Raw genomic sequence first — 72,089 nt, 5'->3', positions numbered from 1 at the left:
CTAATAATAGTCTAACCCAAAGGGAAACAAAAATCAAAAGGGAGAAATGGAAAGAACAAGTAAAAAGAATTTCTTGTACATGTACAATGATTGGCTCATTAGATTGTATTGGTAGAATGATACTTCTTATTTTATTTTATTTCAGTGTGTTATGTGCTTCTTAATCCAAGATTTTTATTTGAAAATGTTATGCACTTCCTAATTTATTACCCACTATCTAATTAAAAATACTTTTTTGGCTTTATCTTTGATTTGTGGGAAAGGTGATTCCAATAATACTTCTCTCATCATTTAAATTGTAGTAATAGTTACCTTCTTTCTATTTATTTCTTAAAGGGATTCTTATTTTTGAAATATTCTCTTTAAAAAATTGAAAGACCGTCAAACAAAATATCAAACCTAAATTTCCTAGAATATAATAGATTGGTATGCATATACTTTAAATCATTATTTTTAAGTAATTAAATTCCCTCTTCAACTACAACTACTTCTTAGTTCAAGTAGCGATTCATTAAATTAGTTCTAATCCATATTTTATCATGTCACTCTTTCTATGGGGTCTAGTAGTGGCGTTCTAGATCTTATTCATGTGTTTAGGGAAGTCAGTGGTCTTCACTTGTTGATAAGTAGGGGATTATAATCTATTCTCTACTTGTGAAAAGTTCATCCCTCACCTACTTAATTTTCATAATGATACCATCCAAAAGGATTCAACAATCTAAAGAAATATTAATTTTCTAACATACTTGATGGTACCTAATTTCCTCTTCCCACTAGTATTTTATTCTTATTTATTAATCATGTAATATTATTACCAAGTCATATAAATCTCCATTAACACAAACCATGTAGTGACTCAATTCACATAATGTAAATCATGATCCATGTTATCCTCTAAGAGAAATAATGAAAGACTTGGTGCTTAAAGTATTAAGCCACATGTATGAAAATAAACAAATTCATAAAATTCAATGAAAAACCATATGTACAAGAAACTTTTAGATGCACAAGCAATTTATTTATATATCATTAAGTTTTATATATAAAAAAGAGTTCTATAAATCAAGACCATTCATGCTCTCACAATTTTAATCACTCATAACTTGGATTTATCTAGCTACACTTCTTCTAACCACAAAAATGAAAATAGTTCACAATATAAATGAAATGATCGTAGAGATCTTGGAATCAAGTTCAACTAAAAATATTGAGGAAATTTATATTTCCTCTCCATGCCATTCCATTTGAATTAAGACATTTTTTTAGGAGCAATAATTCTTATACTCATTTATTTTGGATATTACCAATTTTAAAAACTAGTATACTTATATTAAAAAAATATATAAAATATGTCGAGAGATATCTTATAATAGAAAATAATCATCTGTAAAATAAATGTTCTTCTAAAATACTAAACACTAAGAATACAAATCCATTAAAATCCTTCATGCAAAAAGTTGTGAATCTAGTTGGAGACAAGTGGCGAGGGTCTATTTTATTTGGAGCAATAAAATAACACTTCCACAAAAACTAAAACATGGCATATTTCATGCATTTACCTGTCAAATTGTTTCAAAAAAGAATTTTTGTTTACAGACATTTTGATGTCATTGTAGATGCCTCTCAGCATAATTATTTAGATTGTTGAATCATCCAAGAATGGTAGGAAATCTCTTCTTTGAAAATCATGCAAACATTTTCAATCCTAGTCTTACCAAGGATTAATAATTTTATTGGGTCCAACAATTGGTTGATCTACTTAAGTAGGCGAGGCATTCTCCATCACTCGATTAGGACTTTACATTTAAATGCACTAATAGCTTGATTACCTTAACATGGGATTTTTGTTTGGCTTGTGTCCTTTGACATTAATATATTAATCTTTGTTTTCAAGAGAATCAAATTGAGTTCACATTTATATCCTCTAAGTTAGTGCACATAGTAATCATTATTAAATTATAAAAAGGCAATATTGCTAAAATACTTAGATTTCAAATTAATTATTTTAGTCAACGAAAATAGATTAATCAATATGCATATAACCCTGAGTGAAAAATATTTTAACAATAAATTGTAATGTGACCTGTATATGGTGAAAATGGATAACAATAATAACAATATTGAAAGGCTAAATGAATCCAACCACAAAACCCTAGCCTAACAATCATCAAAGATCCACCATAACATATGAAGATTACCTAAGACAATGCAAATCAAACGAAATCACAAAGATTATACCATCACATGTCCAATAGGGTTTTGATCTCCATTCTTCCTATCTCCATTGATCTTGCTTGATATATTTGCTCTCAGATTTTTATGTGCACAAGAGCTCAACAAAGAACGGAATGTGGTTGCAAGTAGGATCGTAGTGTAGTCAATTGCATAAATTGATTCATTAGCTCATTAGGGTTTGATAATGAAGGAAGCATCTCCTTATATAGAAGACACAATATGAAATGGAGGGATGAGATTGAGAGGTGTAAAAGGAGGTTGGCTATGATTAGAGGGTAGGTAAAAGAAATAATAAAATAATGAAAGGGGTAGGTAGTGTATGAATTAAGAGATGAATGACATGTGTCATAGGTAGAAAAGGCTAATGAATTAATTAAATAAATAAAGATTTATTTAATTAATAGAAGAAGTAGGATAATTAAATAAATAAGAATATTTATTTAATTTAGGAAAAGGATAATTTAAATAAATAAATGTATTTATCTAAATGAGAAATAAGGCTAGAAGAGGATAAATGAATTAATTAAATAAATAAGGATTTATTTAATTAATAGAAGAATTAGGCTTAGATAATTAAATAAATAATATTTATTTAATTAGACATGACAATTTTAGGTGTCTACATTTTGCCCCTCTTTGAGACAATGCAGCTTGTCGCGTTGTTTCAAAGAAGATAAGATGAACTGATACAGAGTTGCCCCAAGATGGGAATGATATGCCCACTCGAGAGATTGGATGAAAATGTCTGAAAAGATTGCAGACAATCTCTCGATAAGAAAGACGAGATAGAATGGACTGATCGAATAAAGTGACAGAGTCACGGGATAAAGAAGACTGACTCGGGAAATGAAGGCGAGGGCTAGGGTAGGCTATAAGATAGACCACGGGGGAAAATACATCCTCATTGTCATCTATACATCCACAAGAGCATATTGCAGAGCGAAAATTTAGCAGGAGCAGTCAGCAGCGATGGCTTTCACTCACAGATTCGACCGCGTTCACCGATTCCAGAGGCCAGCAGAGGCAGGAGAGCCGGTAAGTACCACCAAACCTCCTCGTACTTTGACGCATTTAATTTTGTCAATAATGCATGTCGAATAGGGTAATAAATGCGCTTAGACTAGGGTCCAAAAAGTGTCAAAAATGTCTAGGCGCATCTGCGTTGGTGCCAGGCGCGTCTGTGTCTGCTAGGCGCGTCTGTGTTTGTGCCAGGCACGTCCATGTCTGGACCCACGTCTGTGTAAAATGCGGCCGCGTCTGTGCTTTTCAGGCGCGTTTGTGCCAAGAAGGCACGTCTGTGTCAACTAGCCGCGTCTATGCAGAGCATAGGCATGTCTGTGTCCGGCAGGCGCGTCTGTGTCAGACAGGCACGTCTGTGCAGTCTTTGAGAGCGTTTATGTCATGTAAGCGCGTTTGCGTTAAAAATGTATGAATTTGCATCTTCTAGGTCAAATCGGCAGTTTTGTGATGAACATACGCTGTTGATTGGATAAGCTGCTGAGAGGATACACTCAAGCAGGTCCTCTAGGAAGACTAGGATAGATCAAGGCACTTTGTGATGAATAGTGAGTACCAAGATAGAGTACTTTGTGATGAACAGGGAGTACTGAAATACGAGCAGCACTTTGTGATAAACAGGGAGTGCAAATGTGAGTAACACTTTGTGATGAATAGGGAGTGTCACACACGTAGTACTTTGTGATGAATAGGGAGTACCACTAGGATAATCAGCAACACTTTGTGATGAACAGTGAGTGTCACTAGGATAGATAGCAACACTTTGTGATAAACAGTGAGTGTCACTAGGATAGAATGCCATATGCACTTAGATAAAAAGTAGCATTTTGTGATGAACAGTGAATGTCACGATGACTGACATGATTTGATTTGCTTGACTACAGGAGTATTTGCCGATGCTGGAGTCACGGGAGAGATTCCCGTCGACACAAAGGTTGCGACCTGAGTTGTCGTTTCAGGACAGAGCTGCCATCGAGGAGATGGGTTTGAGACGTGTATTGTATGTGCCTGAGTTTCGAGCAAACATGGGTTTGCTGACTGCGCTAGCTGAGAGATGGCACTCTGAGACGTGCACATTTCATCTGCCGATGGGTGAGATGACAGTCACCCTGGAGGATGTATACAGGATTCTGCGGGTGTCGATCGATGGGGAGCTAATCCCATACGATCGAGATGGCGACAGAGAGGCATTGAGACGGGTATTTCAGGACCCTGGATTGGAGATGAGGGCAGGACATGTGGCATGGGACACCATGACAGCCACAGGGTTAGCATTGCTGGCAGTGATTGGAAGAGCTATCAGTGGGTTCTTGTGTCCAGATAGGGCGACATGGGGTTTGGTTGTGGGCTGGGGGGGAGCACTGGAGATGCTGATGACACAACATACCAGATATGCCTGGGGACCGTGTGTGCTGGCACACTTGTATTACGAGCTGCATCAGTTTGTTTATCATGGATCAGTGGGATTGGGCTGCGGAGTTACATTGCTGCAGGTATGGGCTTACGAGCATCTGCCGGTTACCCGACCGATACACTTCAGGGGCAGAGGTCATGGGCACAGCTTCGTGCATTTATATGATATGATCACCTCGTAGCCACGGATTGACAGGCTAGAGTACTGGCGGTGAGTGATTGATGACATTGATGAGGTCATATGGCGACCTTATCTGGGCTGCGAGTAGTGGGAGGATGATGCAGTTGAGTTACCGTACACCTCTCGGAGCAGGTACCTGATTGGGCGGATGCCCTATGTGCTAGAGAGGCAGCTGGTAGATAGGATTGACCGACAGTTTGGCCTGATTCAGAGGATGCCCCGGGGATCAGGCATGTATGCCCGCACAGTCAGGGATCAGGCATAGTTTGGGCCATTACTGTCATATGATCAGGCAGTGACTCAGCTGGTGGAGATGATACCTCTTCCTTGGGACATGTGGCCTGAGATCAAGGACGTCGGGATGGATGCAAAGTATACAGTGTATTGGATAGAGCATCCATTCCCCCGATTGACAGATCCAGGAGAGGCACTGGAGGGAGATGGTGGTGGTGACGAGGATGATGGTGGAGGCGATGGGGGCAGAGGCCGACGGAGGAGGAGAGGAGTAGTTGGAGAGAGGCGAGTTGCACCTCGGAGGGAGGGTGGAGAGGAGAGGCAGGCTCGGGTGGTGAGGGGTCGCGGCGGATTGCCTTTACAGGTGGCAGCAGCACAGGGTCCCAGGCAGGTGCAGATACAGGGACAGGGACAGAGACAGGTACCAGTATAGGTACCTGTACAGGCACAGGGGCAGGCACCCGCAGAGGATGAGCCACAGGCAGGGGCAGAGGCAGAGGAGGTTAACCCAGTGGAGGTTGAGCTACTAGATCTGAGGGAGATCTGCCAGGGCCAAGCAGATGAGATTCAGGATCTGGAGAGGGAGAGGGATCGGCTCAGGACCAGGCTCAGGGATATTGAACAAGAGCGGGATCAGGCTATCCAGCGCTACACAGAGGCTGAGACAGCACTGAGGGCTGGGAGGCAAGCAACAGAGGACACAGGGGCCGGATATGCCCATGTCCTCCGGGTAGGAGAGGAGATAGCCTACTGGAGGGACCTCTACTATGGTGCAGTGTCAGCGGATCAGCGGGCGAGGAGCTTCCATAGACCGTCACGTACATCGACAGCTACGGGGGGGAGCCGGAGGAGAGAGGCATAGAGTGGTGGGGTCATGGGTCCTCCACCACCACCAGATAGAGGGGACAGGCAGGATGATCTTGGGGCGGGTCCTTTAGGGGCTCAGATTCCGTCGAGGCCAGGCGGCTCCGAGGGAGGGAGTTCATCATAACCTTAGAGGGCTCCCTTTGTATCAGTTCTGTACCATTTTTGTATTGTAGACACCTGTGGGTGCTTTTGTAGCCATATGATTTTGACATCATTGTATCATGACACTTTTGATTATATATATGAGATGATTCATCTTTGTGGCAGCTATATGCATGTGTACCTATGTGATGAGATGTTCTTATGTGATGCTTATGATATGGATGCAAATATGTATATGATGCAATGCAATATTTTATTTTATTTTTTATTCATTTATGTTTTATATGTGTATACATGATGCAAATGTGAATGTATGAAATGCAAATGAATATGATAATGCAAATAATTATTTACGTGATGAAAATGTAAAATGTGCTAACAGGTGTTGTGTGCAGGATGTGATGTAATTGTGATATCTATATGTATGTATGAAATGCTTATATGTGGTAATGCAGGCGCAACTACATGAAATGCAAATGTTTTTGGTGTGTCATTATACTCAGTCATGTGATAGCAGGCTACGCGGACTCGAGAAGGACGATGGAAGTCAATCAAGAAAGGGGGATGGAAGACAGAAGATATGAAAGTGAAAGAGCTTCTTGTGCGTTATCATCATTGAGCTTTATTATGGAAAGTAGGTTATGACAATCGAGGTATATGTTCGACCCAGAAAGTCATTGTACCTGTTTGCATGGAGATAAGACAGTCACAAACAAGGAATGCCCCAATTCATACTAGATTCACAGTGTCCTCATATCCTTGGACAAGTCATAGCATTACTAAGAGACAATCCATAGACAGCAAATACAAATAGGTGACGATACCCCATCGTCGCCTTTCTGGTCAAAGACATCCTGGAGATAGAATCTCTAGTCAAAGACATCCCGGAAAAGATAAAAGACATGTCACTAAAAGATAAAATCAAAAGAAAACCAAACTTGACACCAACATCCACTGTAGTCCTCAAGTTTAGTGTCTCTTGTCACTTGTATAAGTCTTATTTGATTGTGGTCACAATGTTTACTTTTACAAAAAAGATAGATAGCACTGAACCATAATGTTGTCTGAGTCTGCTGAAAGATTTGATTTGTTGAAGCCCATTGTCGCTGTTGTGTCTCATTTGAAACTAACTGAATCCAAGAAACTAATACTTTATTGCGAAGAAGACGAAACTTTATTGCGGATCTGCGATGCAAATGTTGCTTTATTACGGATTGTGCACAGATAGACTGAAGGAAGCTGGAAGAAACTATACTCCTCGAAACATGTGATGTTCTCAGTTCCACACCCATCACTAGACACAGGATTTGCCTTAGCCACAAATAGGATCTGATTTATTATGGATGGAAAGGGAGGTGAAAAGGGAGATTTATTATGAATGGCTAACCAATCTTGGGTAGATCAATAACAAGCCATGATGGGAATGGGTAAGTTTATTATGGATGAATAGGTTGTGAGTGTGTGCAAAGTGAAATGATGAAAAAGAATCCTGAAGGAGGGAGGAACAATGTCTCTACGCATGGCGCTGGTGACCCAGTTTTCACCATGGTACTTGCCCAGGGCGCCACTGAAGTGGTTTTCACCGTTGGATGAAATTATTTCTCTTTACTTTTTTTGATTTTTCAATGTTTTTTGTGTCACAAGGCACCTGTTTGCCAGGTTTTCACCAAGTAACGATTTTTTTGGTTTTTTATAATTTTTTTGTATTTTTGAATTTTTTGATTTTTTTTTTGTATTTTTGAAATTTTTGATTTTTGATTTTATTTTTGAAATTAGGATACTCTGAAGAGCTATGTGTAGAACCTGCAAAGGTGCATGTTGTTGATAGGATCCTCCAAAGGTTCACCCTCTGTAGTTGAGAGATGATATGCACCAGATCCATATGCTGCTGTAATAATGTAGGGACCAAGCCAGTTTGGTTTGAACTTGCCCTTCTTTTCTCTGTCTTGTTGATTTTTAGGATTTCCCCTGAGAACCAAGTCACCTACCTCAAATGTGAAAGGCTTGACCTTGTGATTGTAGCTGCGACTCATTCGTTGTTGGTAAGCTTTGAGATGACTAAAAGCAATTTGTCTTCGTTCATCCAGTAGTTCCAACTCGTGTAAGCGAGAGACCCTATAGTACATCACTGATGATGTTTTGCAAAGAAACCCGTAAAGAGGGTAGCTCGACCTCAATAGGCAAGATGGCTTCAGAACCATAAACTAGTGAATAGGGTGTAGCTCCTGTGGGTGTACGGACACTTGTGCGGTAGGCCCAAAGTGCAGGATTAAGTTGGATATGCCAATTACGACCAGCATCGTCGACTGTCTTCTTTAGGATTTTAAGGATTGTTTTGTTAGACGCCTCAGCTTGGCCATTACCTTGGGGGTAGTATGGTGTGGAGAAACGGTGGGCGATATGGAAGTGGTCACAGAGTTCACGAACATCCTGATTTTTGAAGGGATGCCCGTTATCAGTGATAATGGAAACAGGAATACCGTATCGGCAAATGATATAGTTGAGGATGAATGTAGCAATCTGTTTTCCAGTAACTTGTGTGAGAGGCACAACTTCAATCCCTTTTGTAAAATACTCTGTGGCAGTGATAATGAATTTATGACCATTGGAAGAAAGAGGGTGAATCTTGCCTATGAGATCGAGTCCCCATTGACAAAAGGGCCAAGGAGACGCAAGCGGTTGAAGTTCTTGTGCTGGTGCATGTATGAGATCTCCATGAATTTGACATTGCTTACATTTCTTGACAAACTGATATGAGTCTTTCTCCATATTGGGCCAGTAATATCCAGTCTTGATGAGTTTCTTGGCCAAGGTAGGACCACTAGCATGTGGACCACATATCCCTTCATGTACTTCCCGTAACGCAATCTGAGCTTCATCGCTTTCTAAACATCTAAGAAGAGTGCCATCTAGACCTCGTCGGTACAGGATATCAGCTAAAATGACATATCAAGAGGATTGGCGAATGAAAGTGCGACGTTGGTTATTTGATAGATCAGGAGGTAAAGTATTGTCTCGTAGGTATGTGAAAATGGAACCATATAACTGGGATTCGGGACCGACAACGCATAACATCTCAGTAGGCATGATCTCATATGAAGGGACCAAGAGGTTATCCACCAAGAACTCATAGCAGGTCTCGTTTGGAGGTAGATCGATCAGTGAAGCAATTGTAGCCATGGCATCTACGGCGCGATTCTGCTCTCTTGGTATCTGCTCAAAGTCTATCTTTGTGAAATTTTGTTTCAGACCATCCACCATTTGTTTATAAGGCATTAGCTTCTCATCTTTTGTTTGGTAATCACCAGTTGCTTGCCGGATAACAAGTTGGGAGTCCCCAAAAACATGAAGTTCCTGGATCTTCCATTGAACTGCAATTCGTAATCCTGTTGTTAATGCCTCATATTCCGCTATATTGTTAGTGCAAGGAAATGATAAGCAGTATGATTTTGGTATAGAATCTCCTTGAGGAGTTATAAAGAGGATGCCAGCTCCTACCCCATGCTGTGTATATGAGCCATCAAAGTATAGTTGCCATGGCTTTGCATGTGACATTGTCAAAATGGATTCATCTGGAAATTCTGAACTTAGAGGAACATCATCTATCATGGGAGCATCTGCTAATTGATCTGCGATGGCTTGTCCTATTATTGCTTTTCTATCCACATACTCGATGTCGAATTCACTCAGTATCATTACCCATTTGGCCAGTCGCCTGGTAAGTGTTGCCTTATTGAGAAGGTATTTCAATGGGTCTATCCTTGCAACTAACTTTGTCTTATGAGTAAGCATGTAATGTCGTAATTTCTGTGAAGCAAAGACCACAGCAAGGCATGCGCGCTCAATTGGTGTGTAGTTTAGCTCATATCCCACCAATGTGCAACTGATATAATATACTACTTTTTCCTTGCCTTCTGCAATTTGTTGCGCTAAGAGTGCCTCCAATGCTGTTGGAGTAGCTGAAATGTATAATAACAGTGGTTGATCTAGAACTGGTGGCATCAGAACTGGCAGATTTAGAAGATAATCTTTGAGCGTCTGGAAAGCCTGTTGACAGTTGTCATCCCATTTAAATTTGATGATTTTATGTAGCAGGTGTTGAAAAGGATTACACTTATCTGCCAGTTGTGCTATGAATCTTCGAATGGACTGGAGTCTGCCTTGTAAGGATCGAAGTTGACTGATATTTCTTGGTGGTTGCATTTCCAAGATAGCTTTGACTTTTGCTGGATCCGCTTCAATTCCTCTTTTAGATACAATGAATCCTAGGAGCTTCCCAGAGGTTACTCCAAAGACACATTTCTTAGGGTTTAATCTTACTTTGTATTTTTCCAACCGATCAAAGGCAACTGAAAGTATGTCCAAATGTGTGTTTCTGTCTATTGATTTGACCAAGAGGTCGTCAACATAATCTTCCACTGTTACATGCATGAGATCATGAAAGATAGTAGTCATGGCTCTTTGATATGTAGCATCTGCATTCTTTAGCCTGAAAGGCATGACATTCCAGTAGAAAGTTCCCCATGGACAAGTAAATGATGTTTTGTGTTGATCCTCAAGTGCGATTCTTATCTGATTATAACCAGAGAATCCATCCATTAATGATAGCATTTCATGACCTGCTGCGAGATCAACAATCAAGTCAATATTTGGTAATGGGAAGTCATCCTTTGGACAAGCTTTGTTGATGTCTCTAAAATCTGTGCAAATTCTGATGCTACAATCTGGTTTACTGACAGGTACCAAGTTGGAGATCCATTCAGGGTAATCAATTGGGCATATGAATCCGATATCCAATAACTTCTCAAGTTCTGCTTTGACTAGTAATGCCACTTGTGGATGCATTTTTCTTAATTTCTGTTTCACTGGTTTTGCCCCCGGTTTGACTGTCAAATGATGCATTACCAAATCTGGATCCAATCCAGGCATATCAGTGTATGACCAGGCAAAGTTGATTTGTCATTCTTTGAAGAAACTTATGAATTTTGACCTTTCGGACTCTGTCAGTGATTGAGCTAGGAATATGTTGTGTGGAACTTCTTCTGTACCAATGTTTGTTTTGATAGTCTCCTCTACCAACATGGATGACTTTTCTTCATATGATGCTGGGCGAATGTCGAGCCTTCCATCTTCGGGCACCTCAGAGAGGTTTTCACCCTCAGATACATCCTTTCTTTTTACTTTTTTGGAGTCAGATAGCGCCACAATGTGGTTTTCACCATAAGACCCTTGATTTGTTCTTATTTTCACATTTTTTGCGACTGGAAGGTCCGACACCCTCACCAAAATATGCCACGCTATTGAGTTCTATGGTGTATCCTTCTTTATGGTCTCCAGGGGGAAGATCATCTCGTATGCCTAAATAGTCAATAAAAGCTTCATCATTTTGGAATGTATCCAACTGTGCAGGTCCTTCATGATCCCAGTCAATGAGTTGATGGTGAACAAGGGGAAGGCCGTTAATGCCCTCGAAGTTAGTGGGGCTAAGAGTGAAGATGTGGTTATATTCGGGTATGTCAAGGTAATTATCGAGGTCATCGATGGCACTCTCCTCATAAGTCTCGATCACGAGTGAATCCAAATTATCGTCACTAGTAGCGCGTTCCAAAACAGGTGTTCTCATCCTATGTGATTTCAACCTAGAACCTTGAGACAAGGACTGTGTAGACTCCTCATAGGTTGTTTCTTGACCAACTCTGAATTTGTTATAAAACTCCTCCCCTTCTGTGGGTTCACCTGGCTCTCTGAATGTCTCGGTGAGTTCGTAATCACTGGAAGACTTGTCGGAACCCCATTCCCATTCGTTGGAATCTGTGGAATAGCGATTCTCTTGTTGAATTTTGGCAACTTTGATTTGTAAGGCTTCTTCTGTCCTTTGGGTGTGGACCTTGAAAGTTAAGAAACCAAGTCCTTTCGAGTGTTCCTTCTTGAAAGTCAATTCAGGTTGTAAAGGTTCAATGATGCCTTCCTTTCGTAACCCCAGAGGGCTTTTTCCATCATACCCAAATTTTTGTAGAATTTTGAAGCCTTTGCCATATTTCTCACATGGAAGATTGATGTGATCTTGTGTTTCCTCTTCATTGTCCCTGAAAAGCATTTGGTATAAATCTTCCTCTTCTAGTTCACCCCATCTTTGAAAGGTAGTGGGATCCCATTTGAGTTTCATGATGGAGATTTCCTTGTTAGGATGTGGTCTTCCATATTCTTTTGGGGAACTCATGACTTGTCTTAAGCACGTGGTCTGATTGAAAGTATATTCCCCCATGCCTTTGTCCTGAAACTTGCCTTTAAGCTCACCTTGTTTGGATGTTGAAGGTTTTAATGACTCAGGGTCAATGTATGCCGACGAAGGAACAACCTCCCGATTACTAGGAATGATGGTCTCAGTCTTTGATTTCAGGTTATTGCAATATATGAATGGATTAGGATCGCCGTTAACTGTTACTTCCACTCCATTATGAGGAAACTTAATGCATTGGTGATATGTGGATGGGACTGCCCTCATTTCATGGATCCAAAGACGTCCTAATAATATGTTATAAGTGAGATTTAAATCCAGAACTTGACAGACCACATCCTTTGTAACTGGCCCAACTCTGAGAGGTAAGATGACTGTACCCTTGGATGAACGCTCTTCATCATCATATGCCTTAATGGTGATCTTGTTTGTAGAATTTACAGCTTTATTAGAATATCCCAATTGTGTGATAGTGCTTAATGTGCAAATATTTAGACCTGCTCCTCCATCTATCAGGACTCGTTTGATTCTATGTTTGTGTATGAAGGCTTCAATGTGTAATGGTGCATTATGTGGCTGACTTACGGAGGCGTCATCGGCTTCTGTGAAAGTAAGGGAGTGTGGAATGGAAAGATATCCCACCATGGCTTGAAACTGGTCCACGTTCAAATCAGTAGGAACAGCAGTATCTCTCAAGATTTTGTCAAGAATAGCTTTATGCGCAGGAGATATGCGTAATAGTTCAAGGATTGAAATGAGCGCGGGTGTCTTCCCTAATTGTTCTACAAGGTCATACTCAGGTTTGGTTGATGAAGAAGCGATGTTTTTAGTTGGAGCACCTTGCAAAGTTATTTTACCTCGACAGGTTGTAACATGACATTCAGAGGTAGGTTCAAAAGAAGATCCAACACCTTTTAGGACAATCTTGGGTCTCTGGGTAGAATTCTCGGACGCTTTGTCCTTGATGATAATGGCAGAGACATAATTGTCCATCGAGATGTGATTGATAGTTGAATCATAGTTGTAGGATGCTTTGGTATAGTTGGTTTGATCCTCTATGGCTTTAGCTTTTCCCTTGTCATGTTTTGGGAATGGTTCCTTAAACATCTCATGTTCTTGATTGGAGGAATGTCCCTCAATCTCAATGTCACCTCTATCAATGAGATCTTGTATGATGTTCTTCAGTCGATGACAATTTCCTGTCTTATGACCCTTGCTCTTATGAAATTCACAATACTCATCATCATTCCACCAATTTGGTTTGACCTTTGGTTCATATGGTGGGAAATCTGGAATTGTGATCACCTTGTTTGCCACAAGTTTCTTGAAAATTGACTCAAGTGGTTCTCCCAATGGAGTGTACTTCCTTCATGATCTAGAAGTTGTTTGAGTATTTACTTAATTGTTTGTAGAACTTGATCCCGAAAAGATGACTTTGGGTTGCACTGTGTTGGCATCAACAACACCATCATTGACTGTGTTCTTGTTTTTATTCCAAAATCTTGGCTTGTCTTTTCCTTTAAAGTCATCTTTGTTTTCCTTGAATATTTTGACGACTCCTTGTTCAATTAAGACCTTTTCTGTCGCTAAGCCTTTTTCAATGACATCCTTGAAGGTGGACAAGCAAGCTTTCCTTAGATCATAGCCAATGTCTTTGTTAACATTTTGTGTGAACATCTCTACCATTTGTTTTTGTGGAATTTCACAAGAGCATCTGCTGGCTAGATTTCTCCATCTTTGTAAAAATGATGCAAAAGACTCTCCCTCTTTTTGCTTGGTGTTGCACAAAGTAGTGACTGATATGTCTATCTCTATGTTGTAGGAGAAGTGTTGGATAAATGCCTCTGCTAAATCACCCCATGACTTAATTCCAGGTGGAAGTTGGGAGAACCATTCCATAGCTTGATCGCCTAAGCTTTGTGGGAATAATCTCATCAAGTATGTCTCTTCTGCTACTACCTCAATGCAATAAGGACATATGTCTCTCATTGTGTATGTTGGCTTTGGTGTATTTATGTCCTCCATTTTCTTTTGTAAGTCCCTGATTTGTTGCTCCAAATTGCTCTTAGGTGGAGATCGATTTCTTGGACCATACCCCATGCTTGAGGCACCAATTGGAGGAGGAGCATGTTGCATATATGGATGATATTGATCATACACATGTTCATATGGAGGAGGTCTGTAATGACGCTACGTATATGGACCACTTGGTATAGATTCATGTTGAGGAATCCCATATCTATTTTGCGCATGTATACCATATTCTACAGCCATGTCATGTTCCATTGTGTTGCCCCCAAATTTGACATGAGGTTTCCTTGTGTCCAAATTTTGAGCATGCCTTTGAACATCCAATTGTTTTGGTGGTTGGTCCTTAGCATTAGTATGTGATTGAGCATATTTGTCTGCATAAGACTTCCATAATGGTCTACGAAGGTAAGTATCATATGTTTGACCATATGTATGTGGGACCTCTGGTTTTTGAAGCAAAGCTGATGGTGATTCAGGTACCATGTGTGGTCCTCTATTTCCTCCACTATTAGGTCTCCTTTGATCCATATTGGAGTGAGGTTGTTGCAAAGGTCTATGTTCCATTATTTGAGACATGTCAAAATCATGAGGTATCTTGGCTCCAATTTGTGCCATCATTTGTAGGAAGTATTGTCTATCCCTCCTCATTATTTCCTCAACCAATCGATTGAAATGGGGATTCATAATGGATTCTTCCACATCTGCTGAATGTACTAAAAAGTTGTCCACATTGTCATTTTGTGTAGCATTGTTGTTTATAGTGTCCATGTTCTCAACATTTGGAATGTTTCTATAGACATCCATGTCAGGTAATGTAGTATGATCAGAATTGAAAAAGATATCATTGTCATACTCATAAGAACTCATGTTTGCGGACTCTTGAGCCTCTTTAGTTTCTCTCCTAGATTTTTGAAGACGAGTTTCAACCATGAACTAGGTATTGACCAAGATGTGTGAGACTAGATGAAAAAATGGAAAGAGTATGGAAGACTAAGAGTTGAATGGAATACAAATGAATCTGAAGTTTACTTGCAATGTCCAAAGTGTAAGACCAAGTATGTATGTAGTAGAGTAGGTGTGACTTCCAAAGAGATGATAGTTTCTCTTGATGAGCTAAGTTGACCTTGACTCTAAGTAAGACCAAATGAGACCCAAAGGTAAGAAACCTTGATGAGGGACCACTTAGCAAAGTGTTGTTGTATGTAGTGTGTTGACAAAGTATGATGAGGACAAGCAAGTGACCTTTTGACTCAAGTTTAGACAAATGTGAATGTAATGTGAGATGTAAAGCAATGATGGACTTTGTGAGACCCAAGGACAGGTTGAACGCTAAATGAAACCCTAGAGAAATGACCTAGGAAGCTCAAGATTTCCGAAACTGACTGTGTTTGCTTGCTGGACTGTAACAGTTTTTCAATTCTAGACACAGACGCGCCTGTATACTTCACAGACGCTGCTTCCCAACACAGACGCTACTATGTTTAACATAGACGCGCCTCTATGATTTTCTATCAAATGTAATGTTTGCTGTTGGAGCACAGACGCGATTATGTCCTTCACAGACGCGGCTAGACAACACAGACGCTATTATGCCCGACACAGATGTGTTTCTGCAAATTTTGTGCAATTTTTCCAATCTGTGAAGTTGTTTTGTTGTGACCAAATCTGACTGTTTGACTGTTTTTCGTGACAAGAGGACACAGTGTTGATGAGGACTCAATGTTTGCAAGTGTCTAGACTCCAAAATGACTCCAAGAAAGTGTGTTGTTTGATGTAAAAATGTTTTACATACACTTGAAGACACAAAAGACACAATGTTTTGCTGTTTGGTTTTGAATGTTTTGAATGTTTAAAATAAGTCAAGCACAATTCTTATGGCTGGCCAAGACAATAGTTGTTGATCCCACATGAGGTTTTACCCCCGAGGCTACGCTATTCAGAGCGGATACTTAGATGCTTGACCTCACTGGCTCCACCCTCGGCACTCACTTCTCGAGTCAGCCAAGCATTAGTCCCCATGAAAACTCCCCATGGCAAACTTTGTATCTCTACTAAGAACCGTATGTGTGTGGGCCGCTACCAGAGGTCCGACCTCCTGCCCCAACAACTAGAAGGATTTGGGCCTCTAAAACAAAAAGGTGCTAGTAAGGGCATCCACTCGTGTGGCCATACATGCGGCACTTTCAGCTCTATAAATACAAAAGGCTCCCAGTCGGTAGGGGTTATGCCCTACAACTGATCAAATAAATTTGATCAAACGGGTTTATGGGGAGACATAGTGTCGGTATGAACTAATCAGCACACGTTATCCATAGTTTTCACCATGAATACAGTTGTTTATAGTGGTTCAGAAGAGGTGGGTTTTCCTCGCTACCACTTGGGTCATTCTCTTCTCACTAGTAGTCCTAATGACCACACGGGAAGACAGGCCCTCTAAAGATTAAACAAAAAGAGCCTATTGCTCAAGACACAAAAGACAATGATTCAATTTTAGTGCACCAATGGAAGTGTTTGCTAGTCTATGAAAACAAGACACACAATAAAAATCCAAAACCCTCGCCAAGGATCTGCAACAAAGTGTTGTTAGTAGTTTGGATTTGTTTGAAATAATCACCCCTTCCTGCAAGCACACAAGTTAGGTAAATTTTAAACCCAAAAGACTTTGTGAAAATAGGGGCCTTCAACCAAACAATTTTGCTTCCAAGACAAGCTGCACCAATTTTGTTAGCTAGATCTAAAAATGTTAGTCCAAAAATAAACCAGATCTGAAACCCTAAATGCAAAATCTGAAAACTAAATCAATGAAAAATGCAAAATTTCCAAAACTGGTGAACACAGACGCGTTTACCCTTTGCACAGACGCGGTTCTGTGAAACACAGACGCGGAAAAAAAACCACAGACGCGCTTTCCAGACACAGATGCGGATAAAAATGACGCAGACGCGTTTTCGTAACACAGACGCGCCTTTCGGAAACCTGCAAAATAAAATTTTGTCGAAAACACGGACGCGATTCAAGATGTCGCAGACGCTCCAGAAGATCAAAAACGCGATCCGAAAGTATGCAGACGCGAAAATGTTGAAAATGTTGTCGGAAATGCTAGATCTGCAACTTCAAACACAAAATCTGCAACAAAAGGTTAAATGCAAAAAGGGACAAGAGTCCCACCGGGTGTGCCAAAATGTATATGGTGAAAATGGATAACAATAATAACAATATTGAAAGGCTAAATGAATCCAACCACAAAACCCTAGCCTAACAATCATCAAAGATCCACCATAACATATGAAGATTACCTAAGACAATGCAAATCAAACGAAATCACAAAGATTATACCATCACATGTCCAATAGGGTTTTGATCTCCATTCTTCCTATCTCCATTGATCTTGCTTGATATATTTGCTCTCAGATTTTTATGTGCACAAGAGCTCAACAAAGAACGAAATGTGGTTGCAAGTAGGATTGTAGTGTAGTCAATTGCATAAATTGATTCATTAGCTCATTAGGATGCATCATTAACTCATTAGGGTTTGATAATGAAGGAAGCATCTCCTTATATAGAAGACACAATATGAAATGGAAGGATGAGATTGAGAGGTGTAAAAGGAGGTCGGCTATGATTAGAGGGTAGGTAAAAGAAATAATAAAATAATGAAAGGGGTAGGTAGTGTATGAATTAAGAGATGAATGACATGTGTCATAGGTAGAAAAGGCTAATGAATTAATTAAATAAATAAAGATTTATTTAATTAATAGAAGAAGTAGGATAATTAAATAAATAAGAATATTTATTTAATTTAGGAAAAGGATAATTTAAATAAATAAATGTATTTATCTAAATGAGAAATAAGGCTAGAAGAGGATAAATGAATTAATTAAATATGTAAGGATTTATTTAATTAATAGAAAAATTAGGCTTAGATAATTAAATAAATAATATTTATTTAATTAGACATAGTAATCATTATTAAATTATAAAAAGGCAATATTGCTAAAATACTTAGATTTCAAATTAATTATTTTAGTCAACGAAAATAGATTAATCAATATGCATATAAACCTGAGTGAAAAATATTCTAACAATAAATTGTAATGTGACCTATTGTTTAAAACACACACACACACACACACACGTGCGCCTATTGGTTAAATACTTGCCCAAAAGGTTGGGTAGTAAACCTAGCAAGAAAGAGAAGTTGGACCTTATCAACCTTAAAGATGTAACTATCAATTAACATGATAATACTTAAATATGCTTTAAGAAATCTATTAAATTTGAAACCATTACTTGACTTAAATGTGAACTACATCCAATGTCTTATGTAACCTTCCCTAAGAAATTGACAAAATGTTGTGTTAGCATGTCATGGTGGATAAGTTGTTACACCCCATTTTGATATTACTATTTACTTTTACTTATTTTGGTTAAATATTGTAAGCACATGAATATGCTTTGAATATATTTGGAAATTGGACAAATGAATGTGCAATCATTCTTATATTTTGAATATTTAAAGATGAAATATATGATGTTTTAATAACAACTGACTATTGTTGTAATGTGTTGAGTAGGATGCAGGAAATGAGCGATCCTCCAGAGAGGAGAAATAGTATCACTTGGGAGAAGAATTTGGTTCAGTAATCTTAATATATGTGCCTTTTGAGCTATCACACACTCACCACCTAGTTGGTCAATTGAGTTAGATTGGTTGGGTAGCTATAAAATGTTTTTTGTCAATTTGATTATGATTAGGGAAGTGTCAATATGTCTTGGTTTGTATATCCTTGTTTGGAATGTTGGATTGAATCTCTTGAAAGGTTTTAATGCTTTCATATTTATTTATCGATATATATTAATCGATGAATGTATATATATATATATATATGAATGAACTGAATAGTAGTGATATTGTCAAATTATAGTTTATATATATAGTTGTTTAATTATTTGAAATTCCATTAACAAATATATATATATATATATATATATATATAATACATAAGTATTTATTTATATTGTTATCTGAGTGTTATTTTATCAACTCGTGTGCATTAGTCAAAGGAGGTCGACAAGAATAAGGGGTGATCACCATAAATGTGCTGCACCCCATTTAATATGGTGAATGCATGTTGGTAACCGCCACCTTACCCACATGGGTGGTGGAATGGCCTTCCATGCAGCACGTAGGGGGAGGATTAATGCCATGCGCACCCTACTCCAAAGGGGAAGGGCGGTGATAGTTAAACCGCCACCCTTAACATGTACGCCCAAGTAAATATGCAACCTTGTCTTTGACATAGTCGATCCCATATTGGGAGTGAATGTGGTAGTGTTGACCATGGGGGAAGCACATAAATATTAATATGTTAAGTGTTATCGACACCCTATAATAAGCAAATGATAATGTTAGTAGGTCAACTAGGCATCGACCTAGTTAATAATATTTGTATTATTTATAGGAACTGAGTTCTATTTGATAGGTAATTAATTAATGATAATTAATTATTATGACTTGGTAAGAAGGTGATTCATAGTACCATTTTAGTGAACTCTTATGTTTTGATCATAGGATAGTGAGTCGATGATAAGTCATAGTGGTGGCATTTTGCATGTGAATGGTGGCAACCTAGTGAGCTTAATTGTAGCCTTAGGTTTCTCATATTTTTAGTATATATAGATGTGAGGACTTGGAGGTTATTCACTCATACTCATTCCTATTTTTCCATTTCCAATCTCATTCATTCACTCATTCATTCTCAATTCCATTTAGTTAGTCTCATTACTTAGATCTCATATTTGTTGAAGAGTAGTGTTAGTGTGAGGGAGAATTAGAGGAATGTTTTGTAGTAGGTTTTGGAGAATCGTATTCCATTCCATTTCATCCCATCTCATTTGTCTCATTGCTGAGAGATCATATCATCTCTTGCATTTTGCTCTCATTCCATCTCAGTCATCCATCTCCATAATATTTTCCATTGCTTATTGTTCTTTGTTTCGAAGTACTTCGTTGAGAGAAGAAGATAGTTCAAAAGTTGTTAGAAGTGGGCTAAATGCTATTGGGGAAAGCTTGGGAATATTTGCGTTAGTGGATACGTTGTGAAGCTAGAATCAATGGAGGAAGGAATCAGCAATGCATGGTAGATATAATCCAACCATGAGTATTCTACCTCTCTTTTATATTGATATTTTATAAATAGATTATGATGTTGTGTAGGCTCAATTGAAGCTATGAAATGAATTGTGTTACTTGGTGTAAATGTATTCTTAAGTGATGGAAATTTGTAATCTTTTGATTAGATTCATGTATGTGATTAATTATGCTTATTAAAGCAATGATTGAGATACTTATAGGATATGTATACTTGAGTTGATTGAAACTCGATAATCCTTATGATTAGATATACATCATATATGTAATACCTAAGATAGAGATAATCTATGATATGTATCTATAGTACATAGGAGTGAATGATTTGGTTAATCCCAGGGATAGGAAATCCATGGATGGGAATAAACCTAAATAGTTATTATATTGTTTAACCTTATGACAAAGGTGTGTATCTATAGTTTATGGAAAGAATGAGTTGGTAATCTAGGGTTAGATTAACCAAGGTTGGGAATAACCTAAATGTTTCCTATTAGAACTCATGGGATGAATATGGGTTAGATGAAATGGCCAGTTTACCAAATAGGGCAATGAAGTGGGTGGGCATACGACTCTCACTCGATGTAATGGGTGTGAATTCTTTGGTCAAAGTAGTGTAGGTTGCCACTGTCTACACTGTCGGTTCACTATGATCGAGGTTTACATACTAGGCAGGGAATGTCATACATGTAGGTTGTAGCCTATGTATGGTAGCTCTAGTTATGTAGGACACAACACTATGCTCAAAAGGCTATATTATATTGTGATGTTACCAAACCAAACTCTTCGTTGAAGGGTCAGGCCATAGTTAGAAGAGGCATGGGGGACTGCTAGGTCTTGGTTGGGTGGAAAAGCGCTTGAGTGATGCTCTTCCTCATGTAGTTGGCAACCGATATTTGAGGATGTATGTCATGAAGGACATCTGGACCACTATGTTTTACTTATGTACTTTTTAAGCTTAGTTGAAGCTTTATTTGTAATCAAATATTCCTAAAGCAAATGGAAGTTTGAAAAGGATATTGTAAATGCATTCAAATGTTTATGAATATGACGTATATGTTTCACGATGAATGAAAATGAAAAGTGATTTATTTCTGTAGCATCAGAGATTAGGAATCATCAAAACAATAGATCAAAACACTAGACATGATAACTCAATCATAAGAGCACTCATTGCAAATGAGCCTAATCCTAAGCACACTCAATAGAGATATGAAAACAAAGCATTCAAAATGAAAGATTATGCAAACCAAATACAAAATTGAATGCTCCTTCCATGCGGCTCCATTGTTCTTCTTTCCTCTTCAATGGATTTGTGGATCTCACCTACAAGTGCACATACAATTGAAAGCAAGATTGATGAAAAGCTCAAGAGTACTAGAAGCGTAAGTTCGATAATTTGATTAGGGATTCGGGATTTGATTGATGAAGATCATCCAATTTATAGAGAAATTGGAGAAATGGACAAATTAGCATGATAGTGATTCGAATAGAAATTCAAATCAAGAATAGCAAAGTTATGACATGTTGCTATGCAAAGAGGCTTATGACAATTTTATGACAGATTCTATGACAAATTGCTATGTCAAGACAAATTCTATGACAAATTTCTATGTCAAGAGAAGTTCTATGACAAATTTCTATGTCAAGAGTATGACGCATGAAGCACAAAAATAGGGAGAACTAGAGACAAGTTAATTAGGTGGAATTTGAATTAGAAAATTAGAAAATAGGTGGAAATTAGGAATTAGGAAAATAATGAAATTATAGGAAATTAGAAAATTAGAAATGAGGAAAATAGGAACTTAGTGAATTAATTAATAATTTCTCATTTATCAATTAATTCACAAAGAGGGAATGAAAAATTAGAAAATTTGGAGTTAGGAGAAATTAGGTAAATCAATTAATAAATTTTTATTTATTAATTAATTCACAAAAAGAGGAATAATTAATTAGCCAATCAAATGAAACATTTAATTGCGACACGAAGACCTAGGATAAATAAATAAATTATTTAATCCTAGAGGAAGAAATGACAAATTAGGTTAAATGAATAAATCATAAAACCTTAGAAGAAATGCAAGGAAGACAAATTAGGTCTTGATTTGAAAATAATTAATGTCATGATTCGATTTTGAATTGATAAATGACCAGTGCGACAAAATGATTTGATTAAATGCGCCAATTGACGAGGAACAATGACAAATTGATCCAAATTGACATAATTGAGACAGACAATGATCGATGACAAAATAACTTGCAAGCCGACAAGATTGAAAATGACCACGATCGATGACAAATCGATCGCAAAATGACAAGATCGAACAATGACCACGATCGATGACAAATCGATCGTAAAACGACAAGATTGAAAAGAGGACAAAACCCTAATTAGGATTGACGATGTCCAAAATGATAACAAATAAGCACGCTCATTGATGCAACAAGATAAAATTGATCAAAATCATGACTGGATAATGTTGTCGACAAGACCAAATTCAAGAGCGAGATGATTGAAGAATATAGAAGAATGACTCAATGTTCGCAAATGATAAAGACCAAGTGCGTGACATAGGAGAAATGTTAATGCGATGCAAAAACCTAAAATGAGGCAATGCGCAAATGTTAAAGTATGACCTCGCAAGTGTTTGACCATTTTTAGGTGTCTACAATTTCAATTATGTATCTTGAATTGAAAAGGAAAAAGATATATATTATTGGTATTTTGGCATTATATTTCTTTCACTTGTGGGTTAAAACTTGGTAAAATGAAAGGGTAGAACAAAGGGGATGTTACATAAGTCCACTTGGTCAAGTCAAACAAAACTTGAGTAATGATGTAACAAGACGAGTGGGGTGGTGAACAATGGCTGCATGTAAAACATGCTTTGCAACTATATAAAGCCTTTGGCCAAGGTGGCATAATGTTGTACATGTGCTTGTGAGTTCGCTAGATCCAAATACACTTCCTAGACAGAAGGTCTTACTAGTTGGAAGGTACCTATAATGTGTGACTGGCTAGAGTCATGTAGGTTCTAAACATCAGTCTTCGATGGCAATGAGACCTAGTCATGTGTTTGCACCCTCATGAATGGTAGGGCCACTTACGCAAGGAAGATGTGTGGGGGACCACTGAGTCTGTGGTTGGAGGTAAAGCACCTTGATGATGGTCTCCCTCCTCCAGATAAGATGAGACTTGTATGAGATTCCAAATTGGAAATCAAACGTCTATGAACTCTAACCCTTCTCATTTAGTTATTGCATAATAATTTATGATAGAAGAAAAGTACAGGTTATTATCTTTGCTTATGTAATTTCATTCAAATTATGCTTATGTATACTTATCATCTCTTGATTCAAATTAGTTTTAATTTAAAAAAAAAAATTCATGCAAAAGATGACAATTCTTTTTATGCAAATTGAAAAGTATTTTCTTATGTTTTCTTTATGAATTATTTAGCATGTTACATATGGTATCAGAGCTACCGGTTTTAGCATTGGGCCTAGGAGCTCGCTACCTCTACACTTAGAATAGAAAAATGAAATGAAACATGTTGGTGTTTCACATGATGTGAATTTGCTAAACCCCACAAAAAGAGATCCATAATTTGAAACTCAATTTATAATGGATGATCAAGGCCAGATACGATTACTCTAGCTGCTCACTTCCATCTAAAACCAAAATGCTAGCAAAAGATATTTTACAACTTCAAAGGGAAAGGCACAAATGGATAGCCTTGTTTACAAATGAATCTTCCACCATTTCTAAACCAAAACAAAACTTGAATCATCTCTTGAAACCTCTTTTGGAAAAAGAATTTTAATGGAAGGTCAAAAAGACCATCGAGTCTCAACCTCGGGATAACGACTTATCCCTTTTGATTTTGATGGGCAAGAAGAGACCATCACTAGTGATGACAACCACTCTTAGATAGAGATATTTCAATTGTAATAGAAATCAAAGATGTACATGTGAATATTTTATTGTGAGAAATAAAAGCCAATTTTTATCATGAATGTAACTTTATGGTTATTTACAATGAATGATATGCAAGTGAAACACCTATCATGCAAAAAAGATCAAGCAAAGATTGTATGCTCTATAAAAACTAGAGAATTTTGTATTATTGCACAAAACAATATTGGAGATGGTATAATAATAGAGGTATAATTACAATGAATACTAGGAGAAGTTCAAAAGGTTGTTAAATTATGTGCCTTAGTATCAAAAAGATAAAAGATTTCATATTCAAAAATTCAACATGGGTCATAATAATCACATTGGCGGAGTAGTAGACGCCCTTGCACCTACCATAATGGATGAGGTTTATGAGAAGGCAATGAGACAAGAGCAACGACTCAAAAGAGATGATGTCATTAGATATAAGAGTTAAAAGAAGACTAGGTGGACTCAATCATCTTAAACTTTCAAAAAGAAGGGTGAAAAATATGAATCTAGAAAGAAGGGTGAAAAATATGAATCTAGAAAGAAGGGTGAGAAATATGAATCTATAAAGAAGGGTGAGAAAGGATACAAAGGAAACAAACATGATAAGAAAGGATATAATAATTTCAGAAAGGAAGGGGATACTTCTTTTAAGGGTACCGAAAGGAGAGGTCCACCAAGAGGATGCTTTACATGTGGCATAGATCATTACACAAACCAATGTCCAACCAAGAATCAAGGAGGACACCAAATGAGAAATCCATTGCCATTACAAAAAATAACTTTTCAATAGTGAATCTATGTGGCTCTAGATAACAAACAGGAAGAGTTTCGTATCTCACCAACTAAAACATATATGTTATATGGGAACCTAATAATTGTTCTTAAAGACATCGGTCTCGCAATTTTTTTTATAGCACCCAAGTGATTAAGTAGGTTTCCAAAAAGGGTTGGTTTTATAGCCAACTTTTGGATAGTAGAATACATCAATTACTTAAGATCTCAGGTGAAGCAATGTTTGTCTAAGTCTAGGGTTGAACTTCTAGGGTTCGCAATTGAGGTCAATTTGTATGTAGCACCATTAGGTTCCTATGATGTGATATTAGGAATGAACAAGTTGTGGAGGCACGAGGCTAAAGTAGATTTCTTTTCTAAAATTGTAGAATGTCTAGATGGGCTTGGAAACAAGGTTTATTTTTAAGGGACTCAACAAGAGGTCAATGTATGATAAATTTATGCTATGTAGTTGAAGCGGAGTAATGGAAAAGGGTGTCAAATGTTTACAATTAGAATGGAAGGATAGGGGAACCTGGGGAGGTTGTGTTTCAAGATGAAATGATGATATATGAGTCATCTAGTTTCAAGGGATTAAAGCTAGCAAGCTAGAAGAATCATTTGTTAAAAAATACCCTTATCTTCAGGATTATGAAGACATGTATTTCCCAAAGAATTACTAGGTCTACTGCTAAAATGAGTATTTGAATTTTCTATCGATTCAGTGCAAGGAGTTGAGCCTATGTCTAAGACTACTTATCGTATGACAACTATTGAGCTTATGAAATTAAAGACACATTTACAAGAACTGATTAGTAAAGGGTTGATTTGACCTAGTGTGTTGCCTTGAGAAGCTACGCTGACATTCATGAAGAATAAGGATGGAAGCCTACATTTGTGTATTGATTACTAAATCCTTTACAAGGTTAATATAAGGAACAAGTATCCTTTCCAACATATCGATAATTTATTTGATCAAATGCATGGGGTTGCAATATTCTCTAATATAGATTTGTAGTTGGGATATCATCAATTAAGACTAAAAGAAGAAGACATTCATAAAATAGCTTTCAGAACTCGACATGGGCATTACGATTTTACAATTGTACCTTTTGGGCTCACCAATACCCCAACGACATTTATGAACCTTATGAACAACGTGTTCAAAGATTGCCTTGATAAGTTTGTTCTACTATTTCTAGATGACATTGTGATCTACTCTAAGAAGAGCACTTCCAACATTTGTAAATAGTTCTACAATTACTTCAGAAACATGAGTTGTATGGGAAATTATCTAAGTGTACCTTCTTCCAAAAGGAGGTACAATATCTAGTGCACATCATCTCCACTGAGAATATAGTGGAAGATCTGGCTAAAATCAAGGCCATACTAAAATGACCAAACCCAAAGAACATGCAGGATGTGAGAAGTTTAATGGGGTCGGTAGGATGCTATAGGAAGTTTGTAGTTAATTTCTCTTAGATAGCCTAACCCATCACCACACTCCAGAGAAAGGGGAAAAGGTTCGAATGGACTGAGAAATGGAAAAAGGTCTTTGAGTATTTGAAGGAAGAATTAATGTCAGCACCTATCTTGAAAGTGTCAAATCTAGGACACTTCATAGTAGTTATAGATGATTCAAGGGAAAGTCTATGAGGGTTTCTCATGTAGGATGGGCAGGTAATCACTTATGAGTAAAGAAGATTGAAAAACTATGAGCAGAACTATGCACCTCATGATCTCGAGTTGCAACAATTATGCATGCTCTTCAAATGTGATGACATTATATGTTAGGCAAGCCATCCGAACTCAAATCAGATCATCAAGGGTTAAAATATACTCAACACAATTTAAATGCTCACTAGAGAAGTTGGCTAGAATTGATTTCTAACTATAATTTTCAAATTAGTTACATTAAGGGAAAAAAATTGGGTGGCAGATGCCTTAAGTCGTCGAAGACACATATCTTCCATGGTTTCTATTTGCATAAACTTTAGGGAACAAGTCAAATTACATCAATTAGAAAGGGATAAATATTAAAAAGAGGTCAAAGTAGCCCTTCAGGCTACTCCTTAGGATCCAAGGCATGAGAGGTTTAGTTTTGAATCCGATGGCCTTTTGAGGTATTGAAGTGACATGTACATACTTAAGTCTATAGAACTAAGAAAATTGGTTTGAAAAGAATTTAATTTTGTGACATATTAAAAACACCCAAGATTTACCTAGCTATTAGGAGATGTTAAACACTTTACTTTTGGAAGGAAATGAAGAGGGATGCTGCAAGATTTGTGGCAAGTTATTTTAAATGCTAGAGGTTGAAGGTGGAACACCAACACCCATCAGGGTTACTGCACAATCTCATGTCATTCTAGATTGGAAATGAAATGTCATTAGCATGAACTTTGTTCAAGGTCTACCTATGCCAATGAATAGAAACAATTCCATTTTAGTGGTGATAGATAGACTCGCCAAGGTAGCTCACTTTATTCCAAGTAGCTTAATGGATGGAGCACCCAGAATATATTGTAAGTTTGTACTTGAGATTTTTCGATTTCACGAAGTGCCAGAAAAGATTATATCAGAGAGAGATGCTAGGATGGCGTCAAGGTTTTGTCAAACCTTTTTTGTAGCCTTAGGAACCCAATCAAACACTAGTTCAACTTATCACCTGGAAACCGATGATCAAACAGAAAGGGTAGACCAAGTCTTAGAAGATCTTTTGATAATGTACTACATGGATTAGTAATAAAAGTGGGATGATTACCTACCACTAGTGGAATTTGCATATAATAATTCATATCAGTCAACCATTAAGATGGTGTCATTTGAGGAATTGTATGGAAGGATGTATTGAACACCTATTAACTGGGATAAGCTAGAAGATAGGATAAGCCTCGGTCTTAAGATGCTCTCAAAAATGGAGGAACAAGTTAAGTTGATCAGACAAAGGTTAGTAGAAACTAACAATCAACAAAAGAGCTATGTAGATTCAAAGAAAATTCCAAGAAAATTTATGGTAGGAGAGAAGATACTCTTAAGAGTCAAACCATAGAAAAATTCAATCAAATTTAGAGAGTCTTCTAAGCTAGCCTCGGCATATGTGGGGTTGTTTGAAGTCTTAGAATTTGTCAATTGAGTAGCTTCCAAGATTGCTTTACCTTTAGCTCTCTTCTAGATGCAGAATGTTTTTCATGTATCTTATGTAAAGAAGTATATCTCATACTTTGATCATATGATTGAATGGAATTACTTGTAGGTGCAGGATCTAGGAACTTGGTCATGTTTGAGCCACTCGAGGTGCTCAAGGTATGTAAGCTTCACTTATGTAATTGTGAGATCACACAATGCAAGGCCTAGTGGGACCAATATACTGAGGGTAGAGCCACCTCAAAGGATTATGATGAAATCCTTCAAAAATTCCCTCATTGTTTCAATATTTTTAATAGCTAAAGACTTATATGATTGACTAAAGCAAGACTTTTTATTTATAGTTATGTTAATACTTAAATATTGAAGACAATGATTCACAAAGGGGGGATATGTTATATCCCTCTTTCACGAACAACTTTATTTTACAAAGATGAAAGAAATGATAGACGAGAAGGTGTATAACAAAGGCAATATTGTTGAAATAAAGAAAAGTGTAGTTCAAACGTTTGAATGTAATGTGTTTGCAGATTTAGAAGAATGTGAAGAAGAAAAGGGGTTAAATAGTTATGTTTTTTAAAATGATATTTTTAAAGTAGTGTATGTAGGTACAAAAAGGAAGTAATTATTTTTGATAAAATTTATGAAAAATTGAGTTTAGGTGAAGAACATTTTTTGTGGGGGTGGATAAATTAAATGGTGGATTTAATTCCATAAGGAAAGAAAGTGGGGGGGAAATACATTTGGAGCAGGAGGTCAATCTATGGTGGAAATTTTTCCAAAAGTGAAAGAGGGCTTGGTAAATAGATTTTTCAAAGGAAGACATGAAGAGTTATAAGAAAATGTTGGAAAATGGAGGAAGAAAAAGCTTTTGATTTATTATTTGAAGAAGTGGGGTATTCTATAGAAGGTTCACATTTTGAAAGGGTAATACAATCACTCAACTCCACTTTATAAGCCTACACTCACAAACTTGTTACCTAGTGTGTTTAATGTAGGAGCATTCAAGCTCACAAACAATCCTACATCACTAAAACAATATTTTTTATTTTATTTTCAAGTTTTTTATTTTGGAGTGTTGAAGGATAAAATATTATTTTATTAAGACTTGGTGTCCATTTCAAAAGTAAGAGGAAAATAGGATGTTTAATGTGTTTTTAAAATTATTTATTGCATAATTTCAAATTTGCAATGGTTGAATGGATCCATTGACATATTTCAAATTGAAAATTAATGAATTTAATCAAATTGTGTACCTAGGGAAGGTTTCATCAAGCAAGTAACCTTTAGTATTGCATTCTTGTCTTATTCTTTGAATTTAGTTCTCTATATTTATTTATGATATTACTTCAACAAATAGTTTATGTTTTTAATGCACATGAATCTATGTGCATTTCAGTAATATAATTTTTTTATTTATTTATCTTGTAGTTGTAAACATGTGCTATAATGGATCTAGTACCTCCATATGATGAATTATTAATAGATGATATATTGCAGCTTAACCAACTCGAGTAACTACAAAACCCCACATCCATCCTCTTTACCTCAGAACTCCCACCCTCTGTAGTTATTGAGGCTCTCTTGCGAGCAATCATTAAAATGGAAATATTAACATAATTTATGAGAAAAATGATTTGATCTAAAATGAGCCTTAAATCCCCCCATTTATCATAGTTTGCATCTTCAATGCAATTTTTTCGTGATTTCATTAGACCCATTGATGTGGAACTAGATAGATTCTACTTCTGGAGGGAGGAAAGGAGGTAGTTGCATGCAAATTATGGACTCTCTTATAAAAAGATTCATGATCTTCATATTATCAAACATACTATAGCCCCAATTTTTGCTGACCTTGTCACTAATCAACCTATACCTCTAACATAAAATAGAATATCAATTAAGTGGTGTAGGAATCCTCAAATTGCAATGTACCATTTTGGGAGTGGTGGTGGATGGTATTTCATCATCATGTGCTAATTGTGAGGTTCTATTATATTTTTTACATAAATTATGAGTAGAGTTGAATTGGCTTTAGAATTCAATTATTTTGACATAAGATCATTTCAAAGTGTGGTGGTGGCATGCCACAACATGGGTTAGGGACATGTGTTGACACAAATTGATCCATACCTATTCCACCTATCGTTTATCCTCCTTCACTTGGTATTCTTGCATACATTCAACACCTAGTAGTGATTTCAACATTAGGAGCATTGATTGCAGTCTTGGGAATTTTTTTCCCACCAATGTTTCAAGCATATCCTTACTTGAGTAAATTGAATCCCTAATAACCCCAAACCCTAATCATTGTATCTTTTCGCTAATACTTCATCAAGATAAAATATTCAAATTTGTTCTTATTTAGGTACCCCAAAACAATCTCTCACAACCCAAAACCTCTTTCTTACAACATGAGAGGTTTTTTGGTTCATTTATTATGTTCCCCCAAAAATATCAACTTATCTATTGTGTCATTTCTTCCATGTACTACCACCATCAATGGAAAAGTCCTCTTCCTACTTACATTCAATCTTGTTCCCTTTCTCTTATGCCTCCTTTTCTTTCTTTCTTTTTTCTTTCAAAATTCATTTTACCAAGGAACATTAACACAATTTGACTTAAAGATAACAATTACTTCCTTAACTTGAAATAAGTAATTAATTGATTGAAACTCCTAACCAAACTATTTAACCAATTAAAAGAAAAAAATATTTTTATTTCTTTTCTAATTCCCAAATGGATCATATAGCATTACCATGCAAGATCCATTCACTAAAATTAAACAAATGACATGAGGGAGTATATACAAACATGATCAAAACACACACATATACAATTTACCCACAACACAAATGGACTCTAGAATTGTCACTATTTCAAGTTTGAGTTTCCACAACCTTTTAATAAGGCATATCTAGTATTCAATTTGAGTATGATAAGGGTTGGCAAAAACATTTTAAACTTAATGTGAAATTTTTGAATAACCACGATTGTGGAAATTTAACCCAAACCTACGTATTCAAGTGGGGAAATGACCCTACACTTGCAGCCTCAATTCACATGTCAGTTATATATGCTTCATATATATAATAGTCAAAGCAAAATAAAGTTTCCCAATGGAATACAATGTCACATAAATCATATAATCATCCCATCCCATCCAAATATGGAAATATGATAACCAATTGAATATAGAATATTGAGAACAATTACTAATCATATCCATAATCTTGGTACAGATAAGGATAGTATTGAAATAAAGTGCTATAATAATCTACTCTTAGAAAGCATACTATATGCATCTCAAAATCGACAAAATAATAATCGGTGAAGAACCAAAATGTCAACATTTGATAATAACATATGTGTGTATGTGTGCGCGTGCGTGTCTATGCGTGCATGTATATGTATGTATGTATCTACCTACAAAGATAAAACAAAAAATAAATATTGTCAAATTTAACACAAAAGTATCACATGCATCTCACTCAAAATCCAAATGACAATCGAAATTAACCAAAAGTAACTGCTAAAGGCATTACCATATCAACCCAAGATAGTTGGACAGTCTAAATTTCTTCATGGTTTCAATCTAGTACATGCAATTTGAAGATTATATAGTTATCATCTAACATGACGAACTCTATGAATAAATTGACACAATAAATTCATGAAAATTTACATAATTCATCACGTTACATGAGAAAAAACTTATCTAGGATAGAAGCTTAATTCACCTCCCTAAAAAGTAAGATAAAATAAAAAAACTAATTGCCTTCTTAAGAGACTAACTGTCAACTTTAAATCTCTGAGTGTGAGAGAAGCTCTTAGCCGGAGTTAACAACACATTTTGTAGCGAGAAAAACAAGAAAAAAAATAACGCTCTCTCCGCCTAAGAACATCAAAAATGCCTTGAAAGTAGTGAACTCCAGGATAATAAACAATCCACAGCATTTAACATATATGCAATAATCATCTTCTTCAACAAGTTATTTATATGTGACAAACACTACAGTTCCAAATATATTTGGCAAAATCTACCATCTTTGTAAACATCCAAGAACATTCGTATAATTATTCAATGTTTTTTAGCCTTAGCATTTAGAATTATGGAAACAGAATTTGTCATAAGATAATGAATATCACAGCAGAAAAAGAAAAAGAGATTTGCACAGTGCTTGTATAGTAATATCAGATTGGATGTTTTCTCCAAGTAAAGAAAACATATCAGATTTAATCTAGACTATAAATAGTGTTGTGGAAGATGGCCATTCTGACCCATTTCAGAATGGCAGATATCAGCAAAACCCAGTTTTTACCACTGATCGTTTTATTTCTGGTGCACCTCAGTAGTAATGCATTTCAAGAATCAGATAAAAAGGTATTCATTTATGAAAAAATGGATTGGATTTATCATGACCAAGCAAAATAAGATATTTTGAAATTGTATTATCCAAAATGTTTACTGATAAGAGAAATTATTTGGGTGTTGAATCAGCTTCATATAATATATATGGGTGATATTCCATCTGATGTTGAAGGAGATTTCCACACAGTAGCTGCTTCATCTCACATTGATATGCTCCAGGATGTTGTTGGAGGGTAAGAATATATTTGATCTCACACTGATATGTTTCAAGATGTTGAAAAGTAAGAATATATTTCAGAGATATTAGATTTCTACAGTCTATAATGATTAGTCTGTCGACGTTTCTAGATCAAAAAGAATATAATTCAGATATATTAGATTTCCACAGTCTATAATGATTAGTCTGTTGATACTTCTAGATTAAACTGCATAAGATTTATATCACCATTTGAAATCACATTATATGATCCATCATAAGGATGAGAATGTGATCTTCTCAATATGATTGAAAACAATCAAATAAATCTGAGACAATTTAATTTAAAACGTTCAAATAAATCTTAAACAATTTAAGCTAGAAACACAACAAATTAAAAATATATTTTCTTAATTTTTTTTTATAGAACTCCTAAACTATTACGACATATAGGATACAACAAATTTTCATTGAATTCAACTTTTGCACTTTTTGCTGCTTCTGTGTTTTTTCCTCTTCTGGTCAAAGGGCTCCTACATGCTATATGATTAAAGTAAAAAGTGTGAAGACCCTGAATGAATAAATTTGATTAAAGAAGATTATGGGTAGATTATTTTTAAGTTGTATTATTTTTCGATTTGATAATTATAAGTGTGAAGACCTTGGCTTAGGTATGTTAGGTGGATCAAATTTGTTCAAGATGATAAAATGTGTGTTATTTAGCACGAAGCTTGTATGAATGAATTTGATTAAAGAGGATTATGGGTAGATTTTTTAAAAGTGGTATTCTTTTTAGATTTAATAATTATGTTGTTGGAAGGGTTTTGGTTTGTTATATTATTAAAAAATAAGATAATTATAAATATTATAAATGATTGATTAAGAGATGTATTCCAAGATATTAAAATGAAATTTCAATTAATTGCAATATACTTTTATTATTTTTGTTCAAAGTGTTTTGGTAAACATTCAAAATATTAAAATAATGCATGTGGATTTGCAAAGAAACATTTGATAGTGAAATCTCAAAAGAATGACAAACTAGTTAGAAACGTTTGTTACTATAGTGTTTGGAAGCCACAAATTTTATTGGATCCTTTACAATTTCCAAAACTTGTTCTTACGGTACCATAGAATGTTATTACTAGGATACAAGGGAAGCCAAATAACTTGATAGCAAGATGTTGGCTTGATTTACTCTAGAGATTGTTGATTGGATATTCAAACCTCTTAGGAGAGATAAATGTGTTATCTCCTCAATGAAAAACAAAGAGTCTAGAGCTAAGGACATTCCATTTATTAATGTTTTGTGTTATAAATATGGTTTGTTTTATAACCTTTTGGATTGACCAAACTTTCCTCACTAGTGAAAACATACAAATTAATAGTTGTACATTTTTCTTCAATCATGTGAATACCCTTTAATTTCATATATAGTTTCTATCATAGTGCATGCAAGAATATTATTAGACTTGTCTAAAGTGGATGTGTTTAGTCCCACTAAAACTTACTTATAATTGTCTTACTTAGCTCCAATATCTTAACTCTCTTATTGTTATTAGGAGAGTAAATAATGTATAAATTGAAACTTTGATTATGGGAATGGATAGACCATACAAAGAGTGTCTTTCACAAGAATCCAAGAAGGTGATTCAATACTATGAAAATTGATTCATATGATAGATGACATTCACTACGATTTAGTGAAAGGCCTCTTATGCTACCAAGGTACCCTAGCAACATGATTGTTTTGTTACAATTCAAGAGAGCATAAAATAGTTTATTATTATTGGTTATTAAAATCTTACAAGAGAAGTGATGATGTCATGGTGTTGATAAATAGTGTTATTTATAACATAAATTTGTTTGTAGATAGGTCATCTTTTGATCTTAGGGGATTCATAGAAGAAAAGATAGGAAATAGCTTCATTAATGACCATCAATTAGAGGAATTTTGAGAAATTATAAAAAATAAATCTCAAGTTATAGAATTGGATTTTACTAATTTACTCAACACTTGGTAAAAGCAAACCATCCATTTAAGCTCCATAAGGAACTTATGAAAGATGAAGAAAATTTGGAATTGCCTACTCATGATAAAAAAGGGTTGGCCACAATTTAATTCTCTATTAAAATTTGGAAGATGAAGTAAGTATCATAGATTCAACCCCTAAGTCAACAGTAATTAATGAAATTGAGATAAACAAGATGAAATTAGTAAATGTATCTTCCTCTAAGGTTGCAAGGCCTCCTAAATGTTAGTCCCATTAAAAAGTGACAAAAGAAGAAATGCAATGCATGACTTCACCTTCAACACCACAACTTATTATTTCTTGTGAATCAAAGGAGAGACAAACTTGAAAGGTTATTATAAAAGATCGAGGTGATGTGAAAACTAAGATAATACTTAAAATTATAGCAAAGAAGAGAGTACAATTACTTTCACATATAAGACTTTCCACATCTACAATAGATGTTCTGGAAACAACCACTCCAATGTCTCTCTAGACAAGGAAAATATATTATAATCAAGTGTCACTACTTCAACAAATAAGGGAGCATCTATTTCACCTACTTCAAACTGTACCCTTTCTCCTATTTTTGCATCCATGTCTTTTAATTACTTTATCTTATCCCCATAAATATTTGCCTCCCCTTCTAACACACCCACTTACCTTCTCTCAATCCACTATTCATATTTTCACTCCCCCCACAACATTCCACCTTTATTGATCAATACCTTCTCCGCATCAATCAAAATTTACTTCTCTTCCAAACACGAATTCATATTTGAAAACTCATAAGGAAAAACAAAAATATGTGGTTTTTTTAAACGATAAGAAAAAGGGGGAAACAGTAAAAACAACATTACTTTATACACTGTTACTCTTTCTTACCCGAGGGTTCTCCCACAAAGAAGGAAAAAAGATGAACCATATTGGGGAAGGATGATTGAGGAATTTTTTTTTTCTAAAATAGTCATGTGTACCTTCACTATATGAGAATAATCAAGATGTAAAACAAACAAATTACATAGTCATGCATAAACTCTTTTGGGCAAGGGAACTAGATCCTCAAAATATTAATTTGCTAAATATTACTATGGCTTTAATTTAAGAATGAATACAAAATGATGGAAGGAGTCAAAGTAGGAATTTGAGTTAAAGGAACACATTATCTTGTTAAAAAACTTACATAGAAAATTTGATCAATGCAATTTCAAGCATTTCTTTAGTTGTACCAAGTGTGAGAGATTTCATGAGACCACTACTTGATAAGATTACATGGTATAGTGGGAGAATTGATCCTTGAATTGAAAAAATATTTTTAAGAGGTCTAAAATTAATTAGTTAATAATTTCTTAAAGTTGTGTAATTAAGATTAATTAATAATTTATTAAAGTATGTTGATAGAGAAGCTAAATGAAAGATTTTGATTATTAAAATTTGAATATTTGTGACTTTGTATACAATATTTGGATATTGATTTCCAAAGTCCTATCTTGTGTATATAATCAAAATCTTTCATTTAGCTCCTCTATCAACATACTTTTTCGTAATATGTTAGCTTTTTAATAGGGTTCATTTACAACAAAATCTCATTTTTATGTATAGTTGAACTATTAAGTCATGATCATATTCAATAATTGTAATTCTTGTTTTTTTAAGAGTTTGTGGCTCTTTATACAATACTGGAGCATTTTGATTTGTGAAATCTTGTCTTGTGGTTTGCAACGACAATCTTGAATTCAATTATTCTGTCAACTTACTTGCTAATGACTACTTAACTAGAATTCTATTTATTAACTTATTGATAAATTCATAAAAGACACATAGTCTCTCATATTTGTGTGTGTGTATGTGTATGTGTATGTGTATGTGTATGTGTATATATACATATATTATACATACATATATGTATGCCTACATGTATGTATACATGTGTGTGTGTGTGTGTGTGTGTGTGTGTGTGTGTGTGTGTGTGTGTGTGTGTACATACATATACAAATACATACATATCAGTGATAAGAGATTTCCACAATTCATAATATCTTGAACAAAATTGAATCCAAAAATAGCTATATTTTGAAATTATGGATTGTGGAAATCTCTTATCACTAATTGATACCCTTCATGGGAGGGATTTGTGCTTTAAATATAAATGTTTTGAGTCATTGAGGATAAAACTCACAAAGTAATTCCTTTGGCTCTCTTCTTGACGATGGATCATAGAGTGTGATCCAAAACATTAATGCAAAAATCTTGAACACAATCGAATCTAGAAATAGCTATATCTTGATATTATGAATTGTGCAAATCTCTTATTATTGATTGATACCCTTCATAAGAAGAGACTCTGCTTTAAATCTAACCGTTTTGAATCATTGAAAATAAAACTTACATAGAAATTTTGGCTCAACAAATATATATAATTGAACCTTGCTCTCATACTTAAAAAATAAAAGAATATATGCTAATCTATTACATCTATTATAAAAATTATGAGTTTATGATTGTTAAAAAAAATAAGTTTGTTCATCCATTACTTTCTTGGATATTACTTATCAAGTTTTATTGTACATAAGAATGTTATTCCTGGTCTAGAATGTTTATAGCTATGAATAGATAAGAAAACTTATAAATAATTGAATCAACGGAAAATATTTTTTTTAATGTTATTCCAGCTATGAAGCAGCACAACAACGTTGGACACATAGTTATGGAAAGAGCTTCAACGGATTTGCAGCTTGGCTTAATCCATCAGAAGTAGAGGAGATTTCAGGTTGGATAATATGGAGCTGACTATTATAATTTTTTGTATAAATTATTCTTTTCTTATATTTTTTCTTTCTTTGATTTCGTTGAATTAAAATAATAACAGCTTTTGCTTGCGATGCATCACTCATTGTGGAATGAATATTGGAAATTAGCATAGTGCTTGTATAGTGTTATAAATTGGGGGAAATTCTCTTCCTTAATAATAGCAACCATTTGTATTTTCTCTGATTTTGTGGATTAAGGAAACAATTATCATCTTCCTACTATTTTTAAGTCTTAGTCAAAATAGGAGATTTTTTTTCCTTGCTAGTACTTTTGGCTATAAATAGCCATACATTTTGTTAAACTTAGTAGATATGAAAAGGTTATAATATAAATCATATTTTTTATTAGTTTAAAGAATATTTATTGTTGTATGGTTTTTTTGAGTTATTCTTTCAAATTTGTCACACTTTTTTAGATATGTAGTTAGTTAATAGGTTGCAAACTAGAGATAAAGGTGTGTTTGCATCATTTTGGTATTAGAGAAAATAAAGATGGTTTAGAGACAACTGGAAAAGAAGAAACACAAGGAATTGACAACCACAAAAGAATAATGATGAAGGATGATTTGGAAGAATAGAAACCATTAAAGCCAGATTGCATATAAATGATTCTAAAGAGGAACAAGAGAACTTGGGAAATGTAGCTTGGCTAGTAGACCTTATGGAGAAGCTTGCCAAAGCTATGTTCAAAAAAGTTTCCATGATGAAAGTTAATGTTAAAAATTTAAAAAGAAAAATTAACCTGGATTTATTGTTAGAGTTGGGTCCAAAAGTAGGTGTATTTTGAGTTGAAAGACATTGATAAAGATAACCCAAGAAGGGTAAAAATTGTAGAATCCAAATTGAAGTCCCATGCTACTCTTTGGTGGGAGAATTCATATGGATTTAGGTGAAGATAGGGAAGAAAAAAAAAATAGATTGTGACCCAAGACATTGAAAAATCTAATAGCTTGGTTCTTCTTTCTAATTATTAGCGAAAATACATTTAAAGAATTTTATAACCTAAGACAAAAGGGTCAGTATAGGGTTATATTGAGAAATTTATAAGGATTCAAATTTGGACTAATATACATGTGATTGAAAAACAAGCTCAACTAGGTTTATTAGTAGACTAAAGTTTCAACTCCAAGATGATCTTGTCTTAATCAAGGTACCTATTATGGATGTGAAAATAGTGAATAAATGGGTTGATAGCAACACAAATAGAGGAAAAGTCCAAGTTCTTCCAAAAGAATTAGAGAAGAGCTTGAGAGAATGTGAAGCCCAAGTTCAAAGCAAGGGAGTATTTCAAAGGTAGGGGGAAAAGGTGACAATATTTTGGAATTTGGAAGCCTCGCATAGTTTTATTTGAAATAAAACATAGAAATCCCAAAACTCTCCACTATTTCCTAAAACTTCCAATTGACCAACGTAGATAAAAGAAAACCCACAAGTTGTGGAAGTAGAGGTTGGGAACGAAATAATTTAATGCTACAAAATACCTTGGTGGTAGGAAATAAACAATCTATGAATAGCAATTACAAGAGGAAACATGTTTTTCAGACTACATACAAGTGCCAAGGAAACATATTCAAAGTGATTGTAGATGGTAGTTCAAATGACAATTTATTAAGTAACAAAATGGTCCAAGTGTTAAATCTTTGTTATATTCCTAAATCAAAAACATTTAAGATCTCCTAATTGAGGAAAGATGAAATCGTGTTTGTAGATAAGTCTTGTTGTGTTGTCTTTAATATTAGCTCCTATTAAGATAAGGTTTTGTGCAATGCATTTCTTATGGATTCTTGCAAGAAATCATCAACAAAGGTGTAGATATGGTTAAGCCAATATTAGATTTGACTCTATTTGACCTCCTAGCTGATTTGACTCCTTCAAGTGACATTATTGATCAAATCAATCTAATTCTTAGTGTCAAAGTCCCAAATGAAACTACCTATAGGTTGAGTCCTCTAGCGAATGAGAAAATGTGGAAACAAATTACTAAACTACTAAAAAAAAAAGATTTGAGACAAAAATTATGAGCTCATGTTCGTCACCTACTCTTATCTCCCCCCAGAAACGATGAAAGTGCAATATCATGTTTTGATTCTAGAGCCATTAAAAAAATTATTGTGAAGTATTATTTTCCATTTCCGCACAATACATTGTTTGTTGGGTGCTATGATCTCCAAGATTGACCTCAAGAGTTAATAACATCATATTCAAATTCATTATGTGAAGGTGATGAATGGAAGATTGACTTCAAAACCAAGGATGGTTTATATGAAAGGGTGGCGATGTTTGGATTCTCCAATGCCTTGACTACCTTCATGAGAACTATGAATTAGGTATTTAGAACATACATTGAAAAAAATGTTATAGTCTATTTTGATGATATCTTAATTTTCAATAGAAATGTGGAGGAGCATGTAGAACGTTTGAGGGTGGTGCTTGGAACACTATAAATCTTGTTTTTTTTTAAACCTTTTACATGAGAAATGCAATGGTTAACAAAAAAAGATTTCTACAACACAACAACAACCAATCTATTATTGGAGACCAATCAACATTAACCTACACTATGCCAACCTCATACTTGCAATCCACACATCCTTAATAAAAGTTTAGGATTTCAAAACAAATTTAGGAATAACTCTATTCCTTATTTGAACAATTATTCAAGAAACACAATTATCTAAATCCATTGACCATGTAGAGTAGAAGGGATCCTCAACTAAAACCTCAACCATAGTAACCTCACTTAATGAGGAAGAATTTCTAGTTGAAAATGTCATATGTTCCATTTAATCCATAAACATAGCAACAAGGACCAACCCAGAAACCACAACCAACTAATGGGATTAAATAAATGAGACGCTTGAATTAGTTCAAGTGGAGAAGTGATAATAGGGAACAACGAAGTTACCCAAGTCTCACTAGCCCTGGGGGAAGCCATCGATATCTCATTATGATCCCCATTGCAATTCATCAACATGTGGGTAGGGTAAGGGAAATCATCAAGCGGAGAGTTAGAATACACAATCAAATGATTATGAGATCATTCCACTACCATGTAGTTGACCATGCAATCTCAATTAGTGAGAATGATGAAAATCAAAAGCAACATTTTTGGTAGCAAATCACTATCTACAACATAATAGTAGGATATTAAGGTCAAACAACTGAGTCCACCACCTATCCTCAATCATCAAGATAATATACCCATGAAGAGCCCTAAAAATATCAATGTCCACAAAAATGCAAGCAAAGGTAGACTGACCAAAGTTCGACATGGTTGAATCCACCTTGAAAAAACCAATAGCATTGCCAATTTCCTCAATGCAAGAATATTCCTATAATTAGAGTGGATGATAAGACCCTTCCTAGTATAATATCAAGAGATTCAATAATAAGGTTGAAAGAAGGAAACCACAATTTGTGAGAGGAAATTTCAACCCACATCCACAACCTACCATCCAACACCAACATCATTCCTTCAAAGTTTAAAGGCTTGTAGTAAAAAAAAAAACCTAGCACAAGAAAAAACTCAATTGTGCTTTCAATGGGAGGCCACGAAGACTCCAAAACCCATTTATTCAACTATAAGAGAGAAGGTTAGATGCAATTAAATCTAGAAATTAAACTTTGACAAGGGTGAAAAAAATTATTGTTGATCACATCCTACCTAGAAACCATGACAAGGGAGGAGTGTGAACAAGAAAAGGCCAAGATTTCCACACAAAGGAAAGTGAGAATAATCAAAGGGAGTCCCTACACTAGCAATGGCCACATACCTGGAAAACCATGCTCCCCCCACATCAATAATCAATGAAACTTGACCAAAAGAATACATGATGACATTATCCACAACACCACCATTGATGTGGTAGGTTGAGCCAAATGTAAGAGACCTTGGCACACTAACATTCCAAATAGCATTGTCTAGAACAAGAGTAAAGTGTTCACAAGTGAGTAAATTGTGACAATAACCACACATTCTTTAGAGGCTTGTAATAGAGAAATCATTGTTGAAAGTAGCAATAAGGTTTTAAGAAATGGCTAGGAGGGACACTTTGAAAACAACATTTTAACACAATTTCGAGACTTGTAAAATATAGTCAAAGGTTGTTCATCAACCTTGAAAAGAGTGATTTTTACAAAGATAACAACTTTCCCTAGATAGTGTTATTTTAGTTGGTGATAGGGCATGCATCCAAAAAAATTCAAGGTAATTCATGAATGACCCACACCTCAAATATTCATAAAGGTGTGGAGCTTCCATGAGTAGTGAACTTTTATACTAAGGTTCATTAGAAATTACAAGAGTATAAGTACACCCTTAGCTAGTTTCATGAGTGAAAAGGTCTTTATTTGGACCGATGCAACTAATATAAATTTGAACAACTCAAAATGCAGATAACTAAAAATTTGATTCTTGCTAAACCAAAATTTGAGTGTGATGCTTCAAGGGTAGCTATCAAAGGAGTATTAATCCACAAAACTTGTGGCATTTTTAGATTTCAATGTTTGTATGGTACACATCTTGAAGGAATTACGAACTTAATTGATATGCAACCCATAATTCAACCAAGATGCTATAGGTTTTGTAAATAGTATTGAAAAAGTAGATGAATAATTCAAACACAAATTATAGGCAATGGATGAACAATATAAGAAACATGTTGACTTTCATATAAGGGAAAAATACTTCTTGGAAGGGGAAATGGTCACATGGTACATTTGCACAAGTAGAGGTATCTTCAAGACACTTATAACAAATTAAAGCTGGAAGGATAAATTACAATGTAAACTTATGCAATTTACCTTCCAAAGGATTCAAACATCAATCCTATTTTTTATGTGGCTAACCTATATTCAATATTTGTAGGAATAAATGATGAACATGACAAAGAAAACACCAACTAGATCAAGCACTTGCCAAAATGAGAACAAGTTGAACTATTATTGGACAACAAATTGGCTACTACAAGGTCCAGGGCATAAAAACATAATTCATCAAATGGTAAGGCCTACTATATTAATATAATACATAGATCATGTAGTTTGACTTGGTTAGGTATAGTAGAACAACTATACCATGTGACTTTGACCAAAGACGATCAAAATATTAAAAATGAAGGGTGAATGATGTGCCACTCATTATAGCACTTAATGTACTATTTGTAAATTGTTAGAAATTGGAGAAATTTAATTTAATAATAATACCAATTATTTGTAACTAATATATTTCTATAAAGTAAGGGATATAATGTTATGTGATGCTTTTATCGAGACTCAACTATGTAGTATTAGAGTTAAATTCATTTACTCATATTTCATGGGTATATGAAGTAGTTCACAAGAACTCATATCTCATGACTATGAATGATTCACTTAGCACTCATTACATCTAAGTGATGTTCACAAGGAAGAATGTGCATGAGTGGTCTGCTTAGCTTCTAGGTGATGCTCACAAGAGTGAAGCATTATCCCATATGAATTCTTGCATACCACTCTCATAAAGTATGTGTCACTGTAAACAACTAATCATGAAATATAGGTCAATAAGTTTGACTCAAAAATTATACAAAGAATCTTGATAAACTATCACATAATTTAACACTGAAAAATACAACCCACTTGATAAAGAAAAAGAGACATCTACTAACAAATAATAAATATAAGAATCTTTTCACTAAATCATGCTTCAGAATATATAAATCTGTTGTTATGATATAAATCATATCTTCTATATTTTTATATTGTCTTTAGGAATATTTATTCGGTGTTGTTTTTCCTCTACCTTATTATTTTCAGTTTGCTGTGTTAGTTTTCTTATCCATATTGAGTTAACAGAAGCAATCAGAGATAAAGGAGTTTCTGCATCAGCTTGACTATTTCATAATGTGAAATATAACATGTGTTCAATTTATTTCCATCCTTATATTTCATTTGTTTCAACAAGGCTTTAAATAAATTTTGGTACATTATTTTTCTATGGTTTGGCAACAATATTTTGAGCCATTTTTTAATTTCTCCACAGAATATGTAAATGTGTATATAATATATACCATCAATCTTGTTGATAGAAACCATTTTTAATAAAATGTAGGCATTGAAGGTGTTCTCTCTGTATTTGAAAACAAACAAAATACTCTTCACACAACAAGATCGTGGGATTTCTTAGGCTTTCCTCAGAATATCAAGAGAAATTTGTCCTACGAAAGCGATGTTATTGTTGGACTTCTAGACACAGGTATGTTGACATATTTATTTTTCTTCTAATTATCAGATACTTTGGAAATCGCTATGTTCTATCCATTTTATATCTGTATATATAAAGTAAGAATATGCTGAAATGATATCGAAAATCCAAAGCCTAAAGGTGATGAGTTAACTATATTTCTGAGTATTGATTATGCTGAGCATTTTTCAATGTGAGAAATGTTGCAGGAATATGGCCGGAGTCAGAAAGTTTTAGTGACACTGGATTTGGCCCAGTTCCATCCAAATGGAAAGGAAAATGTCAAGCTACATCAGATTTTAAGGCCTGCAACAAGTCAGTTTTTTATCATTTTATTATTGTTGGAATTTATTTGCATTGCAACAAATTTGATACCAAGTAGATTTAGAGATTTCTTGTCAATATGTGTTTTCCCATCTTTAAAGTCAACTGAAGTCCATATCTTTTTGATACCAAGTGTAACAATTTATAACTTACAATATTACCAGAGTATCTAACTAGGTAACATGTAAACAACACACATTGTAATCAAGTAGCCATTATTCATCTGGGCGATCTTATCTATTATGAGGATTGGTAAATTGTTATTTTTTTATTAGAAGTTGAAATTATTGTCAAGCATAATAGAAAGAGTGCCTAAAGCCTCTGCAAATAAATTAAAACAAAATAAAAAGAATGTACAAGAGATTAAGCAGCTAGAGCCAATATTATAAACTCAAAACTACGTCAACTGGGAGAGAAATCTCTATCAAGAAATGTATGTTGCAGGATATGCCTCCTTGGCAGTGAAAGATTACGTTTGCTGTCACCATTGTCTGAAAGCCTCAGCTTTTAACTAGATCAGTATATAAGAACTGTGTGATGCATAGTTTAAGCCACTAAGAAATGATGGAGAGATGATCCAACACAGCATTTAGAGTTGTCAATGTAACTCTGTATCTCAATGTTCACCATCAGACCCCTGCTTCAACATCAATTTTTATATAAACCCTACCTAATACTGACATTCAGTGCAGCTCTAATTATATAGATCATGACCAGTAATTCTAGAAAGACTATGTGAAAGTATACACTGACAAGTCAGTCATGCTCTTGCACCATAAAAGTTTAATTTAAAGTTTAATGCTGGTAAGCTGCTTTATTTCCTCCTGCCCTATTATTTATGTATTCTTCTTCAACTTCCTTCCAACTCTATTTATAGCCTATATACATATCTCAACTCCAAATTTAAATACTATCTCAACTTTCTTGTGCCATTAATAATCCCCATCGTCACAAAGGAGAAGTACTCAGGTTAAAGATGTATTGGGAAGGTATGTTTTATTACAAGAGCTTGGTTAAAGTTAAGATTATAAGAAATTACTTGATATATAATTCTGAATTATAATATTGTGAATTGTGATATTGTGAATTGTAATATTATGAATTATAATAAGGCATATAGAAAGAAATCCACTTCTAAGCTTCTATAAGCTAGCTCTTACAGGCCAAAATGAATAAAGTGTTCATAATGGAGTATGAAGCGTAAACAGAAAAATCTAAAATACTTTTGCAATTCCAATTCCATCTGTTTGAAGACCTATTTCTTTGGATTCAAAGGTTAATTAAGAATTTTGTAAGATTTAGATCTGGGGTTTCATCAATTAGTAACTTGGTTGGTAAGGTTGCCAAATCTCAAACTTGCTGTCATGAATTATAATTTGTACAGAAACAACACATAGTAGCTGTTTTTTGCTTCAAAATTGAAACTACCACAATACAGTTCTCTGAACAATGTTACTTTGGCAGAAAAATTATTGGAGCAAGCTTCTATAACAAAGGGTTGGCAGGTGATCCAGCTAAAGATTTCTTGTCACCAAGAGATGGTCATGGTCATGGATCACACACATCATCCACAGCAGCTGGGAATGTTCTGAAAAATGCAAGCTTTCTTGGAGTGGGGCAAGGGGATGCCCGTGGAGGAGTACCTGGTGCAAGGATTGCTATGTATAAGGTCTGTTGGGCACCTGAAGGAACATGCGAGGATGTAGATATTCTTGCTGCGTTTGATGATGCCATCCATGATGGAGTGGATATAATTTCTATTTCAGTTGGAAAGTCAGGCTATATCTTGGAGTACTTTGAAGATCCAATTGCAATTGGATCATTTCATGCCATGAAAAAAGGGATTTTGGTGTCAGCTTCTGCAGGAAATGATGGACCTGATCTACAAAGCATTTGCAACTATAGCCCCTGGACTCTCACTGTGGCTGCCAGCACAACTGATCGGAAATTCATCTCCCCACTTGTTCTGGGGAACAATATGACTTTGGAGGTAGCTAAACCCTGCCTTGTTATATTAATCTATTATTTGGATAATAAGGATTGTCCAATAGATCCTGGTATAGATAATTATAATTTTACTTACCTTCACCTAAAATTGGAAGGAGTGCAAAAATGTTGCAATAAATCTTTATCCAAATGGATTTTTTTTATCAGTTTAGATGCCATTTTCAAGCTTGTCACTATAAGCCATGTATAGTCAATCAGTGCTATCGTACAATATCCAAAACATGAATTGTTTGATTCACAAAACCAACAAGCTATATAAATTATTCAACTTTGAAGTGCTTCTGTGTTACTCATCAAACACAGGAAAGTTCATTATCACATCACTCATCCTAACTGTCTCCCTGCTTGCAAGACATAAGATTCCACACCACCTTATCTCACCATAGGTTCTGCATTAGAAGTCATCATTTGAAGCACCCAAGAAATATGTTCTTGGAATTTCAGCTCTAATATTAGTAACTCATATTTTCAACTTTGGAGTTCTCTCATCTAAGGGCTAACGATCTTATTGATTAAAATAGAGTACAATGAGACAGGAATCAAAAGCAGCCTGCAAAAGCCAGATGTAATGTCCCAAAATAAATTGTAAAACACTATGTTCATAACTTACCCAATTTATCAATTCAATCCCTAAATGTGCCTCCATCAACTGTAACAAGACTGACATGTCTCCTACTCATATGTCAGGAATGTCTTGAGTATGCAATAATAGGAAGACTTAAATAAGAATAGGACACTCTTAAAGGCTGGTTAATATGTATCTGATTTTGGAACCAACATAGAGAACTGCCATGTTGATCTTCTTAATTGTAAGATACATTAAAATGATAGACACCAGTAAGAAGTGCTAAAGACGCCTTGAAACTGAATGTCAAAGGCTTACAGTTTGGTCCAGTGCTAGAGGTTTCCTACACTTTCATTGCAGCTGTTGCTTAGAAAAATTAGAAGCCTTTTTTGAGGGTTGTTTTGGGGTTTCTTTCTTCTGTTTATTTTCAGCCATCATATAAAATTTGCATTGAAAATTTAGAGAAAACATTTATATAAAAATATAGATAAATTGCATTGAAAATTTAAATATAGAACTTATAAAAAATATAGATAAAAAACTTTGAAAGAAGATGCCAATTTTAATCATGTGGCAAGAAAAATGATTAGCAGAGTTATAATTTCAGCCCCCTTTCTACATGGTTAGATTCATCTATCCTAAATAATAGGATAACGTCTTTTCCAAGATAAGATTCTAAACATTTCAGTTGGCTGTTAAAAAATATAAATAGGATCACATTTACCATAAAAATAGATGCAATAGCATGTAAGTATCCAGGAATTGCCTTCTATACAATTTTCAACTTCCATTGTTTTAAGTATACGAAATTCTAGAAAGCTAAACAACAGAGACACGTACCCCATTTGTGATAAGAAAATAAATGTTGAAATTGTTCACATTACCTGGTACTAGACAACTTGAAAATTCATAAAGCCTTGATTTCCACTCCATGTAGCCATAGTTTCCAAAATAACAAAAGCTTTCGATAACATTAACATCTGAATTTTTAAATTTTTTTTATTCTGACCTTTTCTACATTATGCACTTCTGGATTGCCATGTTCAAGTCAAGATTCCCAAATTTTAGTTCTATTTCAGAATCCATCTCCAAGGAACAAGCACTTGAGCCAATTATGTTCTTTAAATTCTATTTCCTAGTGAATTCCCAATAAAAGAGAGACAATTAATGCCCCAAAACTGAAAGGGAAAATTGGGCATTCTAACAGAAACTAGATAAGGAGAGAAAAAAAAACAGTACAGGAAGAGGATTAAACCTTACAAACCAGGGTTTCATACTCAGGAAAACTTTGTCCTAGAACTAGGGAACCTTGTTCCCTAAAGCATAGAATCCCTATCCTTCGGAATTACAGATAATAAAGAAAATTCTTTTGAAAAGAGAGTAAATAATTATATTGTTTTCCAATGGGGCTTCCAGCTTTCTGTAATCTATGTATGTAGGTCAACCAAACTTGGCCAAAATATTTAGAACTTGCAAATCGAAGTACCTTATTATTCATAACATGACATCGTCCCCAAAAGTCATGCAGTCTGACTCTCAACCAAATCAAGCTAAACCTTATCATCCAAAGGAAGATCCTAACATGTCTAAGAGGATTTTACAATACCCTATCATTGTCTCAAGAGACAATCTCATCATTGAGAGAAATGATACAAACCCTTGGTTTCTACTTATGAGATACACATTTATAAATTAGTCAAATTATCTAGTTTATTATTTTATTAAACCCTAAATATATTGGTAGAGGTCATTTTTATCTTTGAAATAGATTATTAATAAAATTAATCAGCTGTCTAACTAATTTAATTATTAAAATTCTATTTGGTGTGGGTTTAAAAAAATGGACCTATAGTTAATCAAGAATTTTTAATTTCAGTGTTCCAAAAATGAAGATCCTGGCTTCTTCAAACAAGGCAATTAGAATGAAGAAACATAAATAGTAGTTGGACTTAGAACCTTCGAAGATTTATACTAGTATTGGAAAATATAGTCTTTTAATTAATGTACATGTATTTTACATCAATTTTAATTAAATATTTTTCTCACTGGCTATTGTATAAACAACAATAATTAGGCTGTTACGATGCCGTTCACCTTCTACAGAATGCGAGTTAATGCAATTATGGCAGCCAGGGTCTCTGGTCTGTCCAAATTATCAACCTTTAGATTTTGAGGAATTATAAATCACATGTTTTAAATATTAGAAAAGATCATGTCTCTCTTTGGAATGAAATGTTCAAGTTTGTAAATGCCTAGAGGTATGAATGAAGGTTCTCAAAGAGTAGAAAGATCAAATTTTCAAGTTGAAAATAATATCAGCATGCTCATCACATTGATATCATGTTTTTATAATGATGATGATATGAAGAACGATGTGGTAGAGACCAAAGAAGAATTCCATAATCGAATTAAAAAAGGAACCATCTAATAGATAATTTCAGTAGAAAAATGGAAACCTAGTCCATATGGGTCATTGTACCAGAATAAGAGAGAACATTTTATGATAAAGAAAAATATTTTTGAAAAGTTAAGACATCTTGAACATCTAGATAATAAAAGAAAGTCATACATCATTTTAAGAGGAATTCAACAGGTAGAGCACCAATAGAGGAGCTAGTCGATCTAATTTGATATTTAATTATATTACTTAAATGCTGAAATTTTGGGTTGATTGAGTTGGTATTCCAGCATACCTTGGAAACTAAATTCCAAGCAATGTAGTGATTAGAAAAACCACAGAAGAGGTTTGGTTGAGGATCAAACCAATGGTAGATCCCACCTTAGCGTATTTGTGTATTGCATATGTGTGCATACCTGATGAGAAAAGGAAGAAGCTGAACATGAAAAGTTAGAAGTTCATCTTTCATGGATGAGTAGGGAGTTAAGGCTACAAGGTGTGTGATTCTATCAAATTATCAGTTTTTGATCAACAGAGATGTCATATTTCATTAAAAAATGTGTACCCAAATAAAGTGGTAGACAATGAGCTTCCTATAGTTGATCTGAATTTGATTTAGTTCAGCCATTACACCAAGAGATTGATCAAGCTAGTGATAAAGAAGAACTTGGCATACAACTTGGTGAAGAACAAGGAGCTGATGGTGCATGTAAGGGATAAAGTGTAGAATTTCCTCCGCGACTCTAAAAAAGTCAGTAAGGATTACAAAAACATTGCTTGGATTAAGGGAATTTAACCAGTTCATCTTTGCTTTAGCATCCTTTGCAGTTGAGCAAAAAATAGTTCCAAAGCATCTAAGTGGAAGAAGGCATTGAATTCTGAATACAAGTTCTTGTTGACCAACACGACTTGGAGTTTAACCACACTTCCTGTAGGGAGAAAAACCAATGGGGAAAAATGCAAAAGCTCAAAGTAGATTGAACCATTGACTATTATGGTATATTTTCTCCTATGATTCAACTCACATCTTTTCAAGTTTTTCTTGGTGTTAGTACAGTTAAGAACTTAAAAATCCAGTTAGTTACAGTCTTATTCAAGGGTACGGTTAACATAGAGAAAGTGGTTTAAATCATGTTCACAATCCTACAACTATTATTCACAAAATTATCTAACATAAGAATTATAGACTCATCAAATCATGTTGGGAGATCACATCAACCAATCATGGCTTTCATCCTAACAATTCTATCTAAATTGTATAAATTATTAAAATGAGCACAACTTTTTCAAAACGCAACAATTTTTGAACCTTTGAAATCTAAGATTCGTGTTCGTTCAAGAGTTAACCAAACACAATAATATAAATTTCAAGAGATAGCCTATGACCTATCACTTCCTGAAGAGTTAGCATTCCCCATTAGACAAGTGTTATCAACAAGTTGAAGATGGGCAAATAGATCCATACCTTCCACAATATAAAAGAAAAAAATAGATCCAAAACACTTGAGTTTTTTTAAAAACCTAACAAGTCCTTCTGCCAAAATGAGAAAGATATGCAAAGAGAGGATGTCACTGACATTGACCTCTTTCAAAAGAGAAAATGGTAGAACGGAGAATAGTTTGTAAGAATTGAAAAGGAAGGGTAGGTGTCACAAGCCATGATTCATTGAATCTAGATATCATCAAAACCAAAGGCACATAAGATATCTCCTATAAATTTCTAGAAAAACCTATCATAAGTCTTTAAGTTTTATGAACATAGAACTTTTGTTTTTAACATGCATATAGTGAATAGCTTCCTGGGCAATAACAATAACATCAAGGATTTAGCATCCATGTACAAAACCCTCCCTTGTTCTAGGAAAATGATATAAAATAGGAGCCTTTTTAGCACCTCACCAATAGTTTTATAAAATTTGTTATATATAGTATTGTATAGAGCTATAGGCTAGACATCAAAAAAATTCAAATATAATTATTCAAAGAAATCAAGGAAAAGGAACTATTAAGAGATTTTAACTTTTGTTTAGAAGTGTGCGACTCTTTAGAAACCTCCAAAATGTCATTTTTGACAACAGCATAGAAATATTGAAAGAAATCAAAGATCCATTTGGACCCAAGCTTTTATCTTTTTTCATCAAATAGACCATCTACTTCAACTCCATGAAAATAAGGCCCTTCAGGAAGGAATTATTTTGAGGGAACATGACTCGAGAAATACAATTCAAAATAATATGTCTGTGAGAAATGACTTCTAATTGAATTTATTGAATGGATTCAATCTTGGACCCATCCTTTCTTTAAATCTCCTTGAAAGCACATGTTTCTCTGCCATAATAGAGTGGTGAAAAAGAGAAAAATTCCCACCCCTTTCCTATAAGCATTTAGCCCAAAATATTTTCATATTCATTTTAGAGTTCAGAATATTGATTTAAGAGATCTGAGATCGGAACTTAAACTTCGCTCTTGAATAAACATTGGATCCCCACTAACTTATTCCTTTTTCTTTGCATGATGTTACCACATAATGAAATTTTTTCGTCCTTCAATTTTTATTTGACAAAACATAATTTATGAAACAAATTATACACAGTCAATTCTATGATGAGATTCAACTTCCTGCCAGCAAAATCTAATATTTTCTTTTAAGCCATTCTTCCAAATGTTTGGTTTCCTCATGGTCAATTTTATCTTAACTACTCTGTTTTTTTTATTTTTTGGTTATTACTTATATTTTGTTGCATAGCATACAAAATTACAAATAAAGGAATAGCTAGCGATTGGACATCAACCATAATCTTCTATTTCTTGAAACTTTTACTTGCAGTGAGTTTATCCTGAGCTAACAAAAGTTGGTTTTACTACAGGGAACAGCTATAAACACATTTTCCATGGAAGAGCAATGGTATCCTTTAATATACGCTGGGAATGCCCCCAATACTTCTGGGGGTTACTCTTCAGAGGAGGCAAGGTGACATGCAAATTTATTTCAGATATCCATAACTAGAGGTTTTAGTTTCTTTAATGCTTTTTAGAAAGCAATGTGTTATTTCTGGAATCAATGGTGATAAAAAGAAATGACAAATTGATTCAAAAAGATTGTGAAAGATTTGAAAAAGCAAGTGACATATTGCTTGCCCTTTATAACTGTCTAAAAACATTTTGAACTCACTGGTGTGTATTCTTTCTAAACCAAAATTCTGGATTTTGCTGTATGTATTCCTCAGACAATGTTATCCAGATTCTTTGGATCCCGCACAAGTGAAAGGAAAGATAGTGCTTTGTGACAAAACATATAATGATTCAGCAGTGCTATCAGCTGGAGGTGCTGGTGTCATACTTGGTTGGGATTACATTGACGAATACACTGGGGTAGCAAAAAAGTATGCTCTTCCTGCAACACTGTTATCAACTGCAGAAGCAAACAAGATAAAGTCTTACATCAACTCCACAAGGTAATTGGATTACTTAATCACCTTAAACAATTTTGAACAAGGATAAGTCTTTAATGCAACAAAAAGAACTTAACACATCCCTAAAAACTACCAAGATTTAACATGTTAACCCATGAATTTAACTGTGATACTCTGAAATAAGTTTTTTGGATGCAATGAGATAATAATCATGTTGGTATAGTCAAATCCTGTGGCATGTGATTTTGTATACTTGTACGGCAAAATTATAATGTCCCATCTGAGTAAAGTCTGCCAATATCTAACCCTATCAGTCGATTTTCAATTTTGATAAAATTCTAAACAGAGTTACAAGAGGTTGACTATTGCATATTAAGTTTGTGTTACAATAATTAATCTCATTTCTTCATTTTAATTTTGAATCACTTCTGTATTCTGTTGCAGCTCACCTCTTGCAAAAATATTGAGAACTATTACTCCCAATGGTGCAGTTGCACCTATAGTGCCTCATTTCTCATCCAGAGGTCCAAGTCCAGTTATAAAAAGTTTACTCAAGGTAACATTCTTGAACCTAGACGGACAATTGAATGCTCTGTTATAGTATTGTATGATCACATTAACTAATTGAACTTATTTTACTGTTACAAGCCTGACATTACTGCCCCTGGAGTGAATGTCCTGGCTGCTTGGTCCAAGGTTGCACCCATAAGTGGCTTAGGGGATACAAGGTTTGTGGATTTTAACATGATTTCTCGAACATCCATGGCCTGCCCTCATGCCACAGCAACTGCAGCCTATGTCAAGTCCTTTCATCCTGATTGGTCGCCTGCAGCTATTAAGTCCGCTCTCATGACGACAGGTATCATATGAATTTTCAATATAAAGTCTTTTCTAGTAAGAATCAAAGAAGTACATGATCCACCTAGGTGATTTGATAAATAAAAGATTATAGAGAAATCTCATCCCTGGAGAGATCTAGTTACAATTTTCCTAGTTAGACTTTTCAGTAGTCTGAGTGTTAGAGATCTATAGTCCAAACGATTTGGAGCAAACCTGTGGGGAATGATGAGTTTTGTACAGTAACCAAGCTTCCAATCTAAAATTTTCTTGGATTTCATTGACTAGCTATGAGGACAGATGGACATAGGATCTCCAAGAGTTACAGAAATATAATTTATAGCTCCCTTGAAAAGCATTGAACAATTCAAGAAGGAATGGCAGAGTGGTCTGAAATGAACAGTTTTTGAGCTTGTCCAGGTTTTGTAATTAGGATAGCAAATAAAGGAAATCTGATTTTTGGGAAATCTCGGAGTTAAATGTGCTTGAGCTGGAACCAAAATAGTACAAAAATGATATTTAAGAATCAAGCAAATCATTTTTAAGGTCATAGAACATGTCAATGTAATGGACTAATGTAATTTACAATCACCAATAGCTGCTTGTCTTCTTTCAAATGAAGATCAAAGTAATTAATTTGTATCTTTTCTTCATGCTATGGTTTATCTATATACTGAACTCTGGGGTTTTAATGTTATCATTCATTGTACTATGGACCACATATGTTATTTGTAATGTTAATTATTCAATCATGTGTGTGGAAATTATCCAATTTATCTGCAAGCCTTTTTATTTATTACCTTCAATATGTTTTGCAGCTCATCCTTTGAATGATAAGCTCGATGGCAATGGAGATGCAGAATTTGGATATGGCTCTAGCCTCATTGATCCAGTGAAAGCCATGGACCCGGGGCTTGTGTATGATGCAGACGTAAATGATTACATCAACATGATGTGCAGCCAAGGTTACAACACTACAGCCTTGCGTTTAGTAACAGGAGACAATAGTGTCTGCTCCTCCAATGTAACTAAGAAAAAACTTAGAGGAGTGAGGCAACTCAATTATCCTTCCATGATGGTTCTTCCTAAGGCAAACACATCATATTCCGTTAAATTTCCCAGAACAGTGACTAATGTAGGACCTGCAGATTGTACATACCAGTCTGTGATAATTGAACCCTCTGGAGTGGATGTGGAGGTAACACCAGATACCCTGTCTTTCACATCCCTCGACCAAAAGTTGTCTTATACTGTAAAAGTTAGAGGTGGAGGTCTACCTGTGGAAACCATGCTAGCAGGTGCATTAACTTGGAATTGTGGCCAGTACAGTGTAAGAAGCCCAATTGTTGTATATCCCCCTTTTGTTAGGAGCAGGGGATCTTAGTTTGATTATTATTTCTATTAATGGCTTATTATCATTCATGTTTTTTATTTATGAAAAAATGTAAAAATTGATTACAATGAGTAGACAGTCAACAGACTGTCAAGGGGAACTCACAGAAAACAGCCAAGAACAGCATATAAACACATTGCATACTGCCCATAATCGCTTATTATTATTCATGTTGATGACAGGTCACTCTTTTGATGGGCATTTATTATCATTCATCTTGATATTGGATCACAAAGAAAGAGACCAAGTTTAGATTCAATTTTTATGCAGTTTATTTTGTGCAAAAATACCTTACAATAATTTATGATTTTATGAACATTAAAATCTTAGCTTCATCTTGCTCTTGAGTAGCTTAAAACTTACCTTCACATTTTCAATTCTATAATATTTTTTATTGGAAATATTTCATTATCATTCATATTAATAAAAACAAATGGATAGAGATAAATTTTCCAGTAAAATGTAGCTGGTTAGTATATATTGTTAAAATTAGAACCAGAAAGCTAAAAACTCAGATAACTGCAACTAGAAAAAATTATGAGAACAAGATACACAACTATTTATCCTGGGAAAACCCTCCACCTGAGGGTGAACACTGAAAAACCCAGCCACACCAAAAAAAAAATTATTGAATGCTCGAATTGAGTACAGAGCTCTCACACTTAACAGTCAATCGTCTAGCAATGATTGATAATACTTAAAATTAAAAGAATATTACCAAAGTACTGCTTACAAATAAAGTTGGAGAAGATGATATGAGATCAAATTTTCACACACAGATGATCACAATTGAACATAAATAATTATATCAGAATGACTGAAGATATGCAAGATCGCAGCAGCAGATATTGATCAGCAAAATCCTGAGCTTTTCCACCGATAATCATCAAATACATAAGAATATCAATCATCTTAAACTTCACACCCCTCGGCATATATATAACACATCAACACAAAGAAGGAAGATGGAAGGCCAAGCACCAAAAGAAGTTGTCAGTTACACAACCGACATACACAAGGAGATAATGAACTTTCAACGGATGAAATCCACGATGGAATAAACTGCTGCCAGCACATACACAGGTCGGAGACAGTAATAGAGGAAGTTATAATACTTCCAACTAATAGTCGAACAAGAAATAAAGAACAGCAAGACGATATAACAACCATCAAAGAAATAAATAACTCTTTAATCTCCCGAAGCTACAACATTAACAATCCCTCTTAGCAAAGGAGATATCATTTACAAATTTTCAAGTCATGGAGTCTCTCAACATGACAGCACAATGGCTACACCCATACATATAAATAGCAAAATTAATCACGGATTCTCTCAACGTGATAGCATCATGGATTCTCTCAACATGATGTTCACCATGGCTACTCCCATGAGTGAAATAAACACAAGCTCTCATCATGGAGTCACTCAACGTGATGTTGTCATGGAGTCTCTCAACATGACATCCACTATGGCTACCCCCATAAGTGGGAAGAGCATCAAGGGCTTCACCTCAAATTTCTTCGTCACAAAGAAAAACTGCATTACAAGGGATTGCACCTCAAACTTCTCCCTCACAGAGAAGAACTCATTAACAACATGTAAAAGATTCATTGAAGCTGAGATTCTCTCTCAGCAAGAGCATCATTCTCCACAATACCAAGCTTGTCTCGAAAATAACAAAACTTCACTATAGGAAGTGGCTTGGTGAGAATGTCCGCTATTTTCTTATCTATGCAAATGTACTTGAGCTCCACTGTTTTCCTTTGAACCATATCTCTCAAGTAATGATATTTTATTTCCACATGCTTGGTTCTATCATAGAAAACAGGATTAACCGAAAGCTTCACACAACTTTGGTTATCACAAAGAATCACTGTAGGTTCCAAAGGTTGCCCAAACAATCCTGCAAGCAATTTGCAAAGCCACACTGCTTCTCTTGCAGCCACACAAGCTACAACATATTTCGCTTCAGCTGTACTCTACGCAACACATGATTGTTTTCTGCTGCACCAGAAAATCATAGCTGAACCTAGGCTAAAACAACATCCTGGAGTGCTCTTCCTGTTACGTACACATCCTGCCCAATCTAAACCAGAAAAACCTTGCAATTTCATACCTTCACAAGAACTATATTTCAAACCATATCCCACTGTACCATGCACATATCTCAATATATGTTTAGCTGCAACAAAATGAATATGTTTAGGCTCACACATAAACTAACTGAGACTAATAACATCATAACATATGTCAGGCCTTGTATTGACTAAATACATCAAATATTCAATCAATTGCCTATACATAGTAGGATCAACTAAATTTGAACTAGCTTCAACCTCATGTAACTTTTTCAGATTTGCTTCCACGGGGAGTTGCCATAGACTTGAAATCTAACATACCAAATCTTTTTAGAATGTCAATGGCATATTTCCCTAACTAAATATAACTTCATTTGATCTTTGCCGCACTTCTAAACCAAGAAAATAATGCATCAAACCAAGATCTTTCATCTCAAATTCAGAAGCTAGCTCTTTCTTACATCTAGCAATGAGATCATCCTCTCCAGTAAGAAATAAATCATCAACATATAGAACTAAAATTAAGGCTTTATCATCAATTACCTTGAAGTAGATATTTGGATCTACATTAGTTTTGAGAAAACCCAAGCTCAACAAATAATGATCAATTATTTCATACCATGCACGCGGAGCTTGCTTAAGGCCATACAAGGCCTTTTTCAATCTGCATACATGTGATTCTTTCTCATGAATCACAAAACCATCTGGCTGCTCAATAAAAACTTCTTCAATTACACCATTTAAGAATGTTGTCTTTACACCCATCTGATGTAATTTCCACCCTTTAACAGCTGCAATAGCAATTATAGTTTTGATAGAAGTGTATCGAGATACAAGAGCAAAGGTCTCCTCATAGCCTATACCTTCCTTTTGAGAAAAACCTCTAGCTACAAATCTAGCTTTATATTTTTCAACACTTCCATCAGCTGCATGTTTAATTTTGAACAACCACTTAGAAGCAACAACAAATTTACTTTTGGGCCTAGGAACTATGTCCCACACATCATTCTTGATTATGGATTGGTACTCCTCCAACATGGTATCCTTCCATACTTGCTGTTTTAAAGCCTCCTCAAAACTTGAAGGCTCAGATGCTATAATATGACTCATCAAAGCAATGTATCCTGCAAACTTTTGAGGTCTTTTACTTTCCCAGAAAGTACCACGTGGGGTTGCATATTTTTCAGCCTCTTGCATAGTATGCCTGGCCCACAAAGGTCTCTTCTTATCAGCTGAAGCATTACTTGGGCCAGCAGTAGAATCTATAGGATCAACAGAATCTTCTAACTCTGTAGTTTCCCTCTGAATCTCTAAAGGGGAATCCGGGACAGCCATATCCATATCTTGAGAAGGCACAAAATCTTCTCTATCAGTTTCCATATAAGATTCTTTAGACCTTTTGCAAGCTACATCTTCTTCAAAAGATACATCTCTGCTGATTTCAATTTGCTTTTGACCTGGAATGTAAATTCTGTATGCTTTTGATGATTCACTATAACCAACAAAAATGCCTTTCTTTCCTGAAGGTTCTAACTTAGTTCTCTTATCTTTTGGAACATGAATATACACTGGACATCCAAAAATTATGAGATGACTAATATCTGGTTTAGAACCTATGAAAACTTCTTCAGGTGTCATATTATCTAGAAATTGATGTGGACTACGATTCTGAACATAGACAGTTGTCTTGCAAGCTTCTACCCAAAGAAATATTTGAAGACCTTGATTGTGGATCATGGCCTTCGCTGCCTCAACAATAGACCTATTCTTTCTTTCAGCAATTCCATTTTGTTGAGGATTATATGGGACACAAAACTCCCTCTTAATCCCAGCTTCAATACGGAAATTTTGAAACAAACCAGAAGTATATTCCCTCCCATTGTCAGATCTTAAAACTTTGATCCTCTTATCAAACAAATTTTCAACAAGAACTTTAAATTCTTTAAATCTGGATAGTACTTCATCAGACTCTTTAGATTTTAGAAAATAAATCCATGACTTACGAGAGAAGTCATCAATGAAAGTAACATAACACCAAAAGCCACTTAATGCAACAACTGACATAGGACCAGACAAATCAAAATGAATCAGCTCTAAGACATCTTTTGCTCTACTTTCACTACTATGAAATGGATGCTTAATGTTCTTACCTAGAGCACATCCTTTGCAGACACCTTAATGATCTTGATTCAGCTTTGGAAGACCGACTACCACCTTCTCCATGGAAGACAAGGTTCTGAAATTAAGACAAGCAAATCTTTTGTGCCACGGTTCACTTGTACTTATTGAATCATGTGCAAAAACTTGAATAGGACGAGCTGAAAGTCTATAAAGGCTGTCATGGCATACACCAATCTCACGAGTTGTTTTAATGCTTGTGTTCTTCTTCCATGCAAGGACTTTTCCATCAGCAAATGCAACATTATAACCTTTATCTTCCAATGCTGAAATGGAAATCAGATTCCTCTTAATTCCAAGAACAAACAATACATCACTCAAGTGAAGAGGAACACCTGAATCTAAGTGAAATGAAGTGGAATCAACACCCTTCACAAAATAGGAAGCATCATCACCAATGATAACTTGTAAGTGAGGGTCTTTTCCTTTCAGATTAGAGAGGTGCTCGCGATAACCTATAATATGGCGGGAGGCTCCACTACCAATACGCCATGTATCACTGTCAGTAGGAATATTACTGGAGAGAGCAGAAATAATTAAGAACCCTTCTGAATTTTCACTAGACTCTCTATAAGGAGAAACATTTTCAACATTTGTTGCAGCAGCTTGATGCTTGGGTTCAGAAGGACATTCTCTAGCATAGTGACCAAACTTGTCACATCTGAAGCATTGTACCCTAGAGAGATCCTTTCTTTTCTTAGATTCGGGAGCTGAATCAGAATTCCTATCTCTATTCCTTTTGAAGTTTCCTTTCCTTCCTTTTCTTTTAAATGTATGGGAAGCAAGAACATGATCTTCTTCATGATGAGATTTACGTCCAATTCCTCTTGCCTCCAATCTGCATTCCTCTTGAATGCAATCAGCTCTCAATCGATCAAACTTGGGTAATTCATTTCTTCCACTAATACCTTGAATGAAAGATTCCCAAGAGTGAGGAAGGCCATTCATGGCCATCCTAACCAGGTCTTTATCCTCAATAGAATCTCTAATAGCATTGAGTTGATCCTTCAATTCTGTAATCTTCATAAAGAAAGAAACAACAGATTCACCCCTAGCCATTTTGATATGGATTTGACATCTCAATGCTAGAGCTCTACTAGTATAGTTGAATTGATACAAACTTTGAAGACACTCGAACATCTCTTTGGCTGAATCCAACTTGGATATAACAGGTACCAGATGATCCTTAACAGAATCAATTAGTATCTTTCTTGCCATGAAGTTATTCTTTCTCCATTGTGCTTTCTTAGTTGCATCAAAAGGTTCGTCTACAACAAACTTCACGTGGTTGAGAAGATTATTCTCTTCAAGCACAATGAGGACTTTGAACTTCCATGAAGTATAATTAACTGCACCATCCAATCTATCTTCAACTTTGAGTCCATTCACCATTGTTGAAACTTGAAATAAACAAGCTAATATAAAGCAAAGAATATTTCAAAACTAAAATTTGGTTCTGGATCTTTTCTTTAGACCCATTCTGATACCATGTTAAAATTAGAACCAAAAAGCTAAAAACTCAAATAACTGCAACTAGAAAAAATTATGAGAACAAGATACACAACTATTTATCCTGGGAAAACCCTCCACCTGAGGGTGAAAAACCCAACCACACAAAAAAAAAATTATTGAATGCTCGAATTGAGTACAGAGCTCTCACGCTTAACAGTTAATCATCTAACAATGATTGATAATACTTAAAATTAAAAGAAGACTACCAAATTACTGCTTACAAATAAAGTTGGAGAAGATGATATGAGATCAAATCTTCACACACGGATGATCACAATTGAACATAAATAATTATATCAGAATGACTGAAGATGATACAAGATCGCAGCAGCAGATACTGATCAACAAAATCCTGAGCTTTTCCACCGATAATCATCAAATACATAAGAATATCGATCATCTTAAACTTCACACCCCTCGGCATATATATAACACATGAACACAACCCGAAATAACTCACGAAGAAGGAAGACGGAAGGCCAAGCACCGAAAGAAGTTGTCAGTTATACAACCGACATACACAAGGAGCTAATGAACTTTCAACGGATCAAATCCATGATGGAATAAACCGCTGCCAGCACATACACAGGTCGGAGATGGTAATAGAGGAAGTTGTAATACTTCTAGCTAATCGCCGAACAAGAAATAAAGAGCAGCAAGACAATATAACAACCATCGAAGAAATAAATAACTCTCTATTCTCCTGAAGCTACAACATTAACATATATTGTTTGTCAAAACTTAAGCAAACATACAATAAAAATTTAGAGACCAAAAAACCACAATTTAAATAAAAAAACATAACTATACTAGTGAGAAGAGGTAGTAGATCATCATTGGAGTGGGGATTAACCCATTACAGGGGTTGGTGCATAGCCTTCAAAACTTAAACAAATGCTATAGAAGGATTAGAAATAAAAATTACCATCCAACTAAGCATATGCAACTGCACCAATTAAAAGATGATGTGGATAATCCTCAAGGTGAGGTTTAACTCACTTAGAGGCTCTTCTAAAGGAGAAATAGGATTCACCCACCAACAATGAGAGTCATGGACAACAAAAGGCATAAGAATCCCCTAACTATGTAGTGGAGGAACATTGGTCCTAGTGTACATGCCACCCTAGGCAAGAGAGTGCCAACTAGAAGTCCTAGCACTCTTGCCACATGATGGAGAAGACTAGCTCCTCTATTGGGGTGGATGCAAGAAATAGATTTGATTGTAAGATCGATTTCCTTGTCTAGAAGAATGTGGCTCATAGTGTAAGGAACATGTTGTGACATTTTCACACATTGCCCCATTGCAAATGGGGACCCCCACTTTTTGCTTGGTAGCGTAGTTGTCTTAGCTTAGTCGTCTAGCTTGGCCATAGTTCGAGTCTTTAACCACTTGCTTGTAACGGGATACAATGCTTTGTCATTAGGATGTGACCAAATCATACAGTCTAGCAGTAGTTAGGTCCCCCTCTAGACTAGTTTCAAGTCTTCTCAGCTCTGAGAGTCAAGTGATAGGTGAGAGTCAATTGATAGATAGAGATCAAGATGATCATTCAGTGATGCTTCACAGGGTGGTGTTGACGTGTATTTTGTACACTATCAAACACAGAATAAAATACCCAAGGGTACCTTATCCTCTCTTGAACAAAGCCTCCGAATGCTGAAGATGTCGCGAAAAGGTTCAATCGGGATGACTTCAAGGTTCTTGTATGTAGGGTCTCTACGTGTGGATAAGCTCTCTGTGGTATGATGTGATTTGCTGGAATCACAAGGGGACTTACATTTGATGACTGAACTTCTGATCTGCTTTGAATATTGCTGGAACACAGGATCTTACTAGCTTAGATTTGAAAAAAAAGGAAAAAAGATGAGGGCGAGGAAAGGATCTAATCCTAACACTAAGAATGTAAGAGCAATGAATGATCTTTGATGAAATCCTAACTAAGTCTTGTTTTGACATCGCTGGACCATCTCCACAAGGTTAGTGCGATCTTCGAAGGAAAGCTTTATGATGTTCAAATCATCACTACAGGCATAGACACCATCAGGTTGATGCATATCAATGAAGAAGCGACAATTGAAGTTGAGCTTAAGCTGAACGATTCCAGTTGACTACGCAAGGCAAGTCTGCAATCAACAAACTGCTAGTAGTATGGATATACGAATTTCACCATCAATCAAGCACATTTCTTCCATTCATCTAATAACATAAAATCAAACATGAGAAGTATAGAGACCATGCAAATTGTTGAATCGACCCATAAATTTCACCATTTCTTCAATGAAGTTTCACAAGTCTTTTACAACAACATCTTGGCAACAATCTTTGCCTTCTCTCTCTACTCTACTCTAATTGCTATTCTAATCACCTTCTAACTACTCTCTATCTGTCTTCTAACTGCTTCCAACTATATTCTAACTCTTTTTTTACAAATGAAATGCCAAGGCTTATATAGTGCCCTCAATACAATTCGATGGCTAAGATCAATTCGAGATCAATGGCCAAGATTTTACAATGAAAACCCTAATTAGGGTTTGTTACAACCATTACATAACATTTAATGCTTGACCAATGATAAAATTGTATTGCTTGGACACATGTCCTCTCTAGAAAATTCCACCAATGGATAGTTGGGGTAGGTACATTGGAGTTTGTGCCACCTTCCATGAGTTAGGTACATTGAATCTGGAAATGCTGAGGTGGACCACACTGACTGGAGAAGTGATGACTAGGATGCCACCTCGTCTGACACTTGTAACTTGGTAAATATTCAACTTGATGTTGTTGAGAAGCTAGCTTTAATTAATTCATCTGGAACTATCTACTTCTTCAACGAACCCTTGTTCTAACTTCTTGTCTCCTTGATGTGCAGAATGATTGATGTACCTCGCCTTGGAATACTGGATTGGAGAAGTCACCCTTGATGACGTTAGTCCAAAGAAGGCCGTCCTTGTCGATGCTAGGCTGGAGGAGGTCGCCCTTGTCGATGCTAGGCTGGATCGAAGAAGGTCGTCCTTGTCCTTGCTTGATCGTCCTTGATCTGGCTTGATTTTCCTTGAGGAGAGTCTTCCGACTTGTAGACCTTTCGAGCTTGGGAGTCGCCATCCTGATACCTACACAACATTTCACAATTAATAATATATCTTGAAGTGTAGAAAGGAAGATTCAAGATTCTAATTTAGGAAACTTCATGATAAATCTTGAGTTATCATTTCCTAATTTAGGATTTTCAAAGCAAAATTTAAATCTTCAAAAAAAATGGTGCCAAGGTGATTACGCCATACCTCCACTTGGGAATTAATTCTAAAAAATGATGCAAAAATAGGAGAATTCGCTAGGCAAAATGTAGATCAAGACTCCCTTTAGCAAAATGCGCCTCCTTTAGTCTTCACAAGCATCAACTCCACCACCTTAAGTCTTCAACACTTGAGGAAAATTTGCTCCAAATAGGCCATCTTTCGCACTTCTTCTTTGCCCTCCAAATCGCACTTTGAAATAATGAGTGAATGATTTGGATAATGAAAAAACACACCCCAAATATATAGAGTGCTCACCATTTCATTTCCCATAGGCCGACTTGACAAAATAAGCCAAAAAATAAAATATAAAAAACACTAAGAAGAAGGCCGACTTGATAAATAAAGACAAAATAATGCCTTGTGCACTCAACTTTTAATTTTTTATTTCACAAAAATTAATTTTAAATGCCTTTATAATAGAAATTCGATTTTTTGAGGCCCAAAATTAATTTATTAAATGCCAATTTAATTAATTTTTTCAAATATTTCAAAGTTGATGATTTTGGCATTTCATGCGATTTGGAGGATATTAACGCCCAAGCATGGTAAAAAAAAACGAATGCAAATAACCTCGCTCTGATCCCTTGGAGAGGGACAGGAGCGCCTTTTCACTTTTGTCCTCAATCCTTCATTTTTTAATTGCCAATTCACGTTGTGGGGCTAGCAATGATCCCTTCCGTCCCTTCAGTGCATGTTCAACTCGTTTTTTTTTGCAAGGCAAAATTGATGTTCTAGAGATTTTCGCCCTGGTCCTTCAGTGAGGGACAGGAGCGCCTTTTGCATTTGGCCTAAGATCATCAAGTTTTTGGAGTCAAACCTTTGTTCATCATGATTTAGAAGACCTTTCCAATCTTGCTCAACTTTGCCTTAGCATAATCTCGGAGGGAAATTGTTGATTTTATAAAAATCGCCCTGGTCCTTTAGTGAGGGACAGGAGCGCCTTTTGCATCCATTGCGCAAATTCTTGATCATATCAACCTCAAGGCATTTTAAACATCATTTCAAATTCGTGCCTTGGCTTAGATTTGTCCAAACTTGGCGAGAAGGACTGGATATTAGGTTTTTCGTCCTGGTCCCTTGGAGAGGGACAGGAGCGATTTTGCAAATCCAAGCTTATCCGTCCTTTGTTAGCCTTCTAAATTATATTCAATGGATAAATCATGTTTTCCTTGGTCTCTTCAAATCATAAAATTGTCTTGATCCTGCAAGAACAGTGCAAATTTGAAATTCAAGCTTCGGTCCTTCAATGAGGGACAGGAGCGAATTTTGTCTTCTAGGCCAAAATGCTTCACTTTTCACCATGAAATGTCTTGGCTAAGGAAGATATCATCTTGCTACACGCCATGAATAAGAGTTCAAGTCTAAGAAAGGTCTAAAAATGTGTATATAAAGAAAATCGCTCTGGTCCCTTGGTGAGGGACAGGAGCGCTTTTACCTTTGTAGACAAAAACTCCATCATTTCATTGTCTTTGATCAAGTCTGGATGCTCTATCATGCTCATTTCGTCCTCCACCATGCCTTTGATGTTCCAATTTGACCAAACAAGGTCAAGAATGACTCAAATAAGCCTTTTCGCCCTGGACCCTCGGTGAGGGACAGGAGCGCTTTGCCTTGGTCCCTTGGAGAGGGACAGGAGCGAAATTCGCTCTGGATCCTCAGTGAAGGACAGGAGCGAAATTTGACTTTTTGAACTCTCTATCAGGATAATTTTTATGGAATATAACATTTAAGTATAAGAGACATTTCTTATACTTTAAGTTATATTCCATATATACTTTTAGGATGTTTGAGAGTGGTTTCAGACCTCCAGGAGTTATATAGCAAAATCTAGTTTTTTGAGGTTTTTCAGTTTCCAGACTTAGTCAGATTTCAGGATCAAGACATTCAGACTTAGCCAAAACTTCAGGATCAGGACATCACTCAAGCCAGACTTGCTTATCCATGTGATCCCCTGGGTGACACTCAAAATGCAAAGGCTAACTAACAAAACCCTAAAAGACCAAAAAACAAACCCTAAAAAAGCAAAAAATAGGGGCCCCCATTTGCAATGGGGCGATGTGTGAAAACATCACAACAGGTGGCCTTCAGGTCAAGTCAAGGTACGAGTCTTAAGTGTGATGAACAGTCAAATGAGAAAGTGGATATCTTCAGGCTAGAACATAGAAGCGAGGAATGATCAATCAAGTGAAGAATGAAATGCTTAATGAAGGTTAACCAAGGTCTAGGTGATTATGAAAGAGAAAGAAAATACCAAGTCAACCCTATGAACAAGTCACTCTGCACTTAGTGAAATCAATGAGTGATGAGGTCGACGTGAATTATCCATGAGTTGCCAAAACCCATGACCTTGAAGGTCTTGATGGTGATGTTAAATGGAAGTGGCAAAGAGTGAGTTTATCCCTTGAACCCTCCAAGTTTGCAATCAAAAGCGTTGGAATGATCAACTTAGGCAACCAATGAAGTGGTCAATTCAAAGTGCAAGTCGTGACATTTTTCCTTGAGTTGCCCAAATCCATGGCCTTGACATGCCCAAATTTACAGCCTTCATCACATTTTTCCCCCACTTACCAAAATCCATGACCAAGGTAGCATTTTTCCTTCATTGGGTCAAATCCTCGGCCTAGGTGAGATTTTTTCCTTCACTGGCTCAAATCCCCGGCCTAGGTTATATTTTCCCTTGACTTGCCCAAATCCCCAACCTAGGTGACAATATTCCTTGGGTTGCTCAAATCCACAACTAGAGGATGGAAGACCAACTTGTCCTTCACTTGCAAAGATCCACAACCTTGATATGGAGGGTGAAGTTTGTCTATCACTTGGTAGAAACCATGATCAGACTTCAAGATGTTAAAGTCTCAAACTTAAAACCCCAATCAGACCTGAAGTGAGTGAAATCAGACATGAGAACACAAGTTAGAACACCATTTCATCCCCATTAGGAATGCATATCAGATTATAAAGTTTGAAAAATATGTGAAATTAGTATATATCAGGTATAATTGATGGATCTTATTTGTTTTTGTAGGTGATTAAGGAAGAGAGTGAAGGAGCCGGCTGCGAGCAACATCAAGGCAGGGATGCACTTCAAGGGAAAGACTTCACCAAAGTTCTCTCTACAACACTTCAGCAAGAGAGAATGCATCTCAAAATCAAGCCACATGAGGACTCAACACCAACCTGATTGTGGACATGAAGAAGACAACAAGGCAGAAGTGGATTACATTTATCCTTCAGAGAAAAAAGATCTGCACGTCATCAAGGCATTTAAGAATACAAGAGGTGGTAGCAAGAATCGAGGTATACAAAGAGGATCAAGCATTCACGATGAGGAGGAGGTTGAACAATCTTGAATTTCCTCCAAAAATCCAAGGATTGTTGCCAGTATAATAGGAGAGTAATTCAAGACGAAGGCTTCAAGTGAAGAGATTCAAGATCAAGGATAGGTGAAGATGATCAAATCGGATAAGATGATGCAATTTGGGAATATCTCCCACCATCATCACCTCAGGCGATTGGAAATATTGAGTATCAAGAGATATTGCCCAAATCACAAACACTTTTGATAAGTAACAAGGAATAAGATGAGGTGGTGTTGAAGTCATCACCAACCCAATCACATCATTCCAAGTCAAGGCATCCAGATTCAATGCAATTGACTCATCCAACAAGGAGGACAACTGCCACATGTGGAGGCACAAAGTTCAATGTACCTAACCTCATCATGCATTGGTCAACATTCATAGAAGGACACGTGTCGTATTTATTGTAATTAAATCATTGGTCAAGCATTGAATGTTATGTAATGGGTGTAACAAACCCTAATTATGGTTTTTATCTTTCTATCTTGGCCATTGATGTGGATTTGATTTGGGCCATTCATTTGTATAGGGAAGTCTACATAATGAAGAGCACACAGTTATACTGAGAGGGGGGGGGGGGTGAATCAATATAACAACAATATTTTATCAATTTAAACCTTTTCAACTTCAATCATAAGTATATAACTTATCTCATTAACATATTCATTGCACACCAACATTCAAATATGATCTAAATAATATGAACACAAGTAGAACACGAGATATATACGCGGAAACCCTTATGGGAGAAAACCACGACAATAAATGCTTTTATATAAATCTTCTTTTACAATGTTCGTAGGCACCAACCTACTAGAGGCACCAACCCCTAACTTTGTTTGTGAGCACCAACCCACTGGAAGCACCAACTCCCAAATCTGAATTTGTGAGCACCAACCCACTGGAAGCACCAACTCCCACTTCTGATTTTGCGAGCACCAGCCCACTTCATATAAATCTGAATTTCCACCTTTACAATGTTGCTATAACAACAGATGATGGACAATTTGATCTTCTCAAATCTGTTGTGATGAATAATACTAATTAGTCACATAAATCTGATCATAATCTCCTCATAACTCTGTCATAAGTATGTTCTCAAACTGCACATATAAATCTGCTCATAAGTCTTCTTTATCTCTGCACGAAATGCTGCATAATCCTCCCACTATATCTGCATACACTTCTCTTCTATCATCATCAATATGTCTTTATAAATCTGCACACATTTCTCTTTATATCTGCATATACATAAATCTGTCATACAAATCTGATCATGGATTCTTCACAAGCCTATCATATAAATCTGTTCATAATCTGCCCATATGCCTGAGACTACTCTTCTCAGTCTTCTCATAAATCTCCACTTGATCCTTTTTTAAAACTCTCCTTATACCTTCAGCACTATACACTGCTCAACTACAGGTGTATATAATTATTATCTTCTCAACATATATACACCCATGACTCTCTTCCTCTCTTTTATATTTTCATATTTCACACATAATACCTTTCTCACATTCTTCTCATACTCACTGTCTTATAGTCTGAAGATTATTTCAGACTTATATACAGACCACACACTTCTGTCTGTACTTTCAGAATTTTGGTATTCCTTTGTATATTAAAAAAATGTCTTTAATACATGCACAGTAGCATCTTCTTTTTCACTTTTCTTAGCATTTTGTATTTCATTCACTCACATTCACACATATGTGCTATGCTCCTTTCAGTAATAATCACATACTCCACACATATTCCACTCACCCAACTCTTCCATCATTCAACATATATATCCTTATATAAAAGACAGGTCTTTTCACAAATGAGGAGTCACACATCTTCAAAATACTTTAACACAATTAAGTTAAATGTATCTCTATTATATTCTTCATCGCACCCTTTCAAAGTTTATCAAGAATGTAACTTTAAGTCTACGTCTTTTGTGTATGAATTGTATTATTGTTTTTAATTGAACATCTCATCTTAAAATATCCGCACCTTTCTCATTCATATTCTTCCTCTATTATCACATGTCTTCTTTCATGGTCAAGTGGCATATATTCACACTACTTCATTACGTAGATGTTTGTATTTCTTTACTCATCATTAATAATAGTTAACATTAATCAACTTCCTTCATATTATTTTATTCAAATGAAATCACCGACAAGGTGTAATGTTGTAATGAAATCGTGCTTATAGAACCTTTCCTTGATTTCGTCTGCTACTTAATAATTAATTCCTCTTTAATGAATCGCAACGTAAATAAGACAAAAACATTACTTTTCTGAATAAGAAATCATATTTCCCCCTGGACATATCTTCCCTTCTACTATAGGATCACACCTTCAACAAAGAGAATGATCATATCGCACCACTTCTTATGAGGATAGGACAAAATAGGAATAGGACAGAAATACTTCACTTTTTGAATAAGACAAATTTGTCTTATTATAGGGAGTGTTGTTTATATAAAATAATCACTTCCTTATCAAATGATTTTCTCCTTAAATAGAATTGTTGCTCATATAAATTATTGATAAACGCTTCTTACTCCTCCATTTTTTCACTGTAGTTTATTAATATTAGTTGCTCGTAAACTTATCACTGTTATTTCAATATTAATTTTTGTATATAGTTACTGCTCTCTGTCGCCTTAATCTGCTATCATAATGATTTGATCTTCTGTGTTTGTATTCTATATACCTGTGTAGATTTCCATCATCAACGTTTTCACTCAGCACAATGATATGTTCGAAGATTTTTATTTATTCTTTGTATTTCTGCATTCTGAATATCTGTATAATTGCATTCTAACCTTATTGTCGCCTTTAGCCACGACCAATACCTTTAGTGATTTTTCGGTTCTCTATCTTAATCATTGTCATGTCTATACATATGATGTCTGTATGGATTAACACATATGATGAATGTCTTTTTGTACCGCATTCCTCCATCGCATCCTTCTTTGAAGGAAATTTTGAAATTGTAATACATGTTAAATAAATCATTGTATGTATTGTATGCTAATATATGTATATATATCAGTGCATGTGTATCTGAGTCTTATGTATGTTGTTAGTATACTGTAGTCTGTGACATATCATTGTATACAGAGTCTTCAGTATATGTTTGTATACTGTAGAATATACTGCAGTTTTCTGTATTCTACTGTCATTCTCTACACTGGCATGCTGTCATTTTGTATCTGTCTTAGTCTCTTCCACAACTTTGATTACTGCACCAATATTTTTCCTTCTATGGTTTGGTCATTTGTTGTTGTAGTCATGTCTTTCTGTTTATGTATAGCATTATATATCAGAATATACAGTATATATTCTCAGTCACTGTGCTCTGTAGCCATTTACTGAGACAATATATATATATCAGTTTGTTGCTTAGTGGTTCATTGTCTTTGTAAGAAGATCGCTGCATTGATCACTGTATACCCACATCTTGTATATGGAGTTCATCTTCAAAATTGATCACTAATCTGATGATGGAGATGTCTTCATACAAATCACAGCTATCCAATTCCTTAACCATCACCTTTGACATTGATGATAGTCTTCTTGCATCTTTGACATCAATGACAATATTTCCATCACATAAGGCTTTCTCTCCTCATTTGTAAAGGTTAATAGTTGATTAAAAAAGCAATTAGCAGTTAGAGTAGAGTAGGAGAAGGTAGAAATTGTTGTCAAGACTTTGTTGCAAGAAACATATTATTTTCATTGAAGATATGGTGAATTTCATGTGTTGATTCAACATTTTGTATGGTCTCTACTTCTCTTTTGTTTTAATGTTGATTAGATGGATGGAAATTGTTTACCTCACTGGGTAAACAGGAAGAATACAGAAACTGAACAGCAATGCACAATGCAAATACAAAAGAAGTGCCAGAATAAGCTTGCCATTAATGTCAAAAGATGTTCATATTATAATCTGTCGTCAACATTACATGTCCTCCAACACCCGGAGGTGGTACAATATATGACAGCCGAAGGGGTGCGACACAACCGTCGCGACTCCAACTACCTACCCGTCGGCTAACTAACTGACCACCGTAACTCATTATTACCGACGACAACATAAACATAATATAACAACATAACATAATGATTATTCCCGACAACATCATCCCCCCCAAGAAAAGAAGTCGACTCCGACGACTTAATACAAAATAGAGATGAACGGCAGGAACTACTGACGCCAGTCGGGCCCGGATCTTATACACTTGCTGCGTCCTCGCCTGAAAACCCTTTTCTGCTACCATCTGATGCTCAAGTGCGGATTTCACCAATATTGCTTCCTTTGCCATCACAGTTCTCCTGTGCCTAACCCAAACTTGTGTGCAAAACACGTTTTTCAGTCTCAGCTTCCACCAACTGCTACTCAAATGATTCTGTCTCCCTAGCCAATTTGTCCTCGATAGCCACCCGTGCTGCTCTCTCGGCATCCAACTCCTGGGTACGCTGAACTAAGTCTCACGCGACTATTGCCTCCAACCTGGTGGTCAGCTCCTCCCGAGCCCTCTGTGCATCCACCAAGGCAACCTCACGTCCAGCCGAGACATACTCCGAGTTCCTCAAAGCGTACCAGTCATGCCTGGAGGTGGCCACAATCCGTTGGCACAAATGCTAGGAGCCACCTCAAATCCTCCATCACACTCCCCAAAGGCTAAAAACTGAACTGAATAACTCCCTGGTGTCATACAACTGCACAGACTTGCAATGCCTTCCGTCAAACTCTGTTTGTTCCCAACCTCCAAATCCGTC

At 35.5% G+C, this 72,089-nt stretch overlaps 1 protein-coding gene across 1 annotated transcript; it reads left to right on the top strand.

Moving 5' to 3' along the window:
• The first annotated feature begins 32,624 nt into the window (after positions 1–32,624).
• On the top strand, positions 32,625–54,874 carry LOC131048151 (subtilisin-like protease SBT4.10). Its single transcript, XM_057982027.2, has 11 exons — positions 32,625–32,717; positions 32,835–32,938; positions 37,586–37,683; positions 43,815–43,958; positions 44,156–44,261; positions 45,735–46,260; positions 52,108–52,211; positions 52,468–52,695; positions 53,074–53,209; positions 53,302–53,512; positions 54,309–54,874. Exons 1-11 carry the CDS (start codon positions 32,625–32,627, stop codon positions 54,872–54,874), a joined length of 2,316 nt encoding a protein of 771 aa, XP_057838010.2.
• Positions 54,875–72,089: the final 17,215 nt, after the last annotated feature.

The sequence above is a fragment of the Cryptomeria japonica genome, chromosome 8 (genome assembly GCF_030272615.1).
Source record: "Cryptomeria japonica chromosome 8, Sugi_1.0, whole genome shotgun sequence".
In the NCBI taxonomy this organism is placed as follows: domain Eukaryota; kingdom Viridiplantae; phylum Streptophyta; class Pinopsida; order Cupressales; family Cupressaceae; genus Cryptomeria; species Cryptomeria japonica.
This window is presented reverse-complemented; position numbering and strand designations above follow the sequence as displayed.

Bases quoted from the DNA above. Each gene is read 5' to 3' on its own strand.
- LOC131048151 (XM_057982027.2), top strand. From the start codon at position 32,625: ATGGCAGATATCAGCAAAACCCAGTTTTTACCACTGATCGTTTTATTT. The intron at 32,939-37,585 runs GTAAGAATATAT...ATGTTATTCCAG, and splicing joins CTCCAGGATGTTGTTGGAGG to CTATGAAGCAGCACAACAAC. The intron at 53,210-53,301 runs GTAACATTCTTG...TACTGTTACAAG, and splicing joins TTATAAAAAGTTTACTCAAG to CCTGACATTACTGCCCCTGG.